The sequence below is a fragment of the Salvelinus alpinus genome, chromosome 37 (assembly GCF_045679555.1).
Source record: "Salvelinus alpinus chromosome 37, SLU_Salpinus.1, whole genome shotgun sequence".
In the NCBI taxonomy this organism is placed as follows: domain Eukaryota; kingdom Metazoa; phylum Chordata; class Actinopteri; order Salmoniformes; family Salmonidae; genus Salvelinus; species Salvelinus alpinus.
Window position 1 is genome coordinate 10,256,985 of NC_092122.1, and position 71,400 is coordinate 10,328,384.

Sequence of the window (71,400 nt, forward strand, 5' to 3'; positions counted from 1 at the left end):
ACATTTCAATCTCATTAACTTCCCTGTTCTTACAGGGTGAGAGACAAGCTCTTACCCAGCCTATCTGTGCATCTACCTTCTCCTTCCCAGAGTTCTGTTGGGGCTCCGCCTCTGGTTCAGTACCACATGCTGTGGTGGCTAGTGCTGGGGAAACCACCTCTGGCAGTAGTGAGGTCTGTGTGGAGCTCTCCGTGTTAGTTTCTTTCTCCTCCAGCTCTGTGATTCTGAAAGACATAGGAACATAAGTCTTCGGTTCCACCCAAACATAAGGCCAGGCAGAAATGCGGCCTACCTGGATTTGGTAGCCTGGAGCTCGATTTGTAGCCATTCCACCCTCTGGGTCTCCTTCCTCAGGGACTGGAGCAGCTGGCTGACAGTCAGCTCCTCAGACTCCTGCCTGGATACACTCATGTCATACCTGGGGTCCCTTTCATTATGATACAGGTCCTTTCCAGTATCCTCTCTCTACACACACCACACACACAGTAGTGCTAAAGTCAGGACACACACCCTTATAATATGGATGGATGGAGTGAGTGAGTTACTCACAGCAATCCTGATCTCTATGAAGGAGTCGTCCTCTGACCCCTGACCTGTCTTGAGCTGGAGTTCAGAGTTCATGGCCACCAGGTCACTCTTCTCTGCCTGCAGACGCACCAGCTGGGCACGCAGCGCCTCCAGTTCTGCATTCTGATTGGCTGTCTCGGCCTGGAGGTGACACAGCACAGATAAGACAAAAGTCTGCCCAGCATTATACCCATACACACACTGTATATATATATATACATACAGTGGTTAGAACAAATATTTGATACACTGACGATTTTGCAGAATCTATAATTTAAGTAATTAATGTGCATTTTATTGCATGACATAAGTATTTGATACATCAGAAAAGCATAACTTAATATTTGGTACAGAAAACTTTGTTTGCAATTACAGAGATCATACGTTTCCTGTAGTTCTTGACCAGGTTTGCACACACTGCAGCAGGGATTTTGGCCCACTCCTCCATACAGACCTTCTCCAGATCCTTCAGGTTTCGGGGCTGTCGCTTGGCAATACGGACTTTCAGCTCCCTCCAAAGATTTTCTATTGGGTTCAGGTCTGGAGACTGGCTAGGCCACTCCAGGACCTTGAGATGCTTCTTACGGAGCCACTCCTTAGTTGCCCTGGCTGTGTGTTTTGGGTCGTTGTCATGCTGGAAGACCCAGCCACGACCCATCTTCAATGCTCTTACTGAGGGAAGGAGATTGTTGGCCAAGATCTCGCAATACATGGCCCCATCCATCCTCCCCTCAATACGGTGCAGTCGTCCTGTCCCCTTTGCAGAAAAGCATCCCCAAAGAATGATGTTTCCACCTCCATGCTTCACGGTTGGGATGGTGTTTTTTGGGGTTGTACTCATCCTTCTTCTTCCTCCAAACACGGCGAGTGGAGTTTAGACCAAAACGCTCTATTTCTGTCTCATCAGACCACATGACCTTCTCCCATTCCTCCTCTGGATCATCCAGATGGTCATTGGCAAACTTCAGATGGGCCTGGACATGCGCTGGCTTGAGCAGGGGGACCTTGCGTGCGCTGCAGGATTTTAATCCATGACGGCGTAGTGTGTTACAAATGGTTTTCTTTGAGACTGTGGTCCCAGCTTTCTTCAGGTCATTGACCAGGTCCTGCCGTGTAGTTCTGGGCTGATCCCTCACCTTCCTCATGATCATTGATGCCCCACGAGGTGAGATCTTGCATGGAGCCCCAGACTGAGGGTGATTGACCGTCATCTTGAACTTCTTCCATTTTCTAATAATTGCACCAACAGTTGTTGCCTTCTCACCAAGCTGCTTGCCTATTGTCCTGTAGCCCATCCCAGCCTTGTGCAGGTCTACAATTTAACCCTGATGTCCTTACACAGCTCTCTGGTCTTGGCCATTGTGGAGAGGTTGGAGTCTGTTTGATTGAGTGTGTGGACAGGTGTCTTTTATACAGGTAACGAGTTCAAACAGGTGCAGTTAATACAGGTAATGAGTGGAGAACAGGAGGGCTTCTTAAAGAAAACCTAACAGGTCTGTGAGAGCCGGAATTCTTACTGGTTGGTAGGTGATCAAATACTTATGTCATGCAATAAAATGCAAATTAATTACTTAAAAATCATACAATGTGATTTTCTGGATTTTTGTTTTAGATTCCGTCTCTCACAGTTGAAGTGTACCTATGATAACAATTACAGACCTCTACATGCTTTGTAAGTAGGAAAACCTGCAAAATCGGCAGTGTATCAAATACTTGTTCTCCCCACTGTATATACACTGCTCAAAAAATAAAAGGGAACACTTAAACAACACAATGTAACTCCAAGTCAATCACACTTCTGTGAAATCAAACTGTCCACTTAGGAAGCAACACTGATTGACAATAAATTTCACATGCTGTTGTGCAAATGGAATAGACAAAAGGTGGAAATTATAGGCAATTAGCAAGACACCCCCAATAAAGGAGTGGTTCTGCAGGTGGTGACCACAGACCACTTCTCAGTTCCTATGCTTCCTGGCTGATGTTTTGGTCACTTTTGAATGCTGGCGGTGCTTTCACTCTAGTGGTAGCATGAGACGGAGTCTACAACCCACACAAGTGGCTCAGGTAGTGCAGCTCATCCAGGATGGCACATAAATGTGAGCTGTGGCAAGAAGGTTTGCTGTGTCTGTCAGCGTAGTGTCCAGAGCATGGAGGCGCTACCAGGAGACAGGCCAGAACATCAGAAGACGTGGAGGAGGCCGTAGGAGGGCAACAACCCAGCAGCAGGACCGCTACCTCCGCCTTTGTGCAAGGAGGAGCAGGAGGAGCACTGCCAGAGCCCTGCAAAATGACCTCCAGCAGGCCACAAATGTGCATGTGTCTGCTCAAACGGTCAGAAACAGACTCCATGAGGGTGGTATGAGGGCCCGACGTCCACAGGTGGGGGTTGTGCTTACAGCCCAACACCGTGCAGGACGTTTGGCAAATTCGCCCCTTGTTCAGACGTACTTGATCTTCTCTTTATCCAGCTCCTGTTACTATTTTGGGTGTCTCTAAAACTCCCTCAGACTGTAAGGACGCAATATAGCACAGGAGACAATTTCTTCCAGCGAGCCCAAGTCAGAAAAAGGGGGAGATGGTTGGTAAATTACTCAGCACGATTTAATCAGCACATTCCCATCAAAGCCAGCAGGAGGGCTCAACAAACAACTCATTCGGAAATACAATTGAATCCATTCAAAACACAGCAATTTAAAATCCATAATCAACTTCAAATTATATCCACAGTAAAAAAACAAACATTAAAAGGACATTTAAAAAGCACTCTACAACACGCAGATAAATATAACACAAGAAAGTCCAATAGCACCAGCAGCAGTCGCTTCATATGATGAAGACAATGATGAAGGTGATTGTAAGTGACTGAGGACTACAGCAGGCCGTTGACGAACTTGGGCTGCTCGTCACCTCGAGCATCTCCCCAGCTATCTTAGGCCCTGACTTCTCCTGTGGACAGGAACAGGAAGTAGTAGTCAAACCCAGGACCAATCAGATGGGAGAAGGAAGTGCTTTCGGTCCATCTGAACTCCAAACCTACTAAAACGCGACACTTGCCTTCAACATGTCGTCTCTTTCCCATTTCAACAGGCCACAGTTACTGCAATAGAGAACGCAGCATTATCATATCTGATGAACACAGTAGCACGTGACCTGCATTGTGTTTGAGAGTGAGCGCCTCGACTGTAGCGTGTGTGTGTACATGTCTCACCTGCAGTGTTTGTGTGGCAGGCGGTCCAGTGCGATGGCTCTCTGTCCACAGGGGCACTTGAAGAAGCGTTTGGTGGCGTCGTGCCACTGCAGCTCATGCTTCTGCTCCACATAGCGATCAGCGGGCTTGAAGTAAGTGTACTTACACTGGAGACAAGACAGTTATATTGGTCTGACAGGATGATTAAATAATGTTGATAGTAGGTGAATTAGAATTCTGAGCAGTCTGCCTGATCTGCTATCATGCCATTGGGACCGTTAATCGTACCGGTCTAGATTGCTAGTTGTTCTGAGGTGCTAGGAGATGGGGCTTTCATCTGGCTTTTCATTTAAACCCCCTTTTCTCCCCAATTTCGTGGTATTCAGTTGGTAGTTACAGTCTTGTCTCGTCGCTGCAACTCCCGTACGGACTCGGGAGAGGCGAAGGTCGAGAGCTGTGCGTCCTCCGAAACACAACCCAGCCAAGCCGCACTGCTTCTTGACACAATGCCCACTTAACCCGGAAGCCAGCCGCACCAATGTCTCGGAGTAAACACCGTACACCTGGCGACCGCGTCAGCGTGCACTGCGCCCTGCCCGCCACAGTCGCGATGGGTCAAGAACATCCCTGCCGGCCAAACCCTCTACTAACCCGGACGACGCTGGGCCAATTGTGCGCCGCCGCATGGGTCTCCCGGTCGCGGCCGGCTGCGACAGAACCTGGACTCGAACCCAGAATCTCTAGTGGCACAGCTAGCACTGCGATGCCTTAGACCACTGCGCCACCCAGGAGGCCTTCATCTGGCTTTTCATCTGACTACCGTAAAGGAAAGCTGATGTTTCAAATCCCCGATGGAGTAGATTTTGACTCAACAGACTAAAACTGTTGGTTTGGTGGTTAACTGGTGATTTAAACTGCAGGATAGCTGATGACACTAGTGAATAAGACCTGTGATCGGACCTTTTACAGCTGACGGCTCGACACTTCTGCTCTCTGATGTTCCTCATCTTGTCCTCCATCGCCTCCTTCTTCACCAGGGGGTCAAAGTAGCACTCCTGCAGCTGGTACTCCGCCTAAAGAGAGAAAAACTATTATAACACTGAATCATTACAGTGTTACACAGAGAAGGGAGCAGTTACACTAGGCTGCTATGGTTACAGAATTGCTGACTCACCGCCTGTAGCTCGGCCCGTAGCAGGACTTGGCGTTGAGGATCTTCTTGAACTCCTGATTGGACCTAGTCCATTTGTTCCTGCCTCTTCTTCTGGGCTGGCTCCTCCTCCTCCTCGGTCCCAAGCTGTTCACCTGTACAGAGGCAGATCAGAGGATGGTTAAGAACAGGGACGCTCTCTCTGTGTGTGTACCATCGGGCGAGGACAGGTTCTTCTGCACCCTGGTGGTGACGTCAGTGCTGCTGCTCCTCTTCCTCGTCACAGCGGTGGGGTCTTCTTTTGCCAGCCCAGCCCCCTTCACTCTCAGCTTCTTCAGAGCAGCCAGCTAGAGAGAAGAGGGGCAGCTTCACCTTTAACCTCCAACCTCTCTGTGACCTTTGAACTCAAGCGTCTTAATGACATTCTACAGTCAAATCAACAGCGCAACAGTGTACACCAAGCATGAAAGCATGTGATAGGATAAGCACCACCTACCTTGGCTGCTGATAGGCTGTGTGCCGTCGGGGGAGGAGGAGGGGTGTGGTCAAAAAACAAGATATCATCTCCCTCGTTAAAACCCCTCCCCAGTGTTGGGGTGTGGGGGGCGGTGGGGTTCTGGGGACATCTGAGGCAGATTTGGGGGACAGGAGGGCCCCTCTAGATGGGGGAAGAGGCCCCGGGGACCCCCGCCCTGCCTGAGGTCTGGAGGACCCTCTGCTGGATCTCCTCTGCCCGGCGTCCTCGGGTCTCTAAGAGCTGCTTCTGCTGCTGTTTCTGCTGCTTCAGGAGGTCAGAGGGAGAGATGGACTGGACCCCTGCACCGGCCGAGCCCTTGGAACCTGGGGGAGTGAGGGAGGAAGAGAGAGAAGGTGGAAGAAGAGAGAAAGATGATATACAGTAATCCTAATGCATTGACAAGCAGGGAGAAAACACACCAAGGTAAAAAACACAGTTTTCCTTCTAAAGCTCTCCTTCTCCAGTCTCCAGATGGCCCATCTGATGTGTTCATGGGTTTGCAGTTACCTGGGGGTTTGGTGAGGTGTCTCTTCAGTTGGAGGGCTCCCGGGGTAGGCATGGATAACAGGTCCTTGAAGTCATCTGAGCAGCAAGACACCTCGTTAGACTTCATGGCTGAAAAACAATCAAACACATAAGACTGGTGCTCTGTCTTAAACCTCTCTCGCCCCCTCTCACTCTCTCTCACTCTCTCCCAGTCTTAAACCTCTCTCGCTACCACTCACTCCCTCCACCTCCCCCAGTCTTAAACCTCTCTCTCTCTCTACCTCCCCCAGTCTTAAAACTCTCTCGCTACCTCTCACTCCCTCCACCTCCCCCAGTCTTAAACCTCTCTCCAGCTCCCCCAGTCTTAAACCTCTCTCACCCCCTCCACCTCCCCCAGTCTTACCCAGTCTCTCGCCCCCTCTCACTCTCTCCATCTCCCCGTCTTACCCAGTCTCTTCGCCCTCTCTCACTCCCTCCACCAGTCTTAAACCTCTCTCACCCCTCTCCCTCTCTCCATCTCCCCCAGTCTTACCCAGTCTCTTGGCCTGGCTGGCCAGATCCCTTCACAAACAGGTTTCCTAGCATGGTCTGGGTGGGCTGCTTAGGGCCAGACGCAGACCTAGACAGGAACGGAGAGGTACATAAGTGAACACAATACAAACACACACATACTGACTCACAGCGCAGACAAACACATAGAGCAGTGTTTTCCACAACTACATCGAGTAGCCAGGCAAACAGAAAGAGTAGCCAGCCAGGAGCTCTATTTGGATGGCCTCAGTCTAATACAGTGGTCACCAACCTTTTCAAGTCAAGATCACTTTTGTAGTCAAAAAACAAGCTGAGATCTACTGCCTTTTACATTAACCTGACACAAACAGTTTTGTAGGAATGAGGTTTGGGCAAATTGCATAACATATTATCATAGCATATGATTGGCCTGCCAATATTGTTAATCAGACCATATTATATTTCAAAACCTGAGCTTTGATTAAAAAAAATAGATAAGCTGGTTTAGCATTTGTGAGGCACTGAGCATGAATTGAAATATATATATATTTTTTTACTTTACTGGACTGATGGTACCTGCATCTGATGGTCAACGAGGTCAAATCACCACGTCACTGATCTTCAGGTAGAAAAGTCGGAGCTCTAGAAAGATGCCCGAGTTTCCGACTTGGAATTCAGAGTTGGATGACTGTTTAAAACTATTTTTCCCAACCGCCTCTCACGGTCCCTGCTCTCTCCTTCCTTTCCTCCGGTGAGACTGACCAGAGGGGACACCGTCTTCCACCTGATGGCGAAACTCGAGTCGCACTGCATCTCCCACATGCACAAATTCATGTTGTTCCTGTGACCAGAGAAAGTGAAATATTCCTCGATATTAAAATCGACACGACGAGCTGCTAATAATAATAAAACGCAGGGCTATCGATACTTGGCTACTCATGCATTGCAGCTGCAGCCCGAGCGGAAGTACGGAGAAGCACGTTTTGTAATAGTGATGAATTAAAAACAGTGACAGTGCTCACTCATAAAAACAGCAGCTCTTTGTTGTATTCGTTGACATTCTCTCTGTGGTCATGGTTTTAAAAGTGATTAAATCTGACGTAGGCTACTAGCCTATTAAACTTGGCTGTGGCCAGGGTCATGGAAGCTCTGGAGCCACGGTGATTTGAGCTAACTGATTGGGCAGCACAGTAGATGCACTCGATTTAGTCACAGATTTGCCGGTGTTGTGCCGAAAATCCCCCACCCCTTCTAATCTCCTTAATTTTGTGGCTAGAGTCAAATACTTTCTGTGATACACATCAGTGTCAAATACTTTCTATAGAACAAACTTCACATCAGGATAGGAAACCGAAATGAATAATTAATGTATGTTAATGTATTATTATCCTTACACTTTCAGACATGACGAATTTTGGCTAAGAGATTTATTTATAGGCTAAAACAAAATCAGTAGCGGATTTGGGTACGGGCGACATGGGCAGCCGCCCAGGGAGGTACGGGGCGCCATACAAGCGAGAACCGCCACGTACACTTAAAACAAATAACCAAACAGGAAACTACTAAGATCAGTGAAATGTAGGCTGAACTGACAACGGAGTGAAAAGCATAAATCTCAACTAGCAAGCAAGTCGCAGAAATGAAGAACGCGAAGAGGGGGATTCAGGCAGGGGGGAGATTTTCGGCACAACACCGGTCCGCCAAAGTTTGTCTCACGGGAAGATTTACCCAGTGCGCAGGACTTTTGAATCAAGTGCACCTACCGGCAACAGCTCAACACAATTTAAAAAAGGAGCGCAAGCCTTTGTCGTTCGTTGGCTTTTCTACAGAAATATTTGGTGATCGACCTATGGTCTAACACCTTGATTCTATCTGAAATACACAGCGAAATTATTGAACAAATTATCGAGTTTACCTCCCAGAGTAGATAAATGTGTTGTGGTATTGCATTCTGTTCATGTATTATGATAATCTTGGGCAAATGAATACATATTCAATACATTTAGTTAATTCCCTACTAAGGTCAATAAATGATTGAATATTGTTGAATTGTTTTAAATGCCTGGATTCCGTGAGGGGGCCCTAATTATCATATTTGGACCAGAATGCTTCTCTCCACACCTAACGTCCCTGCAGTGATGGTTCACCATCTTCATCAAATGTTTTCACACTTTACCTGTAGATCATCTCCAAAAAGGCTCGGCCTACCAGTAGCCTATGCAAATAAGGGAGTCAGATGACAGACTCTCTCAACGATGCCATTGGGTAGGCTACACTGACCGACGACACCGGTCACTCACTTTAGAATCACCGTCTGGCAAATGCCGACATCCTAGCAAAGGAAACCTAGGAAAGTCCTTCGGTTTACTTGTCTGATGCGACACCACGGACATATAATCACGTTGCAGGATTTATGAATGGCAAAGGGATACAGGAGACTTTATTCAAGACAGTTCGACACCTTTAATAAACGAGTCAACACCTGCTGGTCAGTTGTCAATCAACGCACATTTAATAGCCAATGCGCCACGACTCCGCGTGACTGGCTATGTGAAACACGCAAAATAAAATAAATAAATGAATCTGCCAGAAAACAATAATTTGGCTAAGTGGGTTTCGACTCATCATTACCACTTACATTACGTGGGACGTGCAAATTCACGACCACCATGCTCTCTCCCTCTGTGTAAAGAAATCTGACTGCAACCAACCACAGTGAGCACAAATTGTACCGGGAGGCGGGACAGACAGCAGACTGCATTTCCCTGTCATTGCTCGCTTTGTGACTGACAGGCCCCTATCCTATCAATAGATCACTAGAAAATGCATATCTTTCATTCTAGTGGGAGATGGCTTGACGGACTAGCCAATTGAAACTCAAATGAAAAGTTGCCTACTTAATATGAAGTGGAAAAAGTAGCCGATTGAAAATGAGTCTGTAATGGCTGATTACTGGCACTAATGGAAAGAACTGCTTAGAGATGACTGACGCTTACATAGGTAAACACACTGAACAACCAACACACAAATGCACACAATATTCACTGTGACACAAACACAGTGCGGCAGCGCAGGCTGGTGAGATCAAGCCGCCGTAGTGGAAGCCGGTCTGACACAGTCGTTCCTTCAGGCTGTTGACCTTTCCCTTGACCTTCCGTGACCTTCCCTGAGAAAGACGACTGCAGCTCGGCCCGCTGGGCACTCATCTTCTTATACTGGGCCTTGACGTGGTACTGGCAGTACTGGCACTCATACTGCAGAGAGAGATAGCGCATGACAACAGTCCTACACCCTCCTACTGCAGAGAGAGAGAGATAGCACATGACAACAGTCCTACACTCTCCTACTGCAGAGAGAGAGATAGCACATGACAACAGTCCTACACCCTCCTACTGCAGAGAGAGAGATAGCACATGACAACAGTCCTACACTCTCCTACTGCAGAGAGAGAGAGATAGCACATGACAACAGTCCTACACTCTCCTACTGCAGAGAGAGAGATGGCACATGACAACAGTCCTACACCCTCCTACTGCAGAGAGAGAGATAGCACATGACAACAGTCCTACACCCTCCTACTGCAGAGAGAGAGATAGCACATGACAACAGTCCTACACCCTCCTACTGCAGAGAGAGAGATAGCACATGACAACAGTCCTACACTCTCCTACTGCAGAGAGAGAGATAGCACATGACAACAGTCCTACACCCTCCTACTGCAGAGTGAGAGATAGCACAGGACAACAGTCCTACACCCTCCTACTGCAGAGAGAGAGATAGCACAGGACAACAGTTCTACACCCTCCTACTGCAGAGAAACGCTTTCAACGATGTCACTTCACAAGTTCTCAAATGTCCCTCTCTATTTGGCGGTGGTATATGACTGACACAGTAAATATGAATGACACCGATCAGCCTTTAGGTCGGTTCTGAGGGTCAGTGTGGGTCAGAGAGTGGATGGAGGAGCTGTTGAGCGATTCAGGTTGTGTGTGTTTCTGGATGCAAAGGCAAACCCACCAGGTTGACAATCTGAGAGCAGGGGTCTCCGTTCTTCTTGGCTGCCTTACAGGTGCCATAGTCCTGAGCCTCCCCCATCAACAACACCTTCTGATGGTGGTCCACCGACAGAGACACCTGAGGGGAGAAGATAGAGTGATGGTGAGAACACACACACATACACACACTACAGAGAAAGTAAACAGACACACACACACATACTACAGAGAAAGTAAACACAGACACACACACACATAATACATAGAAAGTAAACACAGACACACACACACCACAGAGAAAGTAAACACAGACACACACACACACACTACAGAGAAAGTAAACACAGACACACACACACATAATACATAGAAAGTAAACACAGACACACACACACATACTACAGAGAAAGTAAACACAGACACACACACACACACACACACACACACACACACACACACACACACTACAGAGAAAGTTAACACAGACACACACACACTCACCCCGTCATATCCGTCTTTGGCCTTCATGGGGTTGGGGTTGAGGATGCCCATGACGGTGCCTGGCTCAGTCTTCCAGTGCTCCTTATGCACCTCCCCAAACAGGAAGAGAGACACGTACACTTCCAGGTCATGGAGGTCAGACAGCTTCCAGATGCTGAACGTCTTAACCTGTGAGCGGAGGGAGGGAGACAAGTCTTTGCGCTGCCATCTCTGACCCATCTGAAATGAATACAGGTTGACCCACGTCTTATCAAGTCAATGACTTATTTTATTGAACATTGGTCAACCTTACATACTTCTGGAGTCCTGAGTGTCCATGTCAATAAAACCACATGATCAGTGACCTACTGTAGATGTTGAAGTTGCATGTTGGTATACAGTATAGAGCAGTGGAGGCTGCTGAGGCTCATAATAATGGCCGGAATGGAGCAAATGGAATGGTATCAAACACATGGAATCTATGTGTTTGATGTATTTGATACCATTCCACCTACTCCGCTCCATCCATTACCACGAGCCCGTCCTCCCCAATTAAGGTGCCACCAACCTCCTGTGATATAGAGGGGTAATTCTGGTATTACACTGCTGTTGCTCTGTGGTGTGGCTTTGTTGACCAGCACAGCGAAGGTGACCTCAGCCGCAGTCCTCCAGTTTCTCCCGGGCCAGGCGCTCAGGCAACTGGGAGAGCCGGATCAGCTTGCGGTCGGCCATCTTATACGATCCATCTCTGTGGAGGACACGCGTGGTCGCCTGAAACCAACGAACCAATCAGAATCCAGATCGAGCTTCGGATAAGAAACCTTGGAGTGTTTGTGTGTTATAGGTAGATGAGTGTGTGTGCGAGAGAGGTGTGTGTGTGTGTGCTCTGACCTCAGCTGCAGTCCAGAGTACTTCTCGATGGTGTCGTCTTTAGGGAGAGATGGAAGGGGGTTGGCCTGTCGTACGGAGGACAGGGCTGCAGCAGCATTGGACTGGGAAGGTAGTGATGAACGTACAGTATTGTTGGTCCTACTACTGCTTGCTATTGGCTGGAAGGAGCTGTGAGTCTTAATCTCCACCAGTGGACCTCTGGTGTCTGTAGCGGCTGCTGTAGTGCTGGGCTGGACCTGGTGAGCCGTCCTTTGACCTTTGCGTTTGAACAGGTCAGCGTTGTTGAGTTGAGCGGTGAAGTCAGAGGACTCCTGTAGCTTGGTGCCGGCTCCTCGGTCTGGGGCAGACGAGGGCTTTCCTACTGTCAAAAACAACAGATGAAGAGATTCCTTTAAAACACACATCCACCACCCTCACCTATTTCACTTGACACAGATGCTTCTTATATGACATGGTGTCACCACTGTGTTCCTGTATGGTCAGCCTAGACTTTGATGAGAATACACTCTGAAACTCAAATGGAACTACCTGGGCTAAAAAAACGTCTGAAAGTAATACCGGCTTGGGGCTTGGTCTTCTGTGTGGGACGAACTGGCTTGGAGGAGCTCTGTTTGGGGGGACTCTGTGAGGGAGAGTTCGCTTTAAAAGATGCCTTTGTTCCTGGGATGCTGTTTGTGGTAAAGGTGGCTGTAGAGCTCTTCTGGGAGGCCTCTAGCTGCTGCCTCTGCATCTGCTCCTGAATACGCCTCAGCTCCTCTGAGAACACACAGAAACACAACAGATATGATTACAACCAGAAAGTTGCCATGAATTAAAAAGAAAAGGAGACAGCGTGTGAAGCTGACATACTTTAAGAGAAGGTATCTGCATTTTAGAAACATTTACTCTATACATACTATAGGCGTTAATGCTATGCTATAGCGCTATCATAATCATTTTTGAAGTACTGAACTCCTTGTGGACAAACCTTGTAAACCTTCTTGGGATTTATTGAGGTTGTCCGGAGCCTTCCCTATGTAACAGTATAACTTTAAACCGTCCCCTCGCCCCGGCACGGGCGCGAACCAGGGACCCTCTGCACACATCGACAACTGACGCCCACGCAGCGTCGTTACCCATCGCTCCACAAAAGCCGCGGACCTTGCAGAGCAAGGGGAAATCCTACTTAAGTCTCAGAGCAAGTGACGTAACTGATTGAAATGCTAGTAGCGCGTACCCGCTAACTAGCTAGCCATTTCACATCCGTTACACTTACAGACGGCTGTGTTTAAACTTCTTCCTCCTCTTCAATGCCATCCACATCTCCAAAGAGGGCAACAGCTCCATCCTCTTCCTCCCTCTCCAGCCCCTCCCTGTACTCTTCATCATCGTTGTCAAACAGGTCATCTAGGTTGTCCTCTGCTTCCTGGCCAGCCTGCTGCTCCTCTCCAGCCTCGTTCTCAGCCAGCAGCTGTTAGAAGGTCCAGGTCATCATCACCTGACACACACACACTGTTATAGTTTTGTTCAAAGCCATATATTTCCCACACTGCTTATACTCGCAACAAAGCGTACAGCAAGCTAGAAAACAAATGATGAATATGATCTCCACTCCCGGCAGTGCGAAATCCGGGGTAGCAACGTCAACGTAGCAAGCAGTGACAGTGTGTATCACACGGCAAGCAACAATGCCACTTTGAGGAAATGAAGGTCACTTCGGGTCAAATTACGTTGTCGATTGTATACTTTTTGTGTAGTAACCAAGAAAACGACATTTTCTTGCAAATAATTATATTGTTCACCTTATTTGATGGTTTCAGTCACTTCTCTAGCTAGCTATCTTCGTTTCTTCAAATTACTACTGAGAAAGAACTGAAATCTGGCACCAAAAGAAGGACCCCGATCAAATAGAATATTGAATGTTATTTTGCCTGTCCAAAGAATTTGTGGTAGACGTTTCCACTCACAGATCACCAGGGGTGGAAAAACTACCCAATTGTCATACTTTAGTAAAAGTAAAGATACCTTAAGTATCGAAATCATTTCAAATTTCTTATATTAAGCACACCTGACGGCACGGGTTTCTTGTTTAAAAAAAAATGTTATACATATAGTCACACTCCAACCCCCAGACATGATTTACAAACAAAGCATTTGTGTCAGTTCAACAGATCAGAGGCAGTAAGGTTGACTGGGGATTTTCTCTTTAAGTGCGTGAATTAGACTATTTTCCTGTCCTAAACATTCCAAATGTAACGATTACTTTTGGATGTCAGGGAAAATGTATGGAGTAGAAAGTACATTATTTTCTTTAGTAATGTAGAGGAGTAAAAGTTGTCTAAAATACAAATAGTAAAGTAAAATACAGATACCCCAAAAAACGACTTTACACCGCTGCAAATTACTCGCATATCGCCAATAAAATCCTAGAAAAATGTATACTTAGTTGACATGAAATTAGAAATTATACACATTATTTGATACGTTTATTTCATTTTATTGACTGGTGTCTCTAAAGTAGGCATGGCTCATTTAAATATAGGCAACAGCCGCTGTGCTAATATATACACAAAGTTGGTGAATGTCAACAAACATGGTTTGTGCTATCCGGGATCCGGGATCAAGACAATATTGAATTTGAATGGTTAAGATAAGAGTTAGATGTTAGATTACCGTGAGTCCCAAATAACCCGGATTGCACTGACGGAACAAACATCTGAAGATATTTAACTAGTCAAATCAGTTAAAAGAACAAATTCTTATTTACAATGACGGCATTATATATTTTTTTAAATGACAAAACACACATCACGACAAGAGACAACACAACATGAAGAGAGACTTAAGACATCGCATGGCAGCAACACAACATGGTAGCAACACAACATGGTATAAACATTATTGGACACCGACAACAGCACAAAGGGTAAGAAGGTAGAGACAATACATCACGCAAAGCAGACACAACTGTCAGTAAGTGTCCATGATTGAGTCTTTGAATTAAGAGATAAAACTGTCCAGTTTGTTGCAACTCGAGCTGCTTTATACCATAGATATAAAGCAGATTCTGTTCTATATCCATGGTGGGTACTCTCATGTTGCATTTTTTCAGGTGCAATCCGAGTTTTATATTCTAGATGTGTGTGCAACAACAAAGACAGACAGACACAGCCTACTGTACCAATAACACCTTTATTACATATTTTCATTATTATTTTACAGAATCACAGGATTTGTAAATACATCTGGATACAGAAGTTAGTAGTTAGCTAATACAGTACACACTCCCTTGCATAGTCATACTTCCTGCAGGCTACATAGGTTTAATTATACATGTACAAACCATGACGACGATGGATAAAATGTATGTGCAATATACATTTACAAAAAACAAACTGTCTTGGGCATCCTTCCCTCTGTTGAATTATTCAAAAGGAAATGTCTATGCTGTAATCATAATCTATTCATAACCTTCATCGAAACAGAATTACAGCTTGATTAAATTGAACCACCCGAAAATCCATAATAAGCATTTAATAAACCAAATTGTTTCAGACAGCTGTCATGAGTGACAGACAGCTGTCATGAGAAAATAAACAAGTAACCAAACTTAAAATACAAATTCCAGTTCTCCATTTATCACCTAACAGTATATTAAACGTGATACATTTTACAGGATGTTTTTCGCCCCTCTAACAAAAAAAATAATGTGTCTAGTGCACTGTAAGAATACATTTTATATTATAGTTCTATGTTCTAAAACATAGACCAGAGCAACAAAGCCGTGAACTGCAAAATAAATGCACTTTTTAGAGCATAAAGGCTGCATTTTACTCTGCCATAAATGGGATGATGACAATGATGAAGACTCAGATGATGCAGTCCATGATGTGAATCTGCAGGCTGTCCAGGTCTGGTAGGATCTCGTTACACTTGGGGCAGACGTGCTCCGGTATATTCCCCTGCTGCTGCCAGTCCCTGGCATCACCACCTATCAGACACACAGTGGTATGGTAACGATATTACCCTTATATACAGTCGTGGCCAAAAGTTTTGAGAATGACAAATATTAATTTTCACAAAGTCTGCTGCCTCAGTTTGTATGATGGCAATTTGCATATACTTCAGAATGTTATGAAGAGTGATCAGATGAATTGCAATTAATTGCAAAGTCCCTCTTTGCCATGCAAATGAACTGAATCCCCCCAAAACATTTCCACTGCATTTCAGCCCTGCCACAAAAGGACCAGCTGACATGTCAGTGATTCTCTCGTTAACACAGGTGTGAGTGTTGACGAGGACAAGGCTGGAGATCATTCTGTCATGCAGATTGAGTTCGAATAACAGACTGGAAGCTTCAAAAGGAGGGTGGTGCTTGGAATCATTGTTCTTCCTCTGTCAACCATGGATACCTGCAAGGAAACACGTGCCGTCATCATTGCTTTGCACAAAAAGGGCTTCAGAGGCAAGGATATTGCTGCCAGTAAGATTCCACCTAAATCAACCATTTATCAGATCATCAAGAACTTCAAGGAGAGCGGTTCAATTGTTGTGAAGGCTTCAGGGCGCCCAAGAAAGTCCAGCAAGCGCCAGGACCGTCTCCTAAAGTTGATTCAGCTGCGGGTTTGCGGCACCACCAGTACAGAGCTTGCTCAGGAATGGCAGCAGGCAGGTGTGAGTGCATCTGCACTCACAGTGAGGCAAAGACTTTTGGAGGAAGGCCTGGTATCAAGAATGGCAGCAAAGAAGACACTTCTCTCCAGGAAAAACATCAGGGACAGACTGATATTCTGCAGAATTGGACTGCTGAGGACTGGGGTAATCCCCTTTCCGATTGTTTGGTGCATCTGGAAAAAAGCTTATCCGGAGAAGACAAGGTGAGCGCTAGCATCAGTCCTGTGTCATGCCAACAGTAAAGCATCCTGAGACCATTCATGTGTGGGGTTGCTTCTCAACCAAGGGAGTGGGCTCACTCACAATTTTTCCTAAGAACACAGCCATGAATAAAGAATGGTACCAACACATCCTCCGAGAGCAACTTATCCCAACCATCCAGGAACAGTTTGGTGACGAACAATGCCTTGTCCAGCATGATGGAGCACCTTGCCATAAGGCAAAAGTGATAACTAAGTGGCTTGGGGAACAAAACATCGATATTTTGGGTCCATGGCCAGGAAACTCCCCAGACTTTAATCCCATTGAGAACTTGTGGTCAATCCTCAAGAGGCGGGTGGACAAACAAAAACCCACAAATTCTGACAAACTCCAAGCATTGATTATGCAAGAATGGGCTGCCATCAGTCAGGATGTGGCCCAGAAGTTAATTGACAGCATGCCAGGGTGGATTGCAGAGGTCTTGAAAAAGAAGGGTCAACACTGCAAATATTGACTCTTTGCATCAACTTCATGTAATTGTCAATAAAAGCCTTTGACACTTATGAAATGCTTGTAATTATACTTCAGTATTCCAAAGTAACATCTGACAAAAATATCTAAAGACACTGAAGCAGCAAACTTTGTGGAAATTAATATTTGTGTCATTCTCAACTGTACACACACACACACACACAGCATAAATTATGTAATTATCATTGTTGTAAATAATTTGAGATGGGATGAGGAGGAGCAGAGTGTTTGTGATCGAATTAATACGAGATAACATTTAATTGGCAGAAAACAATATGATGTGCCCTGGCTTGAGCCCTGCTCTCTCAGCAAGGTGAATGACTTAAAGCAATGTACTGTCCTGTACCTCTGGCTCCCTGCATGTTGCCTCCACGTGGCATGTGTCTTCTCTGCATATCGCTCAGATATTGCCTACAGAAACCAGTTGTAGTCAGGCGGTGGATCCAAAATGGCAGTGAACGTAACCTAATATGACCAGTCTGTGATCATATTATCAATATGTAATCTGATGCGCACCTGCCCAGTGAGTCCACCTCGTCCTGTAACTGAGTGTTCTGTTTCTTGACAAACTCCAGCTGAGCAAACAGACGTTCCTTCTCCTCGTGAATCTTCTCCCGAGCTGCTCGCTCTGCGTAGAAGTCAGAGGAGTACACCTCCGCCTGGACAAAAAAAAAAGCACACACACACATTATTTAAAATGACACATATATTCACAGATGGGGACACACAAAACATTTGTCTATACGTGTCAATGATTACAAGGCGTGGTTGTATTGTTGTACAGATTAATGTGAATGCCATCAACAGAATGTAGTGTATTGGTTAAAAATGTTCATATTCAATGTTCTTTAAAATGTTGTAGAAGGGGGATCACGTGACCCCTGAACGAGATGGCCGCATGAACTAAGTGCTCCGCACAAGTAGTTTCCAATTCCTAATCTTACCTCCACTTTACGTTTAAACTCCTTTAGCTTTAGTCAAAAAGTCATGGCGGTGACATTACAGGTGACATATTTACCTGGACTCGAGCATTAGCGGAGCAAAAGCTAGCACCATTAGCCAGGAGCAAGAGGACCCCCCCCCTCCCAGGCCCAACAAATGCCAACCTCGCGCTCTGTCGAAGACATCCTTTCTGAGCTGAGCTCCCAACGTACAGAGCTCAACATTAAATTAGATGCCATTAACTCTCAGCTCCGTGCAATAGGGGGCAAGGTGACAACCCTGGAAAATGCTTTGCCTGACATCAACAACAAGAACCATAAACGCGGGGCGCCTGGACGAGGCAGAGGGGCGAATCCTATCCATGGAAAACTTATTGACAGACGCCATGGAAACAATAGCATATGCTAAAAGGAAAATAGAGCATCTGGAAGAGAAAACAGAGGACCTGGAAAACAGGGCGAAGGAATAATTGTGTTCTATTAAAAATCTGGGCGAAAAAGAAGAGGGAAACATGCCACTGATCCGCTACCTGCCAGACAAACTTCCAGAGTGGCTCCACCTGTCCACCAACAGACCCATAGAACTGGAGAGAGCTCACCGAGCACTGAGGCCCCCACCAGCAGCCAGACAACCACCGCGCCCAATCACCATACATTTCCTGAGACTCACCGACAAGGAACGAGTCCTACAGGCGGCGAAAACCAACACCATTACAGTGGGAAACACCAAACTCACTTTACACCAGGACCTGTCAGCTGGAATACGCCGAGAGTTTGACGAGGTGAAGAAATACTCCATTGACCGAGGCATCTTAAGGGGATTCAAATACCCAAACGAGCTCAGGATTCTTCACCAAGGAGCCCTGCGACACTTCAAAACGCCCGAAGAGGCAAAACGTTTTTTGAAAGACAATCCTGGTCAATGAGAAATGGACCAATGACTAAATGCGATTACTGTTATTACTAAGGCGTTCGACAGGATGGAATGGAGCTTTCTGTTCTCAGTCTTAGAAAAGTTCAATATGGGCCCAAACTTTATTAAATGGATTAAATCAATATACTCTCATCCAAATGCCATGGTGACTACTAACGGACTGAACTCTGAGAGATTCCCTTTGGGAGGGGACACAAGACAAGGGTGCTCGCTGTCCCCCCTGCTCTACTTGTTGGGGGCGGAGCCTCTGGCAGAGTTGATAAGGAGCAATCCAAGTATTATGGGTGTTTCTGCAGGCGGCTCGCTCTACATATCCAACCCTGAGAAATCCCTCCCATTTTAGACACAATTGCTCAGTATGGCAAGTTCAGGTTATAAGATCAATTTTAACAAATCCACTGTCTGCCCTCTCAATATTACACTCACCAGCTCTATGAAGACACTATGTCCATTCCAATGGAAGACACAGGGGTTTCAATACCTTGGGATCTTCATAACACCAGATCTGAATAGCCTTTTCAAGGAAAATTGTCTTCCACTCCTGGATTGAATCAAGAACGATCTCCAAACCTGGATCTCCCTCCCAATTAGCTTAGTAGGAAGAATTAATGTCATCCGTATGAACATCCTCCCTAGACTGAACTATTTATTTCAGATGCTCCCATGCTATCTCCCAGTTTCCTTTTTCAAAACAACTAACCTAAGCATCACCAAATTTATATGGGGCAATAAAAATCCTAGGATCAAGTTCTCCACTCTATCGAAACCTGAATCTAAGGGTGGTCTTGCCCTTCCCTCCCTTCAATTGTACTACTGGTCTGCCCAAATCTGCAACATGCTAACATGGATCACAAACAGACAAGACTCAACGTGGATTCAGATAGAAGCCCAATCCTGTGGTTCATTGCCACTAAGCTCAATTATATTCATTAATAACTTTAGTGAAGTGGGGAACATAGCCAAAACCTTTGATTTACAGCACCCTACTAGCGTGGAGGGACTAAGAAATACCTGGGCATTCCCTCCCAAATGTTGTCACTCGCCTATAGTAGGCAACCCAGACTTGCCAAAAGCCCTGAGGGATGCCAACTTTAATCTTTGGCATACTCTAGGAATCAGGACCTTTTCAGACCTATTTAAATCAGAAAACCATTACACCTTGAAATCATTTCAAGAGCGCTGCAGTGAATTCAATGTGCCAAGATCCCATTTTTTTTTTTTTTTTTTTTTTTTTTTAAATATCTTCAAATTAGTAATTTCCTCATTTACTTCCAAGAGGAGGTTTAGAACTCAGTTGAATGAAGTTGAAACCCTTCTTGTCACAGCACAATCCAGTAAAGGCTTAATATCTTATCTATAGACTCATTTCTGAGAAAGGGGGCTCCTCCTTTACGCCTTTGAAAATAATCTGGGAAAAGGACCTTGGTCTGACTATCAGTGATGAGGTATGGGCGGAGGTTTGCGACAGGGTATACTGCTCCTCTACTAATGTAAAAATGAAAGAATCTAATTACACATTTTTAAACAAATTTTATTACACTCCCTTGAGACTCCATAGAATGAAAACAGACATTTCTCCTAACTGTAAAAGATGTACCTCTGAAAGTGGAACCTATATGCATATATTTTGTAGCTGTAGAGAGAGTGCCAGATTTTGGCAATCTATACATACTGCTGCACAGAAAATACTAGATGTACAGTTTGATATGACCCCGTGTATCTATCTTCTTAATGCCCAGCAGGACTTTTCTTGATCCTGACAGAGAAAATGTGTTTGACTATTACGTACTTTGCTAAGAAATGTATTCTTCTATTGTGGGCCTCTAATACCTCTCCTACATTTAAAATGTGGATTGAACAGATTGTTGACTTTCTCCCTCTTGAAAAGCTCACTGATGACCTCCACAAGAGACAGCCCAGGTTTGATAGACTCTGGTCTCCACTACTCAACTATATTTCAAATTGGACAGAGTGAAGGGGGGGGATTAGGGAAATGAGCAGATACATGTTGTGTAAGGTGCTCTAAAAACTAATTATTTGCTCGTTGTCTCAGCTAAGAATCTTGATAGTGCTGCTGCAAGTTTTATATATATTTATTTTTTAATAATTATTCTTTGTGTGTATATATTATTATTCTTTTTTTAATTTTAAAGTCTGTCACATCTGTGAATGTGGAATGTGTTTTGTTGGTTGATTGAAAAAGTTGTATTACATTTTCTGGTTTAAGTTGATTTTTGTTGTAGAAGTATGGAACAGCCAACCAATAAAATACATTTTTTAAACCATAAAGTTAAGAGGGATAATTCATGAAAAAAGTCAGTTGTGCAATATCATTTCTCAGAAACAAAACTTGGAATAATGCCAGCAATACAAACACAAAAATTACCCAAGTACATGGCCCAAAAACACTGCTTGGGTGTGCCTCTATAAATTGATCATTTACCCTTGCTTGTGCAATTGTGTTAAGACCACACGTCTCAGAGAAGCCATGAACGGACCCAAATTCTATATTCTGCTTCTTGCTGGTGTCTTGGTCAACGGGCAAGGTAGGCTGTTGTTTTAAGTTGTAGGCTGAATGAAGTGTTCATTTATTTGTGTAAGAGGTTGGTTATCAGGAAAACATTTATAATTGGCTTACAGCCCAAATACATGAATAGTGAGTAACCAAAATGTCTAGGAGGTGCAGACTACCATTACCATATGATTACGCTTTTTGCACTCAATTTACATAATTGTTTTTACAATTTTTTTTTTAAACACTTCCTTTAGGCAATGATGCTGTATTACAGTATATGTATTCAGTTATTGTGCCCTTGCTTATGTGTTGCAGGGAAAATGGGAACGGGATGGGAAAACCAATTTGACCAGCCCTTACATTTTAACTGCCCTTCAAGACAATCCATCTCTTACATAAAAAGGTGAGAAAAGGCACTACATTTGCCTACTATCAATATTCTACCAAAGTGGAATACCTCATCGTTAGTGCTGTTCTACTTTTCATCACCAATTATGAACAAAATGATCTCATTATGCTGCATAGACCAGTAAGTGCCAGTGTTGTGTTCGAGACCACCTAAAGCGAGACCGATTCAAGACCAAGACTTGAGCAAATCAAGTCCGAGTCAAGACCAAGACCGGAGAGTGGGCGAGACCGAGTCAAGACCAGAAAAATGCGAGTCCAATTTAAGAACATGGTTGTAATTGTGTCAAATCACCACCACAAGAGTTCAAAATGTCCAGTATATCTGTGTTCATATTTCAGAACAACAGATTCTTTAGACATATAGAAAAGTTTTAAAAATGCATGCTGAGAGAAATTAGAGCCGCTCTACAAATATTCCTAACTCAAACACATTGGGGAACAATGGCCTTCTAAGCCTTTAGAAAATAATGATTATATAACATGATAATTATTATTTTCAATTTTTCTAATTTAATCTCTTACATTTTTGTTGGAAAGGAAAGGTTTAACACTAAAAGAGAAAAAAGACCCAATCTGGATTTTTCTTTGCTGGTCTCTGGGGAGATAAATCTAGCTAGCCAAGTCATCCATTCCTATGCCATCAGAAGCTAGATAAAAGGCATATGCCATTCAACTGTTTTATGGCAACATTTTGGAGTGACAGAATCAACCAATCACATTTTAAATTAGTGTGTGGGACAGTTTTTACAAAAATTTCTGCCTTCTTGAAGGCCAACAGGTCACTGTGCAATAGCGAGCAGTAGTTTTCACCATGGTCTAGCTTTTGTTGTCGGCTCGTTTGCAGCAGTTACAGCAGGTGTTATCAAAGAGGAGGTTGTTGCTAATTTGTTAGCTTCTCCCTTTTCAAGAAAACGTTCAACAAGTTACGTTTCAAAATGATCATCTGGTGAGTGAAACTGTTTTTTATTGCAGCACGTTTGCTGTAGTTAGCCATCTCTTAGAAAATAACTTGTGTGAAACATTGTTGCATTTAAAGTGGAACTGACAGCATTTTAGCAACATGAAATCTGTTCATATACACCCCCAGGAAGAATATTACACACACACAAACTTTTACAAGCAACCACTTAGATAGTAAATTTCACGTTTTGATAAATTCTTAAATGTTTGAGAATGACGTGTACTAAGGCATCTGTGAAAATGATATAGCAATATTAAGTGGGAAAGAGGCCATACGTTTGGAAAATAGACACTGCAGTAAATAAAACCAAATAAAAACATCTGTCTTGTCCAGGACCGGAGTCAACACAGACCGGTGCACCATAGCCAATCAGAGCTACAGTAGGCCTTTATACAAACAAGCCATTTGTCACACAGACCTTCCATCATTCACACTGAACTGGACTGTGTTTTTACAGGAAGTAGCAACAGTGTGACTTTAGATCATTAGAACGCATTCACCAAATGCCACAAAATACACCTGAATGGATTTCTGCAAATATGTAAATACCACAGGAGTCCTGTTACATTTGGGAACTTTACAGTCCTCTTGATCAAACCACCATGAAAAGGTAGGCTCTCTCCCCCTCAGTTATGCACATCAACAACTAATGCTAGCCAGCGCAAGAAGAGCTAAAATCTAACGAAGGAATATTAGATAAACTCTCAAACTTTTTCAGCTAGTTGGCCGTCAAAATTGCACTGTTAAACGATGAGGAATTGTAGCCTCCACGTCCTTCTGCAGCTTGCCTGCCAATGCATGCTTGTCCCAACCAAGCACACACACATCAGTAGGGATTAAGAAGTGAGTATACGCAATGCCCCATACAGCTTATACCTGCACTACACCACTGGCCCTTTGGGTTTTATAAAAAGTCCACCCTCCTAAATGAGTGCACTAGTATTACAATTGCTGTCCTTTTAGAATCACGAACCTGTCACACACTGAAGGTCTATAGGTTCACCACTGTACTAACCTGTCACACACTGAAGACCTATAGGTTCACCACTGTACTAACCTGTCACACACTGAAGGCCTATAGGTTCAACACTGCGCAAATATGTCTATAATAGATATAAAGACTTAAGAGACTGTATTAAAATTTTTCAAGAAAGGCCTGGTGAAGTGGTTTTATGTGGTGACTGAATGGAAGCTGATAGAGTTTTTTACTCCGCTGGTTTTGGGAAGAATAGAATGAGTCCTCACTGTCCTAGACCGAGTACAAATGTATCCGACACCGAGACCGAGACACTCAATATCTGGTCTCGAGTACTACTAGGTGCACTGTACTGCACTGTTGATACTGGGCATATCAACAAATTAAACCTTCAATATATGTTTGTTTTCAAATCAATTCAACCATTAATAGAGCCATGACAATGCACATCTCTCATTTCAGTCAGCATGACAACGCCTATGAAGACCGTTTGTGGGGCTTTGCGTGCAAAGCCACGTTTGTCTCAGAGCCCGAGTGCAGCTGGTCTCCTTACGTAAATGACTTCGACCAGGAGTTCACCTTTGAATGCCCCAAAAACAATGTCCTCACCGGGATGAACAGCTACCATTCCAACCGCCATGAGGACAGAAGGTGAGAAGACCTCACCGTTTACCAGATCCTATGTTCAAATAGTAGTTGTTTATTTTTTTCAAATACTTTGAGAGGTTGATTTAGCCTGCTTGGAGTGCCATATGAGCAGCATTTGCACTTTTGGGACTATTCCATTGGGTCCATCAAATGCAGCTTAAGTATTTGAAAGAAAACAAATATTTGAATCCAGGTTTGACATAATCCTGACTGTGATCAGTGTGTTATACATGTATGATTTCCATCACAGGTGGAAGTTCTACTGCTGTCGAGTCAACAGCTACTGTAACCAGAAGTGTCAGTGGACCCCCTACGTCAACGACTTTGATGAGATCATGTCTTGGCAAGTCCCAAGCCTGAACTACCTAGTTGGGGCCGGAAGCTACCATTCCAATCCTCATGAGTGAGTACAATGTGTGTGTGATTTTGGTGGGGGGGGTTTCAACAACAAGAATATTTACCTCAAAATGTATTGTGGATTTTCAGAGATCGTCGCTGGAGATACCGGTACTGCACACGGACATCAAACTGCTGATATTACAGCTGATTATTCCATTCTTGAATAAAGATTGCCTATTGCCTTCTTTCTTGTGTTTCATTTAATTATTTTTCCCCATTGCATATTCATATCAAGCCACTGAGTCGGAGTAGAAGTAAACAAAAATGTTATTTAAAAATAAAAATCTGCACCTATTTCACTTTATGAAAATATAAGCTGTTAAACTTTTTTGGGAGGGTACTTAGCCTTCATTTAACTACTGGTTTAACAAAGAAACTTCCTTCACTGACAGTCACTTTTAAGTTGCTGTATAACTCCAAAATGTTCACACAGAGTTCAGTGCAATTCAATTAGAATGTTTGAACCTTTTTCCAAGTGTGAGAACACACACAACTAGATGGAGAACACACACAGAAAACCTACCTGAGCCTGGAACACAGAGATGGTCTCCAGCTCCTTCTCCTTCTGATATATCTCCTGCTTCATAACATCTATCTGCTGTTGCTTAGCAGCCAGGGCCTTCTCTGCTGCGTCCAGTCTGGTCTGCAGGTCTCCCACCTCCTTAGTGACAAGTGGCTGGAGGCCACACAGAGGGCAACGGTCATATTCATCACATTCACCACGCCATACCATTTTGACAAAGAACAAAACAGTGCAATGTGCCAAACTAGACTGATTTCTGTTTAACAGAGGATAAGTAGTGTGGTCACCTCTCTGTTCTTGCTCTCTTGCTTCAACTCATTGTAGTCCTCGAATAGCTTGGTGTAGGCATCCTTCAGCTGGGTCAGGTTAGTCCTGAGGAGGGGAGGAGGGGCAATTGACTCATGATGACTAAGGAGTATTTAGATATAGAAACTCATGGCACTGACCAGTGGAAACTGATCGGGGGGAGTGGGATGATTTCAAAAGAGGAGCAGGGAATTGATGTCCCAAGACCCCACCCAAGGGGCCCAATGCCCAACAGTGTCAGAGGGAGTAGGCATATGTCAGAGAGTGTGCGTGCATGCTTGACTGCCGTCCCACCTCTCCTCTCCAGCCTTCCTCTGCTCTAGCTGGCTCTGGGCCTTCATGCTGTCCACCTGCAGCTTCAGTCTGTCATTCTCACTCTGTACCTCCTGCTTCTCTACCAGCTGGGCTGTCAGAGTCACCACGTCGCGCTCCACATCCCTACATCTACAGAGAGAGAGAAGGGGATGGGCGATAGAGAAAGATAGAGGGATAGAGGCAAAGCGAAAGGGTGGTATTGGGGGAAAGGGAAAGAGCAAAGGTTAGCATAGTTTGCACATTTTCATTGTCTATGTAGCCCTCTCCTCTCCGTCTCTCTCACCTGTCCTGCAGGTTCTTCTTCATGCCCTCTGCCTCGCCCAGTTTGCTCTGAGCCTGCTGTAGCTCATTAAACAGGGTCATCATCTGAGCCTTCAGATCCTCCACCTCTGACGCAGCCTGACACATAACAGACAACAGTCCAACAAACTGACAGTTCTGATGGAGAAGCTAAGGGTTAGGACATTGTAATGGGGAAATGTAAGATGAATAAAGTTAATATCCAGTTAAGAGTAATTAACAATACTAAGCATATTTATGTTCTCTTTCTGTAATACACATGATTTCCAGTGTTTTATTTGGGAAACTTTCTGGTTGATGGTCACTAGACTTGATACTGAATGTTATGGATTGTTCATATCTGAGAGTGATTGACACCAGACTGGAGGTATGAGGAGGCTGATTGTTATTGTATTCTGGGACACTGATTCTGTAGCAGCTGATGTTGTGACTTCCTACAAGCCTCTCGGCGGGTGTTTACAGAACATTGGTGCTGTGAGATTAGAATATAAGAGCCTGCTTCTCTGCTGGAGGTGTCTCCCTGTTGCAACTGTATTAAACCACATTGATTTACTTTATCTGTAACTTCTTTAATTCCCCATTACATATTGTACATTAATACATTTCAATCTCATTAACTTCCCTGTTCTTACAGGGTGAGAGACAAGCTCTTACCCAGCCTATCTGTGCATCTACCTTCTCCTTCCCAGAGTTCTGTTGGGGCTCCGCCTCTGGTTCAGTACCACATGCTGTGGTGGCTAGTGCTGGGGAAACCACCTCTGGCAGTAGTGAGGTCTGTGTGGAGCTCTCCGTGTTAGTTTCTTTCTCCTCCAGCTCTGTGATTCTGAAAGACATAGGAACATAAGTCTTCGGTTCCACCCAAACATAAGGCCAGGCAGAAATGCGGCCTACCTGGATTTGGTAGCCTGGAGCTCGATTTGTAGCCATTCCACCCTCTGGGTCTCCTTCCTCAGGGACTGGAGCAGCTGGCTGACAGTCAGCTCCTCAGACTCCTGCCTGGATACACTCATGTCATACCTGGGGTCCCTTTCATTATGATACAGGTCCTTTCCAGTATCCTCTCTCTACACACACCACACACACAGTAGTGCTAAAGTCAGGACACACACCCTTATAATATGGATGGATGGAGTGAGTGAGTTACTCACAGCAATCCTGATCTCTATGAAGGAGTCGTCCTCTGACCCCTGACCTGTCTTGAGCTGGAGTTCAGAGTTCATGGCCACCAGGTCACTCTTCTCTGCCTGCAGACGCACCAGCTGGGTACGCAGCGCCTCCAGTTCTGCATTCTGATTGGCTGTCTCGGCCTGGAGGTGACACAGCACAGATAAGACAAAAGTCTGCCCAGCATTATACCCATACACACACTGTATATATATATATACATACAGTGGTTAGAACAAATATTTGATACACTGACGATTTTGCAGAATCTATAATTTAAGTAATTAATGTGCATTTTATTGCATGACATAAGTATTTGATACATCAGAAAAGCATAACTTAATATTTGGTACAGAAAACTTTGTTTGCAATTACAGAGATCATACGTTTCCTGTAGTTCTTGACCAGGTTTGCACACACTGCAGCAGGGATTTTGGCCCACTCCTCCATACAGACCTTCTCCAGATCCTTCAGGTTTCGGGGCTGTCGCTTGGCAATACGGACTTTCAGCTCCCTCCAAAGATTTTCTATTGGGTTCAGGTCTGGAGACTGGCTAGGCCACTCCAGGACCTTGAGATGCTTCTTACGGAGCCACTCCTTAGTTGCCCTGGCTGTGTGTTTTGGGTCGTTGTCATGCTGGAAGACCCAGCCACGACCCATCTTCAATGCTCTTACTGAGGGAAGGAGATTGTTGGCCAAGATCTCGCAATACATGGCCCCATCCATCCTCCCCTCAATACGGTGCAGTCGTCCTGTCCCCTTTGCAGAAAAGCATCCCCAAAGAATGATGTTTCCACCTCCATGCTTCACGGTTGGGATGGTGTTTTTTGGGGTTGTACTCATCCTTCTTCTTCCTCCAAACACGGCGAGTGGAGTTTAGACCAAAACGCTCTATTTCTGTCTCATCAGACCACATGACCTTCTCCCATTCCTCCTCTGGATCATCCAGATGGTCATTGGCAAACTTCAGATGGGCCTGGACATGCGCTGGCTTGAGCAGGGGGACCTTGCGTGCGCTGCAGGATTTTAATCCATGACGGCGTAGTGTGTTACTAATGGTTTTCTTTGAGACTGTGGTCCCAGCTCTCTTCAGGTCATTGACCAGGTCCTGCCGTGTAGTTCTGGGCTGATCCCTCACCTTCCTCATGATCATTGATACCCCACGAGGTGAGATCTTGCATGGAGCCCCAGACCGAGGGTGATTGACCGTCATCTTGAACTTCTTCCATTTTCTAATAATTGCGCCAACAGTTGTTGCCTTCTCACCAAGCTGCTTGCCTATTGTCCTGTAGCCCATCCCAGCCTTGTGCAGGTCTACAATTTAACCCTGATGTCCTTACACAGCTCTCTGGTCTTGGCCATTGTGGAGAGGTTGGAGTCTGTTTGACTGAGTGTGTGGACAGGTGTCTTTTATACAGTTAATACAGGTAATGAGTGGAGAACAGGAGGGCTTCTTAAAGAAAACCTAACAGGTCTGTGAGAGCCGGAATTCTTACTGGTTGGTAGGTGATCAAATACTTATGTCACGCAATAAAATGCAAATTAATTACTTAAAAATCATACAATGTGATTTTCTGGATTTTTGTTTTAGATTCTGTCTCTCACAGTTGAAGTGTACCTATGATAAAAATTTGGCAGTGTATCAAATACTTGTTCTCCCCACTGTATATATATAAATAAAAATCAACACTCCATTGTTATTTTCCAAGTCTCTTCTTTTGTTATACAAAATCTAGCTAAAACTACAGACAATCATCCATCCTCCAAACATTAATTTCTCTATTAATAAGCTGAATGTCTGGTCTTGCCAGAAAACGAACCTTGTGAACATTAGCCTTCCCTTTCTCTCACCTGTCCCTTCCCTTCTCCCTCCAGCTCCTCCACCTTCATGCTGAGCTCCTGGTTGTGCGAGGAGAGGGCCTCCACACGGCCGCGCGCCTCATCAAGCCTCCCCTCCAGGAACTCCTTCTCCTCCCTCTGCTTATCCCTCCACACAGACAAACCTTCGAAACGCTCCTTCATCGACATGTTAGTCTGCTTCAGCGCCTCTACAGGGGAAGATACACAGAGAGTACATCACTGTAAAACACACACTGACAGAGCAGTCAATAACATAATCAGCCATTGCAAGACAATCAGAACCTCATATGCCATAACATCCCAATGTCTCCGACCCATACAGTAGATTTTCAATAAGCCTTAAGGCTGAACCACATTCTGGTCCCCTCTCCATGTCTCACCCTTCAGGTCTCGGTTCTCCTGGATGAGGCGGTTCATCTGCTGCAGCGTTTCCTCCAGGGTGCCTGTGGTGGGGCTGTGGCCTGGGTGAGAGCTAGGACCCCGGGAGATGTCCCCGTTCACCATGGGGGAGCTGGACGCCATCACTCTACAGCAAGGTGAGGCGGTGTGGAGACATGCAAGTGGACAATACATTCTCAGACCATGGAATACACTAGAATGAGAATAGGAACTCTTGATTCTAGGGAAGGCCCGTGCTAGGACAATCACGCTATATATTCTCTAGAGCTGCATGCATCAAAACAGCAAACACCACACGCCTTGTCAGAGGTGTGAAGGAATACTATTGCACGATGACTCATGTACACTGGGCAATATCCGTTATTGAATAATCTTATCAGCAGCTGTCATGTGTTAGGCGGGTCCTCACAGTGCCCACCAGAGAGAGGCCAGCAGCCTGCCTGAGTGGGCTGGCCACTTTGGATGTCATTTAATAAACTGATTGTATATTGCAGCGATGTTAAAGCAACACCTAGGGAACTCTTCAAGCGGTTCGGACCTTTTGGTGTAACGGACCTCTTCGCGTAACTCACGTGTTTCCCTAGCGCTACAGAAAGGATTCAAATAATCAACTAATCATCAAGCTTTGGGCAAAAACCAAAAAAAAACACCCCTTTGTGTTCCAAGGATCGAGTTTGGGAAACACTGGTTAAATGTTAAGGCACGTGTCAAACTCATTCCCTGGAGGGCTGATTGTCTGCTGGTTTTCACTTCTCCCTTGTACTTGATGAATTAAGGTCACTGATTAGTTAGGAACTCCCATCACTTGGTTGTAGGTCTTAATTGCACACAAATTGAAAGGAGAAACCAAAAACCAGCAGTCACTCGGCCCTCCATGGAATGAGTTTGACACCCCTGTGTTCATGTTCTAATTTAAAAAATGAATCTCTCCAGAAATAAGACTCTCACTGTTTCCGCCTGTTATAGACCCCCCTCAGCTCCCAGCTGTGCCTTGAACACCATATGTGAATTGATTGCCCCCCATCTATCTTCAGAGTTCATTCTGTTAGGTGACCTAAACTGGGATATGCTTAACACCCCAGCAGTCCTACAATCTAAGCTAGATGCCCTCAATCTCACAAATTATCAAGGAACCCACCAGGTACAACCCTAAATCCGTAAACACAGGCACCCTCATAGATATTATCCTGACCAATTTGCCCTCCAAATACACCTCTGCTGTTTTCAATCAGGATCTCAGCGATCACTTCCTCATTGCCTGCGTCCGCTATGGGTCCGCGGTCAAACGAACACCCCTCATCACTGTCAAACGCTCCCGAAACACACTCCTGCAAGCAGGCCTTTCTAATCGACCTGGACCGGGTATCCTGGAAGGATATTGACCTCATCCCGTCAGTAGAGGATGCCTGGTCGTTCTTTAAAAGTAATTTCCTCACCATCTTAAATAAGCATGCCCCTTTCAAAAAATGTAGAACGAAGAACAGATATAGCCCTTGGTTCACTCCAGACCTGACTGCCCTCAACCAGCACAAAAACATCCTGTGGCAGAATGCACTAGCATCGAATAGTCCCTGCGATATGCAACTTTTCAGGGAAGTCAGGAACCAATACACGCAGTCAGTTAGGTAAGCAAAGGCTAGCTTTTTCAAATAGAAATTTGCATCCTGTAGCTCTAACTCCAAAAAGTTCTGGGACACTGTAAAGTCCATTTCCTCCTGGCTACCCCAACCCCGGCCAACCACTCCGCAACCTCCGCAACAGATGTTCTGAAAGAGCTGCAAAACCTGGACCTGTACAAATCAGCTGGGCTAGACAATCTGGACCCTCTCTTTCTAAAATTATCTGCTGCCATTGTTGCAACCCCTATTACCGGTCTGTTCAACCTCTCTTTCGTATCATCCGAGATTCCTAAAGATTGGAAAGCTGCCGCGGTCATCCCCCTCTTCAAAGGGGGTGACACTCTAGAACCAAACTGTTACAGACCTATATCCATCCTGCCCTGCCTTTCTAAAGTCTTCAAAAGCAAAGTTAACCATTTCGAATCCCACCGTACCTTCTCCGCTATGCAATCCGGTTTCCGAGCTGGTCACGGGTGCACCTCAGCCACGCTCAAGGTACTAAACGGTATCATAACCGCCATCGATAAAAGACAGTACTGTGCAGCCGTCTTCATCGACCTGGCCAAGGCTTTCGACTCTGTCAATCACCGTATTCTTATCGGCAGACTCAACAGCCTCGGTTTCTCAAATGACTGCATCGCCTGGTTCACCAACTACTTCTCAGACAGAGTTCAGTGTGTCAAATCGGAGGGCCTGTTGTCTGGACCTCTGGCAGTCTCTATGTGGGTACCAGAGGGTTCAATTCTCGGGCTGACTCTTTTCTCTGTATACATCAACGATGTTGCTCTTGCTGCGGGTGATTCCTTGAGCCACCTCTACGCAGATGACACCATTCTGTATACATCTGGCCCTTCTTTGGACACTGTGTTAACAAACCTCCAACAGAGGTTCAATGCCATACAACACTCCTTCCGTGGTCTCCAACTGCTCTTAAACGCTAGTAAAACTAAATGCATGCTTTTCAACTGATCGCTGCCCGCACCCCCCGACTAGATTCACTACTCTGGACAGTTCTGACTTAGGTATTTGTAGTTGTCCACATATTCTAGGTGTCTGGCTAGACTGTAACCTCTCCTTCCAGACTCATTTTAAACATCTCCAATCCAAAATTAAATCTAGAGTCGGCTTCCTACTTCGCAACAAATCCTCCTTCATTCATGCTGCCAAACATACCCTCGTAAAACTAACTATCCTACCGATCCTCGACTTCGGCGATGTAATTTACAAAATAGCCTCCAACACTCTTCTCGGCAAACTGGATGCAGTCTATCACAGTGCCATCCGTTTTGTCACCAAAGCCCCATATACCACCCACCACTACGACCTGTATGCTCTAATCGGCTGGCCCTCACTACATATTCATCGCCAAACCCACTGGCTCCAGGTCATCTATAAGTCTTTGCTAAGTAAAGCCCCGCCTTATCTCAGCTCACTGGTCACCATAACACCCACCTGTAGCACGCGCTCCAGCAGGTAAATCTCACTGGTCATTCCCAAAGCCAACACCCCCTTTGGCCGCCTTTCCTTCCAGTTCTCTGCTGCCAATGACTGGAACAAATTGCAAAAATCGCTGAAGTTGGAGACTTATATCTTCCTCACTAACTGATCGCTGTAGTTGTACACAGCCCATCTGTAAATAGCCCATCCAATCTACCTACCTCATCCCCATATTGTTTTCATTTACTTTTTTGCACACCAGTATTTCTACTTGCACATCATCATCTGCATATCTATCACTCCAGTTTTAATTTGCTAAATTGTAATTACTAAGCTACTATGGCCTATTTGTTGCCTTACCTCCTTACGCCATTTACACACTGTATATAGACTTCTTCTATTGTGTTATTGACTGTACGTTTGTTTATTCCATGTGTAACTCTGTGTTGTTGTTTGTGTCGCACTGCTTTGCGTCATCTTGGCCAGGTCGCAGTTGTAAAATGAGAGCTTGTTCTCAACTGGCCTACCTGGTTAAATAAAAGGTGAAATAAAAAAATTAAATGCAAAATATTTTGCTTTCAAAACAACTGGGAACTAGGGGAGGGGGACGAGGTCAAATCATGACGCCAGTGATCTTAAGGTTCTGGAATTCGGCGCTCTAGAACGAGGCCCGAGGCCCGAGTTCCCAACTTCTCAGTTGTCATGAAAGCGCTGAAGTCGGAAGATTTTCCAGTCGAGAGTTCCCAGTTGGTTCTGAACGAGGCATAATGTGTTGGCTTTCGCTGGACCTGCGTTTCAGTCCTAGTCGGGGCTAACCCCAAAATTCTCTAAAATAACGTGAACGATCAAAACAGGCTAGACTACCGACTCAGAACATGGGTTGACTGGCATCTGTCAAGGCTAACCTCCTTTACTCCTACTCCTTTCACATTTTACATTCTACCTACCTTCGACAATAAAACAATGTACCATATTTGACTACTTCTTCAGCTAGCTTGGGTAAAAACAAGGTGAGAACGAAATCGTAGTTCCCAAACTGTTAGTGCGTCACATTACACCAGGGCCTAACAAATTAATCGCAATTTCAATACTCACACGTGATTAAAGTACACCTTGAAAGAACTCGAATACTTCTTGTTGAAGATCAAACCTTAACACTTCTGTATCGTTTTCTTCTGACTTGTTATTGGTTTACAGCATTTCCTTGTCTTAACGTCACAATAAAGTGTGTGTAAACATTGTGTCACCTGCGGAAATGATCAAATCTTTAATCAGATGGATGGGCTTACGGTGGTTTTCCTTCAAAAGCTGTAGACGCATCTATATAGTTTGCAAATCAGTGAATATGCTGCGTTAGTGACATCCTCGAACTGGCCTACAGAGCGTACAGAGCAGCTGACGGTGACGTCATTGACTGCAATTCCAGAGGGTTTTCCCTTTGGGAGTGACCTTGCACTTTTGGGAAAGGAGTGACATTTGCCTGGTAAACCCATTACATATGAGATCAGAAAGCCGACTCCTCAATCATTTATTTAACAATTTCATTGGAGAATTGAGAATTTATTCAGCCTATACTGTAGACTATTTTCACATCAGTCTAATCAAATAGAAAAGCCTTTTGCCTAATTTCCCCACCATCCGCCTACCGCACTATGGCACTGTATTACAATAAAAACATAGAAAATGAGTAGTAAAATGAGTGTATGACTATGAAGGATGAGAGGCTATATGGGCACTCCTGAATGAATGGTACAGTGGGGTATAATTGGCTTGCCTTGGACCACAAACTAATGTTTTTGGTTTGCAGGTCATTCACATGTCCACTAGATGGCAACATTAACTTGGAGAAAAAAATGTGTATGGAATGTCCCTGCAGCAAAGTAGGCTCTTGTCTCGAATAAGCCATGTGTTCATCCACGTGAAATGTGTGTAAGTCAGAGGAGGCTGGTAGGAGGCGCTATAGGAGGACGGGCTCATTGTATGGCTGGAAGGGAATCAATGGAACGTATCAAACATATGGAAACCACATGTTTGACTCCGTTCAATGTATCCATTCCAGCCATTTCAATGAGCCCCCCCACACTATAGCTCCCCCCACCAGCCTCCTCTGGGTATGTATGTTTCGCCATATGATATTAAAAAGTAGGCCTACATTATGTCATTGGCTATTTATTAACAATCACATATTATCCGACTAATGCTTACTCACATTTGGCCAAGCAAGCATTCCTACTATTCTTTGACAAAGACTTTAATGCACAACATAGACAAGAGTACATGCATTTGATTTGCCTGAGAAAGCACACAATGCTTGACGTGTCAAAAGGAATAAACAAGCAACAACAACAAAAGCAAAAGAAGGCTTTACGCACACTCGAGCGCATGCCTGATTCCTCCTCTCCATTACAAATATTTATTTAATAAGCCTATAAAAACGTTTTTGTAGTAAAACTGGGCGGTTCAATGATTGGCTGTGTAAACTTTGGGTCAGTCTGATTGGTCGGGGAGATCTTTGCGAATGTAGGGGCTTTGAGGAGCCTTCAGGAATGTCTTTGAATGGGACTGGACTTGCGCTGCATCGGGCTAAAAAAAATGCACACTTAAACACGGGGTCATAACATTGGATTATCTGTCTGTGGATATACTTGAAGTTCTCTGTTATTAACGGAATTAACAGCTGACAAACGTATGCCACTGCCCAAGGAGACCCAGATTAAAAGCCGGGAGCAGGTCTGTTTCGCTCTGTGTGTGATCTGTCAAATAGTTTTCATCCAACATTTTACTGGAACCAATTAAGTTTTAACTGACTACAATTCAACTGTACGATAACAGTGCCGTTATCATATGCCCCTATCACTGGATATAAAGGAGCTTTACTTTTTATTGTAAAAAAAAGTTGGATTTATTTATAGAAAACGTTTTATCGGATTTGTGCCCTAGAGGAGAAACGAATAACAGGAGTACCCAAAGTGAAAGACAAGAATTACGTGCACACCAGACATGATGATCTTTGCGTCCTTGTTTCTCGCTCTTGGCTACATGGCGAGCTTTGCGCACGGGTGCCAACTGCCTACAGAGTGGCGTCCACTGAGTGAGAGCTGCCGTGCGGAACTGGCGGAGATCATTGTGTACGCCAAGGTGCTGGCAATTCACCGGGAGCAGTACGGCGGGGCAGAGGGCCTCCACAACTCCTTGCCATTCCCGTACGGGTATGGTTATGAGGGCGCAGAGGAAGGGTTGCTCTACTCCGCAGAGGTGGAGCTCATGTGCGACCAGGCGTGGGGCAGCATGCTGGAGGTGCCGGCGGGCTCGCGCCTCAACCTGACAGGGCTGGGGTACCTGTCGTGCCAGTCTCACACCGTGATGGAGAACTACTCCTATATCTTCTTCCTCCGGTGAGTCAGGATGACCTGGTGAGTCAGGATGACCTGGTGACCGGGAACCTGTGTACATCGCACAGAATCACAAATACATTTAAAAGAGTGTGATGCATCATAAACACACACAGAAACATGACATAGATTTTATAGCATATAGGCCTACAATATTTAGCTCCTCTATCCTCTCCTTTCTGGATGCACTGGGTGATATAATACAGACTTGAGCCCCTTTAGGGGTCACGTTTTGACCCTATAGGAAGCATGCACTCAGTCACTCACAGTGTTTCTTTGTTTACCTCCTACAGGATGGATGAGAACTACAACATCCTGCCCCACGGGGTCAACTTCCAGGACGCCATCTTCCCAGACACCGTAGAGAACCGCCGTACATTCTCCAGCCTGTTCCAGTTCTCCAACTGCTCCCACGGACAACCCCTCCAGACCTTCTCCCCAGAGTGGGACCCCCAGGAGGACAGCAGGGTAGGACCACTCAACACACTGTATCCACTGTACATAATGGGGGGGGGGGTAGAGAAAGAGGGGGGAGGAGTGAGAGAGGGAGATGGAGGGGGATATGGGTTTGAGAGGGAGAAAGACAGAGAAAGGAAGAAAAATTGAGAAAAGGGCAGATGAATGGAGTGGGTGAAAGAGAGAGAGATGAAAGATAAAGAAGGGAGATGAATAGAGAGATATGGAGAGAAAGGGTCAGGAAAAGAGAGATGAGAAGGCAGGGTAGTGTCCTCTGGGCCTGAACAGCTGAAAATAGAAGTGCTACCTGGATGTAAAATGCCAACAGACACCCACACGTACACACATGCATGCATCCTGACACACACCTACCGCGTACACACACACACATACAGTTGTGTTGCAGAGCAGGTTTGTAACTAAGGCCAGTCATGGAACATATTAAACTCTATGCTTTACAACCTTGTTACCCCTGGATACAGCAGATGTGTGTACATCTGCAGCAATCATCTCACTGACCTTCACAGAGTAACACACAGACACAGACAGTCACCTCTGAGCCACCATCATCCTCAGACACTACTCTGTTGTGTGAGGTGTATTGGCATGTCTCCTTAGCTATAGATACACAGTTAGAGACCCCCCCCCCCCCCACACAGTTTAAGAGTCAGACACAGAGACTGCACCAACACACCTGTACCTGCCCAGCTAGCCGTGTGTTTGTGTGTGTCTAGGTCACGCTGCTTAACTAGACTTTAACTTGACTCTGAGATCAAAGCAGTCATTGATTAAGCCATGTGACCTCCTCTGATTCCTTAGGTATGATATTAATGTCAAAACACACTCAGCCATGCCCAACGTTCACTGGACCAAAGACTGTCGCTGACCTGGTCACATGCTCATAGTCATACCCCTTCGGTGTTCACAACATACTAGTAGCTTCACTTGACCATATTTTTTTATTTATGTAACCTTTATTTAACTAGGCAAGTCAGTTAAGTACAAATTCTTATTTACAATGGCATACCAGGGAACAGTTGGTTAACTGCCTTGTTCAGGGGCAGAACGACAGAGTGTTACATTGTCTGCTCAGGGATTTGATCCGGCAACCTTTCAGTTACTGGCCCAACGCTCTAACCACGAGGCTACCTGCCGCACCATATATATGGCTTACACCTACGTACCCATTGTTTTCAGACCTGCAGACACTGAAATGGAACGGGGTCTCTGGGAGACTGGAGAGGAGGGATGATGCCATGTGAAACCTCAGAGGTACAGTGGTCAGGTCTTCTCCTCTTCCTGTCTCTATCCCAGAGAGCCTGTACTACGTTGACGGAAGACTTGTGACACACCGGGTGTCGGGTTTCTGATGGGTTAACAGGTTGAGAGGTTAGAGGTTAAGGGTTAAAGACACTCTGCGTGGCGTGAGCCCAGGTGCAGGGGTTGCAACCTTACGAGGGGTGTGTGTCCATGTGGAGGAGCAGATGTGTGTGTTGTCAGAGTTTACGCTATAGAAATATAGACAAAGTTAATAGGAGAAAAACAGGCTTAAAAATGATACTACAAACCCTGTGGGAACTGTACAATGGAACCACAGCTCACACACACCCAAACACACACACACAGTGGTGTAGTGGAGGGTAAACGCAACACACACACAACCTCTACACCTGTGTTTGTGTTTAACGTGTGACTGAGGCTCTCTCCAGTGAGATGTGTTGGGCAGATGGAGGTGGTTAGTTAGGGAATGGCTGGGAGAGGCTAGGATGATGAGGCTACAGTAGCTCTGTCTGCTCTGTAGTTTTCCTGTGGGAACGCTGAGGTTCCAGATGGACATCCCATGCAGGCTGGCCCTGCCGGAGGGGAAGGAAAGATGAGAGCGCCTCCACTTACACCCAAACCCCCAATTAGCACTCGATTAAACCCCTTCTTATGCACTCCAGAGCAGTTCCGGAGCGCCGAAACGAATCCATGGACACTTTGTCCTCAGAATTCCTTCACTCAGCGTTCTCTCTTAAGACTTCCTCTCCTTTATTATAGAGAAAAGCCTGCAGGGGTTGATAAACGACAGATAAATAGAGACCAGTAAGAGAGAGAAAGAGAGAGGGAGGGAAGGACGAAAAGATAAAGACAGATAGGAGAGAGAGAAAAGAGAGCAGGGGAAGATAAAGAGACTGGAGTTATAGGGAGATGGAGAACAAAGCTGGGTCTCTCATATGAACAAATGCCCCGTACCTCAATGCTTCTCCAGCCTAAATGCCGGATCACCTCTAAGCATCTTCATTACAGTCAGTGTGTTCTGTGAGTCAGCTCTGAGTCACTACCTAATGTCAGGAACTGTAGTAACAATAGTGTAATAACCCTCCCTTTCTAACCCCTTTTAATGGAAGTTTCATTTAGTTGAATTCAGTCACAGGGGAAATACTTTGTCATCTAATGCACCCTAGCCTTCTTCCCTAGGGCATGGAAATATCAAATTAGAACCCCCCACCCCCCCCCCCCCCCCCCCCGCAACTCCCCCACACATGCTCTCAGTGGAGTATTCAGTGTGTACTCTGCCAAACAGAAGGACAGTGTATGCTCCATACTGTGGCTGCGAAATTTGCGAAAGGCGAAATTTGACGTCCATCCAGGTAGCCAGGAAGTCGGGAGAGGGCTTAAAAACCTTCCACTAGGGGCAACGGTGAGCGTTGTGGGCGTTGTGGAAGGGGCGTTGTGGATGGGGATGGTGGACGGGAGTAAACTGTGAGCTCTGGCTCCAAGGGTCGTGTGTTCAATCCCAGTGCAAACCGTAACCCTTAATTTAATCATTCGGAATGAATGCCTAAATGTAACTGTTGTTGTTTCTTTTGTCACTGTAACCCTATCCCAAACCTAACTGCCAAAATTTGACGTTTAGATACATTTCTAAGTGTTATGTTAGGAGAAACGGGAACAAACGTTGGAATCTGAAGTCAAATTGGTAAAACAGTGAGATCTTGTTGCACATTCAGTCTCACACACACACACACACACACACACACACACACACACACACACACACACACACACACACACACACACACACACACACACACACACACACACACACACACACACACACAGTTGGATTACTCACACACACAGACGGTGTTTAGATGAAGGTTTTACAGCTGCTCAGAGGCTATGAGAAGGAGGACCTCAGTTCAGGTCAGAGGGTAGACTGCTGTGTGTGTTTATGGGTTTGTGTGTTGCTCGGTGTGCGTGTGTTTCTGTGTGTGTCTGTGTGTCTGTGTGCTGGTGTGCCTGTTTCTCTAAGTGATGTTTACACAGATGATCCTCCACAGCAGGCAGGTTCACCCCATTAGTTTGCACTATATAGATCAACGCTCATTCTGTGATCGAATCAACATTATATCAGACCCTTTTCAATGAAACAAACCAAAACAAATCTAACTTTGTAAGATTGAGTCTGTCATCTTGTTGTAGGCAGAGCCAGAGCGCAACAAAGTAGAATTCTACTGGCAGGGATAGCCCATGAGCAATCAGTTCAGATCAGAGCACAGAGCCATGGTGTGCACATTCGTTGATATTCTTTGCTAGTGAGCGAGTTACTAGCCTAGTTATAGATCAGTATAGGTAGGCAAAGGGGGGGGTACTGCTTCCTACAAGAGCACAAACGTGTGGGCTACATTTCAAAACACAATACAATGCAATTTACAGCCATCTATTTGTCCCATGGTGTTACAGACCAAGTAGAGAAAAAAAACGTGTACACTGCTCTTGGTAGTATCACTGCTCTTTATTAAGCTTTCCATATCGACCTGAAGGCCTTCGTCAGAGTCGAGGGAAAATATACATGAAAACTTACTTGATAGGTTGATGTCCTCGTTGAGGTTTTACGGACGTGTTTTAATACGTTTTATGTACACACTTTATTCGAATACTTATGAAATGCACATTGTTCTATTTGGTAACACATATTTATTTTCCCTCGACTCCCACCCCATTCAGATGCATTGAACGGATGTGTGTGGAGCAATCTCTACATAAGGGTGCAAATTAATACTAGCAAGAGCAGTGTGCGGGTTTCTTATTTTTTCTCTCATGTTATTCAACTGTTACCGTGCACCTGCAACAAAGACAGCTCGGATGTGGGAGTGCCTTTTGAATTTTGAGTTACAGAGCAAGTAAAAAATAATGAATTCATGTCAATCACTTCATAATGTATAAACGTTTTTAAAAGTCTAATTAAATGTAGTCCTGAATTGAACACCACATATTAGGCTAATTTAGGCTATATCATAGAAATCACAAGCTATTTCCATGTGAAAATGTTATGGGATTTGCTCCATTGGTTTTGTTGGTAGGCCTACATTATAATCGAGTAGCCACAATAGCTTATTGGCTACTGTCTAAAACGGTAAAGGTACTGTAAGTGTTCACTGTAAATGTGCGGCGGAAGTTGCACAAAAATTCTCACAACGTTCAAGTTTCCACTCACAAGACCTAAAATTTGCTCAGTGCCCCAAAAAAGTTAAGGGAACGTTGATTGTGTGGTTTAGTTTTTCTGAGGTAAACTATCACTACACTCTAAAAAAATGCTGTGTTGTTTGGTAACCCAGTGCTGGGTAAATATTGAACACATGCTGGGTTATCTTTACCCAGCCAGTTGGGTGGTGTGAGTATCCCAACATGTTGTGTTGTTTGGATTACCCAAACATTGGTTAATTTAACCATCAGTTGGGTTTTTATTCAGTTTTATGCTGGGTTGACCCAGCAGCTGGGTATGTTATTTTCAGGAGGCATGGCCTATTAGGGGTGTGTCTTTCAGGGTTATTTTTTGGCCACCCGTGAGAGTAAATGCCATTACAGTTAAAATGTCAATGTTCCTTGAATATTTTTGCACATTATGTTCTAATATACAATTAACAACATTATTATTTACATATTGTAACAAAGTGGTAACTATCCAATTATATAACTCAACTCATAGCTACAGAAGTGTCATTGTTCAACCTTAACATGTGATGACAATACAACAGATGAACCGGAATTACATTTACCCTCACAGGTGGCCAAAAACAACTTCCTAAAAGCTACGACCCTACTAAGCCACGCCTCCAGTGTTCTGATCTGACCCGGTGGGTCATATCTCAATAACCCAGCATCAACAACCCAACTAAGTGACCCAATACCTGCAACCCAACATTTGGGTCATCCAAACAGCCCAACATTTTTTAGATTGCACACTGTCCGCACATTTAACAGTTGGTACTCTAGTACTGGACTTTAGGAGTTACCGTATGGAAGAGATACATTATTTTAACTATTCTGTTTTTCCTTCCAGATACCACTCTTTGTTTAAAGGGAGATGGGATGCTTGTTAGGGCGGAATGGGGCCCTCCGCAATGCCGACCTGTAGCCTAACGTAGCATTAGGAAGGGAAGTCCCACAGAGAGGTCTCGCCCTGCCAATGAGCTGGAAAATTGTGGCCCCTCTGAGCTGTCATAACTCCGGGAGAGATGACAGGGTACTGTACACGACAGAGGCTCCAATGCACCTTGATTCACTGGAGGAAGATAGGAGGAGTGGGGGAGAAGAAAAGCACCAGCCAAGGAGAAGTAACTAAGGCGGTGGAGTTAAACGAACAAAAGGAACACACACTGATGGGAAGATGATGTCACTGGGGCTCTCACGCTCTCCTCCTGATGCCAACCGACAACATACTAACTGGCATGCTGTATTCTGCCCCGTGTTTTCTGAATACCCTCGGCTCAACGTCCCTGTTGCGCTATGCTCAGATAAATACTCAGAGACTGATCTCACAAATTGAGTGTCATGCCCTTTGAAAAGGGCGGGACACAAGTATCATTGAGTTGTACACTAAAAAGTTCACCAGTTAGTGCACCCCATTAAAATGATTAGGTGAATGACACTTCTGCTAATAGATATTCCAATCCAATGTTGATTTAATTTCTCTCTCACTCTCTTCATCTCTCTCTTCCCCATCTCTCTTCTCACTCTCTTCATCTCTCTCTCTTTCTCTCTCCTCCCCTCCCCTCCAGCTCCTGTGCTCCTCGGTGCAGGGGGCTCTGTTCGAGGAGGAGGAGAAGAGCAGGAAGCAGCAGGAGCGCCTGGGCCAGCTGGAGAGGAGGAACAGGCAGCTGAAGGAGCGCGTCCGGAAGGTGAAGCGCTCCCTCCGGAACGCCAGGAAGAGCCAGCGCCGGGCGGAGCAGGAGATGCAAGGGCTGGAGGAGAGGCTGAGGTCAGCGGAGAGACGGGCTGGGCACCACCTCAATTCCATCACACAGGAGGCTACGCCCAACAGATTCCAGGAGGCTGTGTTACACCGCACGCCACACACACCGCTTTAGCCTCTAGACTGGATGTTGTTAAAGACTGCTGGGCAGTCTCTCTAATTTCTGTTGTTCACAGGCACGCAAGCATGCACCCACACACACACAATACTAATTTAGTGTCATATTCAGCCATATATATACTGTAGTTCCTACACATATTACATAGAGAGGGCATCCAGTAGCCCTCGAATAGCAGACAGAGGGAATTAGTATTAGTGAATGACTAGAGAGAATGAGAGAGATATTGTATAGTTCCTATTAATACACAGCACTGTCAGCACTATCATACAGCACTATCATACAGCTGATGGATAGACAGATGAAATGAATTTAGAGTGAGTATATGATGAGTGAATGACTAGAGTGAATGAAGAAAGTGAGGTTACTTTCTGGTAGGTCTGTGGGCATTTGTTCCATGTGTTTGTCTGTTGCTGTCCTAGTGTCAACACCACCAAAGAGTATGTCCATGAGGCATTGGGATCATTATATATGAATGTATTACTGAAGCTGCATATAAACTCTAATCAGGCATTACTAACGCTTGGGTGTTTTATTTCCAGATTACACAATCTGTTGTTTTTGGCCAAACAAACTAAACACACCAACTAAAATTCCATTCTAGGTAAAGAGAGAGGTAAAGAAAAGAGAGAGTGGAGGAAGAGAAAGAGAGAGAGTTGTGGGTTGCTGTTATGGGCTCTTCTTAATGGGTTTCCCTCTCTGCTCCAGGCACTGCGGGATAAAGCCAGATGTGCCACCCCCACAGAGAGAGACACACACACACACACACAGTCTTTTCTCCCCTCCTCCTTTGCTGGAGTTTGTGTCCTAAGACTTGAACCTCATCACGAAGACCCCTACAACCTCAAACTTCATCTGGGTCTATGAGCAGAGGAAAACAAATACCTGCAACTGTAGGGGACAACACACTCGACACGCATACACACACATGCACAAACACAGATCCCCCACTCTTCTATAGTCTGACAGTCTATGCTAGGGACAGAGAGCAGAATGGAATGTGCTTATGTGCTTTTCTGGGCAGGAGAGAGGGAGAGACAGCAGGACTTTATTGAAATATTTATTTCATTCTGCCTTCAAATAACCCCTGGATCACTGTTGATCTTATTGATGCTCTATTAGTCTCTGGACTGGCCCTGAGAAAAACACCAACGCCTTAGAGACAGAGAATATGGAGAGGAGAGAGTGACAGCAAAATTAATCAACAGAGTAATACGTTTCACAGATCGTCACCTGCATACCAGTTTAGATCCATCTACAGTTAATCAGGTGGACCTGCTGCCCGCCATGTTCTAGAAACCAGAGATGAGGGAAGTGACAGAGAAGAATGAGGGAAAGGATGAGGAGGTGAAAAAGCAAGACAGGAAGACGTGATGGAGTAGGAAAAGCAGGAGAACGAGGAAGGAGAGAAAGATCGTTCTGGCTGCCGTTTCAGTATATCCCATCCATTGTAGGCCCCCTATGGAGCCTACGTAGGAGAGAGAGGGAGGGATGAGAGGCTGTGTATCTGGGTACAGAGGAGAGAGAGAGGGAGGGAAACACTTTAAAAGGCAAAAGTATCAGTGAACCCCAAACCTCGGTCAACTATCCACCCACACCATGACCACTCGTCCAACAACAGCAGCCCCCCCACCCACACTTACTCCCACTGAGTGGCTCAACTCGCTCTGAGAATGTTATATTGTGCGTGTGTCTAAGTGTGTGTGTTGCTTTGAGTTTGTTAACGTGTATGAGAGAATGATCTCCCTGAGCATTCCTCTGGCCAGCCCTGAGCACACGACAGACGGAGAGAGCGGGGGGGATGATGTAAACAAGAAGAATGGGGAGGAATTTGCACACTACTCAGAGTCCAGATCCATTGTACAGGTTCAAAGGTCAATAACTGTGAGAGAGGACAGAGGCTGACGTGCTGGGAGTGAGTATGAGGGGTGCTTAATGTGGCTGCAGTTTGAAATGGCCCCCAGTGCCAGAAGAACTTCAGGGCAATCTCAGACCACTTTCACCAATTAAGTCCCAACAGCACTTATCTGTAATTACTATCATACCTTAACCCAGGAGCAGCTCAACAATGGAAAAAACAATTACAATCACACTTGGCTATAAGTGGCTAGTTCTAAATATATTAGTGAATTAACAGTAATTTGCTATACAATTAGAAATAATGTGTATTGGGAAAACAACTTTGATGCCTGAGGCAATTGTTCGTGGAATGTTTTGTGAGCATGTAGATCAGGGTCTTCACATTCACTCAGACACACAGGGTCATAGCTGGACCTGAGGTGGGTGTGTGAGAGTAACATCTGGCCCTACATCTGCTAAACGTCTGTCAAATGTGTCTGATGTCTGTTGAGCATCCGGGGTGTGCGTCGTCTGTTTGAAGTCAGGGTGTGTGTATGGAAGGGTTATGGAGGGACACGACTCCTTTCTAATCTTTCTCTGGTCGAAAGGAAAATGGTCAGGGGTCAGCAAACAAACCAATTAGAAGTGGAAATCAATCTAAGTGCAAAAACAAACTTTGAATGGCTTAAAGTGTAGCAATCCCTGCACACACAGACACACGGAGACGGTTGCTTTATGATCGTTCAGGGTTTATTTCAGGAGAGAAAAAAACAAACAAATCAGTCATTCTGGCTTCTGTCGTTGTCATGGTAACTGATATGTGCACATGATTGTCGAAGGCATCGGATATACAAGCCCCATAACAGAAGGTCATCACAGCACAATAAGAGTGGCAGGGCAACTCACTCTGCCACACAAAATGGAAGGAGGTGTCTGCTTAACGAAGTAGTACGAAAGTTGCCCCTTACCACTGATACAGGGTAAGATATTTTCTCATCCCCCTAATGGTTTAGGTTCAGATCGAAGGAGGATGTGCTGATCCTAGATCTACGGTTTTAAGTATCTATTGATTAAGGTTCAGATTTAGGGAGGATATTTTGATCCGAGATCTATGTTTAAGTTAGTATCTAATGGTTAAGCTTTAGATTGATGGAGGGTATTCTGATCCTAGATCTGTGGTTAAGGGGAACATCTACCAGGAGTCGTTAGTGAGAGACCGCCACACAAGATGGAGATTTGTTTTGGTCACATGCAGAGTAAATATGGCCCATTCCCCGGGCTCTGGACCTCACAGGAACCCACAGGGAGATGCAGTGGTCCCCAACAATACTCTGCTCTCTATGGACACATTGATCTTCTTCTTTAGATATAGATACACACATCATACAATGGCATATAAAGTTAATGCAAACACTTGTGGAGTTGGATTTCTTTAAGCACTTTTCAACATGCTTTGCATTTCATCTTTAGAAAAACGTTGTGATGCATTGTGGGATATTTTTTTCTCATGACAGTTGATCATGGGCATGTGTTTAGGTGTGTTGTGATGCCTGTTGCCGTAGTGTCAGTGAGCAAGGGGGTAAAGTGGACGACCGATGACTTCGGCAGATACGTGTAAAAAAAAAAGCACAGCTCCATAACAGTGGATGTCGTATCAGTCAAAGCTTCAACGTTTACACACATTGCAAACTAAAGCCTGAGTTTACTTTTACATTTAATTTTTATTTATTTTATCAGATATTGTTTAGAATGCTGATGGCGTTATCTCCATGGTAACTCTGTAGATGGCAGTTACTGAGTGTTTGGTACAGTATGCTCTGAATATCGTGGTATCAAAGCCCAGTATGGTGTGGGATGGAGGGGTGAGGGGGGCTGTAGCTCATTTAAAACACATTAAACATTCCAAAGAAAATACAATCAACCCACCCCCACGTCGGCACTGCACAACATTCGCAAAGGTTATCTTAAAAATTATCATTCACAACTTATTTACAAGACATTTCCAACAAATATATTCATTCATATCAGAAAACAAAATGCTTGCCTCGATAAAAAATAAATAAACAAAACAGACCCCTAAAGTAAAGTCTACCCACCCCTAAAAGAATCCAGTCCATGACATCACTCTTAATGATGGTTGACCCAGCACCACGAAGCCACGTAATAATACTGCATTATGACCCCTATATGTAGGCTATATGCATGCTGTGTCTGGCCATAGTCTGGTTAGGGGACCCTGGTGTCGTGAGCGTAACAGTCCCAGTGTTGGGTGAAACTTCTACAGTATACAGTGAACTGGTCTTAAAGAAACTAGAAAGAAAAAGAGAGGGAGGGAGGGGTGGCACAGAGAGGAAAGGAGAAGGCAAGGGGGAGAGAAATAGAAAACATCTCGTCTTCTGTCATCTTTCTCCAGATTATCAGAGTTCAGCCCTTAGTTTCAAAACAATCCATTTCTCAGTGGGGATCGGCCAGGGTTATAGGTCTAGCTCATAGCTAACCATCAGTTTTTAATCAGGTATAATCAGTTTGTCCTCATGTTCTCTGTTTCAAGACTGCTTTGGCTAGACATTACAATGACATAAAGGGATCGTTGGACTTGCATTTAACAGAGGCAGACCACGGGACACTCTGTAGACAAATCTGTGCTCGCGAGCGGTTTCTACAGCAACAAGGGTCACCACGGCGCCCAGTCCAAATCCCTGAGAACTTGTGTACTGGGTGCCCGGTTGATGATGTCATCATGATGATGATGGCTCTTGTGGTGAGGTCATGGCTTTGTAAAAGGGATGGGGGTAGAGACAACAGCTCCACCATCTTGGATCGTGGGAAACTGATACTGTAGGTCAGGGGTTCCCATGCTTACACTACACTACAGAAATGGCTGCTCTTCTACATGGGCTTTTTCTGAGGCCCATTTGGAAGTGGCTGGTTTCCCACCTGTAGCCCCTGATCTTTAGGGTGGGAAACCCCACATGTAACTGGTGATGGTTAAAACTAACAGCACTCTCCAACTCTATCCTAAACCTGCAGTGCGTTTCATAATATACTGTATATGCGTCCCCTATTGGGTGGTCGTTATGAAAGTCTTCTAAAGTAAGACAATAATTAAACATAGTGCATGTTTCCCTTAACAAAGATGTTGTACAATGCTCTGACCCCATTTTGGGTATTTTAAAACTGTTTACATTCTCTATTCTCTGTCTGATAAATTCCCGTAGATGAGTTGTCTAACTTGGTGGCTGTACACACATTATCTACGTATGAAACTGCGTCCAAACCTCATGTGCAAATAGATAAAGCGCTTACTCATGAAACATCACTCAACAGTCTTATGGTACTTTTAAAGCACGTCTTAAACATGGACGCAAACAAAAAGAAATCAACATGAACATGGAAAGAAAATGCAAGAAAATAGAAATGAAAAAGAATCCAGTTGGTAACTGTTAACCCAGAGGATGAAATATAGAAAATAAACAGAATTTTAAAAACTCACAAGTAGAACCTTATAGAAGATGTAGGAAAAACTAGAGGGAAATTGAGTTTGACTGACATAGACAACGCCCAATCCGACGGAAGCTTCTGAAAACACACCCACTTCACTCATCATGGTCTCTGACAGAAACAAACACTCAAAGGTAAACCAATCAGTAATGCTCTCGGAGTGGGTGTGGTTCCACAGAGTCGACACAATGGGCATGTCCAAGGTGAGTATGGCATGTTGTTATTGGTGCAATGGGTTTAAAGTCCTCTGCTCTCCCAGTCCTCCCAGATGCAGCATGAGGGAGGGGCAGGGCGGGGGCAGGCTGGGAGGGGGTAGTAGGGGTACGGTAAGGAAAGGGAGGGTGCGGTTTTCGCCCCGCTCTCTCTCTCTCTCTCACAGCGCCGTAGCCTCCCAGCTGGTCCCCCGCGGGACCTGGCGTCACTTAGTCTCTGTTAGTACTGTGGCAACAGTAGAGGGGTGGGGCCGGGTGAGCTCCGTCCCCCCGGAGGGGGAAGAGGAGGCTGCAGTTGCCAGGCTGCAGGGGGTGGGAGTAGCTGGGGCACCTGGGGGGAGAACAGAAGCTATGAACACAGTCAGAACTAACAAACTGGTAGTTGGTGTTTACTAGTTCATGGTGTGTGTGGATGCATACATGTCCACTTACAGTCCTTGTGAGGTGAGTCCACAGAAAAGCTCTTCATAATGGCTGCATTAGGGTTCTGGCTCCGAGTCTGGCTTGGACTCGGAGAGGGTTGAGTAGAGCTCTGGCTAGGGGTCTGGTTGGGCGTCTGGCTGGCCAGGTTCTGGTTGGCCTGGTTCCTTTGGTTCTGCATCTGTGCGGCCCGGCTGTTAGGAGGGTGAGGGTGAGAGCTGTCCATGCTGTGGCCCATACTGCTGCTCAACTGCAGTCTCCTCATGTGTCGCACCACTGCAGTGGCATTGAAGGCTTGCTGGAGAGAGAGAAAGAGAGAGAGAAAGAGAGGAAGAGAGAGAGAAAGCGGGAGAGAGAAAGCGAGCGGGAGAGAGAGAAAGCGAGAGAGCGAGAGGAAAGGGAGAGAGGGAGGAAAGGGAGAGAGGGAGAGAGAGAAAGAGAGAGAGAAAGGGATAGAGAAAGGGAGGAATGGAGAGAGAGCAACCAGTATATGATTTATAAAAACTACATTAAATAAGCAATCACTCAGACACACTCGGACACTTGAACGACACTCAGACATTTATTACCATATATTCAAACGTACCCTCCATTTGCTCTTAGCAAAGTTTTTTCTGATCTGTCTGCTCACAGACTCGTGGATGTTCTTGCAGAGGGCTGTGTCCCCAGCGATCCTGAACACACACACACACACACTCATGTGGGTATTATGGGATCTTAAAGTGTGTGTGTGTGCGCGTTTACGATCAGTGTTTTCTCTCACCATGGGTGTCTGAGGGCCTGGTCACAGGTGAAGCGCTTCGCCGGGTCTTTCTCCATCAGACTGCCGATAAAGTCTTTGGCTGTGAAAAAACAGAACAGTTGAACACTCATCACATCATACACAAACAGTAAACAGTCAGTGTAAGGTTTCCCACACTCCCTGGCCAGTGTACTGAATACCTGGACGAAGCCTCAGCTCTCTTTCCTGTAATAACTATTGTTTTACGGTTTACTGGCAGGCAGCGGGAATGGTTAGACTGGTGCCAAACCGGAGAATATAAAGTTCACAGATCATGTCTGTGAAGACCTCGTAAAACACCCCTTCCCACCATCCTTTTAGCAAATCTTGTTGCTCGCCATCTTGTTGCTCCCCTCCTATAGGAAGAAACTAAAACGGGAAGCGCCCGTGCTTAGGTCTAACCAACGCTGGTCTGACTAATCGGATTGCACGCTTCAAGTTTGCTTCGATCACGTGAACTGGGATATGTTCCGGGTAGCCGCAGACAATAACATTGACGTATAGTCTGACTCAGTGAGCAAATTTATAAGGAAGTGTATAGGAGATGTTGTATCCACTGTGACCATTAAAACCTTCCCTAACCAGAAACAGTGTATTGATGGCAGCATTCGCGCAAAACTGAAAGAACGTACCACCGTATTTAATCATGGCAAGGCGACTGGAAACATGACCGAATACAAACAGTGGAGTTATTCCCTCCGCAAGGCAATCAAAACAAGCAAAGTGTCATTAGAGACAAAGTGGAGTCACAATTCAACAGCTCAAACACGAGACGTATGTGGCAGGGTCTACAGACAATCACGGATGACGACAAGAAAACCAGCCCCGTCGCGGACATCGACGTCTTGCTTCCAGTCAAATTAAAGAACTTCTTTGCACGATTTCAGGACAATACAGAGCCACTGACACGGCCCCGCTACCAAAGACTGTGGGCTCTCCTTCTCCGTGGCCGACGTGAGTAAAACACTTAAACGTGTTAACCCTCGCAAGGCTGCCGGCAAAAACGGCATCCCTAGCCACGTCCTCAGAGCATGCGCAGACCAGCTGGCTGGTGTGTTTACGGACGTATTCAATCAATCCCTATCCCAGTCTGCTGTCCCCACTTGCTGCAAGATGTCCACCATTGTTCCTGTTCCCAAGAAAGGTAACTGAACTAAATGACTCTCCGTAGCACTCACTTTGGTCATCATGAAGTGCTTTGAGAGACAAGTCAAGGATCACGCCTCCACCCTACCTGACACCCTAGACCCACTCCAATTTGCTTATCGCCCCAATAGGTCCACAGACGATACAATTGCCATCACACTGCACACTGCCCTATCCCATCTGGACAAGAGGAATTCCTATGTAAGAATGCTGTTCATTGACTACAGCTCAGCATTCAACACCATATTACCCTCCAAACTCATCATTAAGTTTGAATCCCTGGGTCTTGACCCCGCCCTGTGAAACTGGGTCCTGGACTTCCTGACGGGCCGCCCCCATGTGGTGAGGGTAGGAAACAACATCACCACTACGCTGATTCTCAACACTGGGGCCCCACAAGGGTGAGTTCTCAGCCCTCTCCTGTACTCCCTGTTCACCCACGACTGTGTGGCCATGCACGCCTCCAACTCAATCATCAAGTTTGAAGATGACACTACAGTGGTAGGCTTGACTACCAACAACAACGAGACGGCCTACAGGGAGGAGGTGATGGCCCTCGGAGTGTGGTGTCAGGAAAATAACCGCTCACTCAATATCAGGAAAACAAAAGAGATGATCGTGGACTTCAGGAAACAGCAAAGGGAGCTCCCCCCATCCACATCGATGGGACAGCAGTGGAGAAGTTGGAAAGTTTCTCTGTGTACATATCACCGACAAACTGAAATGGTCCATGCACACAGACAGTGTAGTGAAGAAGGCACAACAGCGCCTCTTCAACCTCAGGAGGCAGAAAAAATTTGACTTGTCACCGAAAACCCTCACTAACTTTTACAGGTGCACAATTGAGAGCATCCTGTCGGGCTGTATCCCCGCCTGGTACGGCAACTGCAACGCCCACAACCGCACAACGCATCACCAGGTGCAAACTACCTGCCCTCCAGGACACCTACAACACCCAATGTCACAGGAAGGCAAAAAAGATCATCAAGGACAATAACCATTCGAGCCACTACCTACAATTGAAGTTGGAAGTTTATATACACCTTAGCCAAATATATCGAAACTCGAATATATCGAAACTTTTTCGCAATTCCTGACATTTAATTTAGGTAAAAATGCCCTGTCTTAGGTCAGTTAGGTCAGTTAGGATCACCATTTTGTTTTAAGAATGGGAAATGTCAGAATAATAGTAGAGAGAATGATTTATTTCAGCTTTTATTTCTTTCATCACATTTCCAGTGGGTCAGAAGTTTACATACACTCAATTAGTATTTGGTAGCATTGCCTTTAAATTGTTTAACTTGGGTCAAACATTTCAGGTAGCCTTCCACAAGCTTTCCACAATAAGTTGGGTGAATTTTGGGCCATTCCTCCTGACAGAGCTTGTGTAACTGAGTTCTTCAGTTCTGCCCACAAATTCTCAATAGGATTGAGGTCAGGGCTTTGTGATGGCCACTCCAATACCTTGACTTTGTTGTCCTTAAGCCATTTTGCCACAACTTTGGAAGTATGCTTGGGGTCATTGTCCATTTGGAAGACCCATTTGCGACCAAGCTTTAACTTCCTGCCTGATGTCTTGAGATGTTGCTTCAATATATCCACATAATTTTCCTACCTCATGATGCCATCTATATTGTGTGAAGTGCACCAGTCCCTACTGCAGCAAAGCACCCCCACAACATGATGCTGCCACCCCGTGCTTCACGGTTGGGATGGTGTTCTTCGGCTTGCAAGCCTCCCCCTTTTTCCTCCAAACATAACGATGGTCATTATGGCCAAACAGTTCTATTTTTGTTTCATCAGACCAGAGGACATTTCTCCAAAAAGTACGATCTTTCTCCCCATGTGCAGTTGCAAACCGTAGTCTGGCTTTTCATGGCGGTTTTGGAGCAGTGGCTTCTTCCTTGCTGAGCGGCCTTCAGGTTATGTCGATATAGGACTCGTTTTACTGTTGATATAGATACTTTTGTACCCGTTTCCTCCAGCATCTTCACAAGGTCCTTTGCTGTTGTTCTGGGATTGATTTGCACTTTTCTCACCAAAGTACGTTCATCTCTAGGAGACAGAAAGCATCTCCTTCATGAGCAGTATGACAGCTGCGTGATCCCATGGTGTTTATACTTGCGTAGATATCCTAACCGACTTGCCAAAACTATAGTTTGTTAACAAGACATTGGTGGAGTGGTTGAAAAACGAGTTTTGATGAATCCAACCTAAGTGTATGTAAACTTCCGACTTCAACTGTAGCTATTCTTTACTATCTACTGCGTCTTAGCTGCGCTGTCACTGCTCATCCATATATTTTATACTTATATATTCTCATCCCATTCCTTTACTGGATTGTTAGATATTAGGTTTTGTTGTAGAACTTGTTAGATATTAGGTTATGTTGTGGAAGTGTTAGATATTACCTGTTAGATACTGCTGCACTGTCGGATCTAGAAGCATTTCGCTACACTCGCAATGTCATCTGCTAACCACGTGTATGTGACCAATAAAATGTGATTTGACAATACACAAATTCCAAAAGGACGACATCACAGCATAGAGAAAGTAGCCATGGTGGTGTGGTGTCCATATGTGCCAGGTGGGAGGTGGAAGAGGAGGAAGGTGCTCTGTCTGAAGGGGATCCTCACTCCATCACACACAGCTTACCTGAATCAGATATGTCGTCCCAGTACGGTGCGTCAAACTCGTAGTCTGCTTTGAGGATCTGCTCAAAGAGCTTGGAGTCATTTTCATCATAGAATGGAGGATAGCCACACAACCTGCAGACAGACAGGAAGTGAGCTCATAAAAGTTAACACATGCATTCACTTCCTACTTCAGAGAATAGTTTACTTTTAAGATGATAATAGAATACCATGAGGATGAATGAGATTAATGCTTAAACAACTATTCAATTGATAACAATAAATTGACAAGGTTAATGTAATGTATCCTAAACCTTTTCTCTGTCTGCTCTCCTAACCTAAATCTGGACTAATTGAACTTCTTCAAGTGGCAAAACGATTTCCATAGAAAACATTAGCCGCCATTATGATCAAACCTCATTAAAATGCCTTTCTCCATCGAACTCTGTTCTGCCTGATGTGGTCGCAATGAGCTTTTTGTTTTTGTGCTTTCACATTTGGTTAAAAGACTTGAACGTCACTCCCCCGCAGGAGCCCGAAGCGATTATTCCACCTGATTACCTGATGCGATCGCTTCACACCTGAGGAGAGACCCAACCAGGCATGCCGAGCCGGATTGTGTGGAGGTGCTCAGGATCGGCTAACGAGGTCCGTGGCCTGTTCTAATGGTGCTAATGGCTAAATGACAAGATGGGAGTAGCTCACTGATCACTGGGAACTCTGAGGAAACATCAGGGGTCTACCATCCAGAACTGGATATTCTTGGATTGAATCTATTTACTTGAACCTCTAAACACATATTTTGTCTAATTTAATATTGCCTAGGCTATTCACAAGGATGTTAAGAGACTACTTATTGAATATACACAAACATTCACAGCTTAATCCACCAGCTGGACTGACTGACTGTGTGAACGCTGTTTCTCAGACCATTATTTCTCCTCCCTCACATGTGTAGAGGTGACAGGAGGGCGCACACACACACACACGCACACACACACACACACACACACCTCTAAGGACCCTAGTGACACCTAGTGATCCTTATATCCAAAGCTGTGTAAGCATGGAGAGTTACATAACAGCTACATCAATAAACGGACAGAGATGTATAAACAGGTGAAAATAGAAAACAGAGGATGTCTGAGCAATTGGGACGGGAGAAGGAACAAGGGAAGAGGGGAAGGATGAGAGAGAACCAGAGGGCAGAGCCTGCTTTGCACATCACAGAGCTCATCTTGCGACAAACCATTGAGAGCCAAGAACAACACAGAAAGAGAGAGAGGAGCAAAATTGAGGAACGTTTTCAGCGGATGAGGAAGATTTGCACTGATGCTCTAACGACTGAGGTAAGGCACACCTTTCTCTCGTTCTCACAGCCTTTATTGTTCTATTACCCCTATTCACCCTGTCCCTAACCCTGAACTCTAACCCCTAAACACACGTCTGGAACTCAGTCAGCGAGAGCTGAAACACACACAGCACTAAATCTGCTCTGACTCAGAGATTGTCCACACACAGACAGAGGGGTGAAAGACAAATGAAAAACAAAAGAGACATGTTGAAAAGTCTGTTTTTTCTCCTCAGAAGCACTCTGTCCATACATGGTGATTGAGCAGAGCAGAGTGTAGCAGACTAACATCTGTGTCTGATGAAAGGAAAGAGAGAGGTATGATGTTGTGTCATTCTCCATTAATGGCCATTACAAAACACACAAACATCCACGCACACACACAATAAGTCAAACTTGTGTGAACTTGTGAAATGCATCTGCACTCTAGAAGACATGAAAATCACGGAGTGACCAAGGATCCAAACCAAGGCCCTCAATATAAAGCTGTGAATTCTGCCCTCATGGCATTGACTGGGTATGGGAACACATAGCATGTCTGTAGGAGTTGTACAATAGACTGTAGATACTTACAGGATGTATGCAATGACTCCGATGGACCAGCAGTCCACTGCCTTACTGTAGGGCTTCTGAGCAAGAACTTCTGGAGCTGAGAGAGACACAGAGAGAGATATGTGACTTTGATTACATAACTGGAGACAGTCAGAGATGGAGAGAGACGGACACAGAGACATGTTCTCCCGCCTGGATTACCCTGCTGTCGAGCCCAGAGCTGGAGCTCATCCTATCAGAGGCCGTGACCCCCCCCCCCCCCGTGGGCGATTATCAAGACTGAGAGAAGCCTGTCCAGACTAATCAATGATAACAGCCCAGCCAAAATAAAACTGAGATCACCCAAACAACGGTCACCAGACAGAACAAAATCAAAGACCCAGGTAAATACAGATTACGGAACAGGAAACACACACAGTCACAAGCATAGACTCACACACACAGTCGGACACGCATAGATGCATGTGCACAGAGAGGCTCAAATGTAATACTTTTTTCACTTGTGCTGGGCTGAGCGTGTGTGGTGTGTATCTCCTTTAACAATATGGCCAGCGTGTGTGCGTGTGCGCGTGTACCCAGTATGTGTGTGTCCACTCTGACGGTGGGCCTGTCCAAACCACAGAGTCTGGTCTTAATTCAGCCATCCCAGGCGCTAACCCTGGGCTATTCATACCTCAGGAATGCAGGCTTCTCAATGCCATCATCCAGGACCTGCTATATTTAGCAGCATTTCTAATGCAGCAACCATCACATTACAGCCTCTTAGAATGGAAAAGGCCTACAGCAGCCCACAGCAGATGGGGAGGGAGGGATGGAGGGACAAAAACTGCAGTGGCCTCATCTCACAAGATTGTTGGATAGAAGGATGAGAACAAAGGAGGGTCTGAGCATTTAAAGCCAATGTCATGTGGATGGACAGTTCCAATGTCATTAACTAGTAAGGTGTTGTTTAGCTGGCCTACAGTACACCGGCTACAGTTCCCTATGGATAAGCTTAAACAAGTGTCTGCTAACTGACTTGCGTGTCGATGTAGGAGCGTGGATAGGACCCGGCAGATAAGACGTCAACATGATGAGTCTTCAGTGTCTGACTACCTGAGGTACCGTCCTACAAGTCAACATGATGAGTCTTCAGAGTGTCTGACTACCTGAGGTACCGTCCTACAAGTCAACATGATGAGTCTTCAGAGTGTCTGACTACCTGAGGTACCGTCCTACAAGTCAACATGATTAGTCTTCAGAGTGTCTGACTACCTGAGGTACCGTCCTACAAGTCAACATGATGAGTCTTCAGAGTGTCTGACTACCTGAGGTACCGTCCTACAAGTCAACATGATGATTCTTCAGAGTGTTTGACTACCTGAGGTACCGTCCTACAAGTCAACATGATGAGTCTTCAGAGTGTCTGACTACCTGAGGTACCATCCTACAAGTCAACATGATGAGTCTTCAGAGTGTCTGACTACCTGAGGTACCATCCTACAAGTCAACATGATGAGTCTTCAGAGTGTCTGACTACCTGAGGTACCGTCCTACAAGTCAACATGATGAGTCTTCAGTGTGTCTGACTACCTGAGGCACCGTCCTACACGTCAACATGATGAGTCTTCAGTGTCTGACTACCTGAGGCACCGTCCTACACGTCAACATGATGAGTCTTCAGTGTCTGACTACCTGAGGCACTGTCCTACACGTCAACATGATGAGTCTTCAGTGTGTCTGACTACCTGAGGTACCGTCCTACAAGTCAACATGATGAGTCTTCAGTGTGTCTGACTACCTGAGGTACCGTCCTACACGTCAACATGATGAGTCTTCAGTGTGTCTGACTACCAGAGGCACCGTCCTACACGTCAACATGATGATTCTTCAGTGTCTGACTACCTGAGGCACCGTCCTACACGTCAACATGATGAGTCTTCAGTGTCTGTCTACCTGAGGCACCGTCCTACACGTCAACATGATGAGTCTTCAGTGTCTGACTACCTGAGGCACCGTCCTACACGTCAACATGATGAGTCTTCAGTGTCTGACTACCTGAGGCACCGTCCTACACGTCAACATGATGAGTCTTCAGTGTCTGACTACCAGAGGTACCGTCCTACAAGTCAACATGATGAGTCTTCAGTGTCTGACTACCTGAGGTACCGTCCTACAAGTCAACATGATGAGTCTTCAGTGTCTGACTACCTGAGGCACCGTCCTACACGTCAACATGATGAGTCTTCAGAGTGTCTGACTACCTGAGGTACCGTCCTACAAGTCAACATGATGAGTCTTCAGTGTCTGACTACCTGAGGTACCGTCCTACAAGTCAACATGATGAGTCTTCAGTGTCTGACTACCAGAGGCACTGTCCTACAAGTCAACATGATGAGTCTTCAGTGTCTGACTACCTGAGGCACCGTCCTACACGTCAACATGATGAGTCTTCAGAGTGTCTGACTACCTGAGGTACCGTCCTACAAGTCAACATGATGAGTCTTCAGTGTCTGACTACCTGAGGTACCGTCCTACAAGTCAACATGATGAGTCTTCAGTGTCTGACTACCTGAGGTACCGTCCTACAAGTCAACATGATGAGTCTTCAGTGTCTGACTACCTGAGGTACCGTCCTACAAGTCAACATAATGAGTCTTCAGTGTCTGACTACCTGAGGTACCGTCCTACAAGTCAACATAATGAGTCTTCAGTGTCTGACTACCTGAGGTACCGTCCTACAAGTCAACATAATGAGTCTTCAGTGTCTGACTACCTGAGGTACCGTCCTACAAGTCAACATGATGAGTCTTCAGTGTCTGACTACCAGAGGCACCGTCCTACACGTCAACATGAAAGGTTCTGTCATGGAAATAATGTAAAACATATATGTCGCTCACACACACTCTGCCGTGTGTATACACTGTGTGTATGCTTTTTGTCTCGGCGGAGTGTGTGTGAGCGACATATATGTTTTACATTATTTCCATGACAGAACCTTTCATGTTGACGTGTAGGACAGTGGGATGCAGTATATAAATCCCCATGTCTGGCACAGGGATGGCAGTCGTCTGGCGCGTAGTGCATTGCAGTAGAGCCCCCTGCCATGTTGGCTGTCTGACTCAGTCGCTCTGTTAAAAAGGGGAACGCAGGCGACTGGGGGCAGGGTCTGTCAGCGTGTGATAAGACCTTCTTACTCCAGAGGCAGGATGTCTGTGTGTGTGAGCGGCACACAGATGCGCCCTCTCCCATTGCAGACACATAATTAAAGCAGTGTGATTTTTCCTACAGTATACTATATTATAAAGAGTGTCACTGTAAAGCACAGTGATGGCATCCCACTCAGTAAGAGTGAACACAACGTAGCATACTACTTTTGGAAAGGATGGTAGCTTAAAAACCTAAAAGGCGTTCATTTGCTTCCAGTATTAACATTTCAGTAGCTGACGACACAAGGTATATTAACATGTGGCATTAACTTCTAAGTCAGGATATTTAAGATTAAGGGGTGGGGGAGGCATCTCTTACCCACGTATCCCGGCGTGCCGCACGCGGTCGACATGACGTCCCCGCTGCCCTCCATCTTGGACAGACCAAAGTCACTGATCATGATCTTAGACTCGTCCTGGGGGTTAAAATACAGCAGGTTCTCTGGCTGGGGAGAGAGGACGGAGGGAGAGAGAGAGAGAGAGAGAGATGGAGCAATAGATTGTGATTAACACGCTCCCTCTATCACTCAAACTGAGCTCTCCCATCCTTTGATCTCTTTACTTACATACATACCCTGAACAGACTGTAGATATAAAATCGTAATAATTTGTTAGGTAGTCTATAACCGACCACACAATACAGTTATGTTGCTGTCTGCTTTATGAGGCCGTATGACCGTACTCCTCTCTCTCAGGGGATTCCGCTCTGTGGTATATTTCCCAGAAGCCACTGCGTGTTGTGACCCGCTGAGTGGCCTAAATCACAAACGCATGCTGCACCTCATCACTGCAATGAAGCATGGTCCATAAAACACAAGTGATCCGCACATGTCGAGATGCAGGGGAGAGTAGACAGGGTTTTTGTGTGTGTGTGTTTCAGTGTGTGTGTTTCAGTGTGATTGTGTGTGTGATTGTGTGTGTGTGTGTGTGTGTGTGTGTGTGTGTGTGTGTGTGTGTGTGTGTGTGTGTGTGTGTGTGTGTGTGTGTGTGTGTGTGAGTGAGAGGAGGGAGGGGAGTGCAAGCTTGTGTGTCACCATCACCTTCAGGTCTCTGTGGACGATGCCCAACTTGTGGAGGTAGTCGACAGCGTCTAGCACCTGTCTGATGAGCGTACTGGCATCTTTCTCTGTGTAGAACCCCTTCTCCACGATACGGTCAAACAACTCACCTCCCGACACTCTGTAGACACAGACAGAGAGGGGGTCAGTAAACGAGGTAAGTAAAACAGATGTGCACACACGCAGACACACATCTGGAGGGAACCTGTTATGAGACAGATCCACTGAGACTTAATTTATGAGCTACACAAATCTGCTTCCATTCAACTGTGTGTGTGTGTGTGTGTGTGTGTGTGTGTGTGTGTGTTTACCCCACAGTGTGGAGTGCTTTGACCCATTCCAACCCTCTGTGCCACTAAACTTAAACCTTCATGATCCATACTATCACAACCAATCAAAGTGCACCATACAGTCTAAAACTAACTGTATAGGGAAAACTGTAGCAGAGAGACAGGACAGGAGATGGGAGGGATACAAAATCTAAAAGAAACTGAGAAAAAGGTGCCTCATTTTTCTCGACCATAGATTCACACCGTGGAGGATAGTTAAGCTTCAGAGCGCGTGTGGGTGTGTGTGTGTGTGTGTGTCAGACAGTGCCCTTGCTGTTTTACAGGTTTGTTTTAAGACTCTTAGCCAGATTATGGGTTTTTTAAAGTGCCAGAACAGCCACAGGCCAGAGGCTGAATATCCCAGAACTTTCCTCAGTCCTCTACAGCCAGCTGGCACAGGGCAGTGTAGATGGCTGCTAAGCACTGATCTAAGGACAGATTTGTAGTCTGTCCGGCCGTCCCTTATGGTTATGGAAAGGGTAAACTGATCCTGGGTCTGCCACTAGCAGAACAGCTCAGTGCACTGGTCATTAGCTTAGTGGCACTCCCCTGTATGTGAGCAGGGTGTCGTCACTGCGTAGCACTGCAGAGAACCTATGTAACACTGTAGGTCTGTCGGGGTAAAGCATCTTTCTGTCACATTCCACCACAAGGGGGAGTAGCCAACCACTCATCTCTAATAGTGCCACAGTCCGTAAAGACTAGTTCTGAGGGAGGAAGGGAGGAGATAGGGGTACATTTTTTAAATTTTAAGTCAAATTACTCTATATTAAGTTTAACATGCTTTAGAACGAAGAGATACATTAAAATGCCTAGTATGTACGGTAAGAACATTAAAGAGGTAGAATCTGTCTCTTATGACTGGTCTCTCTTGGTATTGACAAGCACAATATGGAAACAACGGAGGAAGGACATTTTGCATTTCCATAGGTACACAGCTCCCTCTCCTGGTTCCTGTATTGACCCCATCGACTGTTTCTGTTGTCTCGCGCTCTAATGTTTGACATGTCCCCTGAAGGCATCTGGCTGCAGTCCTTCTATAAACACTATATTGATAAACAGACAGCTGACCTTCAATAGAATGTCATGTCATGTCACGCCAAGGGCTACCAGGAATCAGCGGTGACAACAAGTACTGTTTTGATCCGTTGATGTTAGTACTTTCATATTGACCCAATAAAGTCCCTCCCTCCCTCTCTGTGGAGGGAGTGTTTGGGAGGCAGATGTACTGTGCCTTGTTCCTTGTTCCTCAGTACTGAGTTGACAGATTGTGCAGCAGGAGCCTGAGGGGCTGCTCCTCTCCTCTGATCCCCATGGGGGAGCTGTAACCATGATCATTACTGGTATTCATATTAACACACACACTGAACCTAAAACAGCCTCAACTAGATCTCTTATTGTCTTCTAGTTACTCTCTGAACCTAAATACTGATCTTGGATCAGCTTAAATCAATCTCAATTCTAACCTTAACCGCCATAAGATAAACATAACTATCAATATAAAATAATAACCTATATACTACACAAGACCAACCAGGTTCACTGCACCTCTCGTTGCTGCACTGAGGGAGATTGATGGAGAATGAGCATAGGGTCAAATATATTTATTTCTCTCTAAAACTGCAGAGATTTGCATTGGATGAATATTGAATACACAAACAAAACAGCACATGCACATGCACACACACGGGTGCACACATTGGCGGAGTGAGTGTGAATCTGGGGGCATCGTCACAGTGACAGATCAAATAAGAGCATGAAGAAAGTTACATTCTAATGAAGTCTCTGAAAAAAGGAGATAAGAAATTAATTGCTAATCCGCTCCGCTCTCTCTTGCCCTTTCTCTCCTTCCTCCCTCTCTCTATCCCCATGCTCCATCTCTCCCTTTCTCTTCTCTCTCTCCCCATGCTCCATCTCCCTTTCTCTTCTCTCGCTCTCTCTCTCTTCTCTGCCAACAGTGACTTGTTCAATTTTCCAGCCGAGACGAGCGTGGCAGGGAATGACAAGCAAAAGGCTAAGCTGACAACACACATACACATTGGCTGGACATAACGGTGTGGTAGTGACGGAGGAGATGGGCCACCATCCTGCAGGGTTGCGTAACCATTTGCGTAGGGAGACCATGGCAATCAGACAGGAGCCAAATCTACTTCCCTTTCAATACACACACACGCACACCATACTGTAGGCACACACACACTAATTGTGCACACATACTCACACACACTCTATTGTCTTTCAATTTGGTCTCACTCGCTTCTGTATCATTCTTTCTTGCCATCTCGGTCCCGTTCTCCATCCCTTTCTCTTCCTTCACCCCCCCTGTCAGAACAGTATCAAGTCGTCCCTTTATCTGAGTGTATTCTGAGCTTAACAGTGGCCCTGTGTGCTCCTGTGTAGTTGTCTGGCTCAGCAGTGCAGTGCAGTGCAGGAATAGGCAGGTAGATTCAGCCGTGGGATGATTTTTGTCAGAGAGGATGGTCGGGGGGCCGGAACATAATTATAATAATTGATGCACTGCAAATTAACCACAACTAAGCCCCAAAAAATAGATTATTACAATAAAATAACAATAATTTCATACCTTGATTACATTGACACACGATCACATCTCTTTAATTCGTGGGAATACACATTTTTAGCTGAACTCCTGGTGATGTTACAGTATTTGTTTGACCAAAAACTAAAATCCCGCGGGCCGCTTGTTGCCGACCCTGCTGTAGTGGTTCCTACAGTAAGGTAGTGGTGTGAAGGTGTTACTGACCCTGCTGTAGTGGTTCTTACAGTAAGGTAGTGGTGTGAAGGTGTTACTGACCCCGCTGTAGTGGTTCCTACAGTAAGGTAGTGGTGTGAAGGTTTTGCTGACCCTGCTGTAGTGGTTCTTACAGTAAGGTAGTGGTGTGAAGGTGTTACTGACCCCGCTGTAGTGGTTCCTACAGTAAGGTAGTGGTGTGAAGGTTTTGCTGACCCTGCTGTAGTGGTTCCTACAGTAAGGTAGTGGTGTGAAGGTGTTGCTGACCCTGCTGTAGTGGTTCCTGCAGTAAGGTAGTGGTGTGAAGGTGTTTTAACAGTAACACTCACAAGCCTGTGGCTGAGCCTGCTGCTTCCGTAGAACAGATCTGACTGTACAACTGTTTGTTTAACTCACATGGTTTGTGTTGTTGGGGAGAAAAGAGAAAAAACATAGCCGTGTTTGTATTTTCTGTAACACACTACGCACTTTTACAACCCCTTTCATCATTAATTAGCCACGGACTGAGTCGAAAAGGTTCAAGCTTTGCTCTACTCTAGATTTGTTTTTCGCTCTCTGTCTTCTGCCTGCTTGCTTTCTCTTTGTCTCCCCCTTCAAATCCCCTCCTCTTGTTCTTGGCTTCACTTTCTCAGTTTTGGCTTTCACTCATATACCAAATTCATCCTAAAGCAATCTCCTTGATACATTGACCCACTGAGTATATTCTGAATTCAATCTCATTCTCTCTTTCTCTCTTCCCCCCCCCCCCTCTCTCATCACACTTCCATCTGCCTCTCATACCTTTCTTTCTCTCCCTCATTTATTTGAACAGGATTGGATGTATCAGCCATGTGGTGATGACATGGTTGTAGATCACTGTAGACAGCAGCTCTTCATCCAACCAGAGATGGAAGCGTCACACCAGACCCAACTAACTAATCACAGCTAGATCGGACGACATGACAACCTCCGAGCACAGATGCCGTTAAACCAAACCCGACGTATCAAACTCAGAGCCAAGTTAAATCAGATATGTCAAACTCAGAGAGAGTACATGTATATCAGACCTGACGTGTCAAACTCAGAGAAAAGTTTAATCAGACCACACCTGTCAACATCTGAGGATGATTCATATCCAGGCAAGATCACAGGGGGCTGGTAAAGACGGCAGACCTGGTCCAACGTTCCTACTCGGAGGTGACGCTTGATACACGGATGATAGGTACCGACTCAGAGCTCAGATGAGTACTGCGATCCCTACCTGCTGAGGTGTTATTCCTGGTTCTACCAAGTTAAGCCCTGTCATAAGTGGAGTGAGGTGACCTTTCACCTCTGTATCCGTGGTAACAGAGCCTGATATGAGAAGGTGCCTTGCTGCAGAAGAGACAGGGGAGAATCATTTCACACCTGCTGCAGGTGAAGGGAGAGGTAAGGGGTATAGGTGAGAGGAGGGGTGAGAGGTGGGGAGGAGAGATGAGGTGTGAGGGGGGAGGAGAACAGGGGTGAGATTGAAGAAAGGAGAAGAGAGAGACATGAGGGGAGGATGAGAGGCAGAAGACTGAAGTGAAAGACGGTTCTGATGGGTGGGTGTTTTCCTCCTCTGTTCTCAATTCAACAGCCTGTTAGCACTGAAACTAATAACATTAAGTGTGCCGTGACTCAGCAATAAACAAAATGAAATGATCAAAGTTAAGAACTGCTCTACTTTCCTGCACACACACTTACATAACTCACAACACATTTTAATCCATAACTCACACGCCCTCCTCCGCAGACTGATATAACTCCAGCTGATTAATGTGGCCAGGAGTGCATAGTGGCACGTTAGCCTTGCTGTAACGTTAGAGTAACGTTATGTAAACGTTAGCTGAGCGCTACGAGCCAGGTCCCATTCCCTCTCCTGTCGACCGTCTTAATGGAAGTCTAATTGGAGTAATGAGGGCTTATAAAGTGTGTGTATGTGTGAGTGTGTAAGCTAAAACCGTCACCCCCTGCCCCATTCCTCAGTGCTGAGTCAGTCTGAGGGTACGGCAGGTCAGGGACAGACAGACAGACAGACAGACAGACAGACAGACAGACAGACAGACAGACAGACAGACAGACAGACAGACACAGAGAGAGAGAGAGAGAGAGAGAGAGAGAGAGAGAGAGAGAGAGAGAGAGAGAGAGAGAGAGAGAGAGAGAAAACTTACAGCTAGCGGCATGATCAGGTAGAGGTGGTTGAATGGAGAAGAGAGAGAGACAGAGAGAGAACTTACAGCTGCATGATCAGGTAGAGGTGGTTGGAACTCTCATAGATGTCTTCCAAAGCTACTATGTTCTCATGCTTGATTCTGGAGGGACAGAAAACACGGACAATGTTAGTATATTAGTCATGTACAACTATAACCCTTTAAACAGATTATCAGATCCCAGACTATCTACACCCCCTTTACCTCAGCTCTAGAGTAATCTCAAACACTTACTAAACATAAGCTCTTTCTCCCTCCGTCTCTCCCTCCCTCCAACACCATATTCAGGCCTGGTCATGGTATGGTAATTGCCATGGTAACTGCTCCATGGTGAAAGTGTATAATGTGTACACACGGGACATGCTTGTGCTGCTGTGGTGGTGGTCTGTGTGCTTGTGTGTCTGTCTGTATGCATGTGTGCCACATGACCCATTTGCCGATGATGTTATTGCAAAGGGGAATAATACTGTACACACCTGGCGCGCACACACACAGGAAGCGTGAGCAGGTGGGGAGTTCAGTACGTACATTAGGAGTGTGTGAGATCTCTGAGCTCGTAGCGAGCGGTGGAGCGTAGAGATATGAGTCATAGACAGTCTGAGGAAAGATGGCTGAGATGAGAACACCAGGGAGAATAATGTGTGTTTAAACTCTCTCTGGGATCATGGAAGGGTAAAGCAGATGGGAACCTAAGAGTAGAGATAGAGGATTCCTGATCTCCTCTCATTACATGACAAATCCTTCCACAGTTAATGCCTTATTATTTGACAACTGATTCTCTGTGTCTTAGAGAAGGCCGTGTGTGTGTGTACGTGCGTGTGTGTGTGAATCCCTGTTCAGCGGCAGGATCCAAATAAACTAGTAGGCGACAGAGTGGGCAGAGACTGTGGCACGACACTATACCCCAACTTCACATAAAGGGAGAGAGCCTGATTATATCTTTATGAATGTGTGTGTACCAGTTCTCTATTTTTGACGCATGTGTGTTTCTGAATGTGTGTACACACATGACCACTTGAAGTGTATACATATATACTACAAAAGTATGTGGACACTTGCTCGTCAAACATTTCCTTCCAAAATCATGGGCATTAATATGGAGTTGGTCCCCCTTTCACTGCTATAACAGCCTCCACTCTTCTGGGAAGACTTTCCACTAAATGTTGGAACATTGCTGCGGGGACTTGCTTCCATTCAGCCACAAGAGCATTAATGAGGTCGGGCACTGATGTTGGGCGATTAGGCCTGGCTCACAGTCGGCGTTCCAATTCATCCCAAAGGTGTTTGATGGGGTTGAGGTCAAGGCTCTGTGCAGGCCAGTCAAGTTCCTTCACACCGATCTCAACAAATCATTTCTGTATGGACCTCGCTTTGTGCACCGGGGCATTGTCATGCTGAAACAGGAAAGGTCCTTCTCCAAACTGTTGCCACAAAGTTGGAAGCACAGAATTGTCTAGAATGTCATTGTATGCTGTAGCATTAAGATTTCCCTTCACTGGAACTAAGAGGCCTAGCCGAACCATGAAAAAACAGCCCCAGGCCATTATTCCTCCTCCACCACATTTTACAGTTGGCACTATGCATTGGGGCAGGTAGCGTTCTCCTGGCATCCACCATTCCCAGATTACTCCGTCGGACTGACAGATGGTGAAGCGTGATTCATCACTCCAGAGAACACGTTTCCACTGCTCCAATGGTGGCTAGCTTTACACCACTCCAGCCAGATCTTATGCTTGTGTGAGGCTGCTCGGCCATGGAAACCCATTTCATGAAGCTCCCGACAAACAGTTATTGTGCTGATCTTGCTTCCAGAGGCAGTTTGGAACTCGGTAGTGAGTGTTGCAACCGAGGACAGACAATTTCTACACGCTACGCGCTTCAGCACTCGCCGGCCCCGTTCTGTGAGCTTGTGTGGCCTACCACTTCGCTGCTGAGACGTTTCTGCTTCTAGAAGTTTCCACTTCACAATAACAGCATTTACAGTTGACCGAGGCAGCTCTAGCAGGGCAGACATTTGACAAACTGACTTGTTGGAAAAGTGTCATCCTATGACGGTGCCACGTTGAAAGTCACTGAGCTCTTCAGTAAGGCCATTCTACTGCCAATGTTTGTCTATGGAGATTGCATGGCTGTGTGCTTGATTTTACATTCTGTCAGCAACGCGTGTGGCTGAAACACCCAAATCCACTCATTTGAAGGGATATCCACATACTTTTGTATAAATAGTGCACATGTGAATGACAATGTTTGGGTATAAAGCATTGACCCTGAGGAGGTGTGTCTTGTGACCTCTGCAGGCCATATTAGCCTGTCAATCAGCTGGTTGCCAGGAGATGCTGAGAGTGGCAGAAAGCCGAAGGTCAAACATGGAAGGCGTCAGAGGCTAGGCCACACCCCCCCTCCACTGACTGGATCACCGTGACAACACCTATCCCGCATGAATATTGTCAGGGTCAGTGGTGTCCTGCCTGTCCCTAGGGAACACGCATGGTATTCTGCAATAATAACACCAACACATACTGTAGCCGCCTACTTCTGGACAGTGAGTGACTGAGTGAGTGAGTCAGACCTTGTGGAACTACTGAGCATTGGGCCAGATCCAAGGTGATATCTGACCACACACACACACAAGTCCAAGTCCAAGTCCAAGCAGTGGAGAGGGATTACTGTATTATCCAGTGACGTGGAGATGCATATCTTTGGTTTTATCCCCTGGTGTGTGTGTGTCTGTGTTCATACAGGTCTATACTCAGCTACCTGACAATATGTATGAATAATATGTGTAAAATACATCATGTGTTCCTCACTGGAAGAACGGATTAGAAGGTACATTCAGTACAGTATCAGTGCTCTGGACACAAGGTAGCTAAGCAAAGAAATAGAAGACAGAGAGGATGTTTTTTATAGTCGCTACCTACCTTAATCTCCTGTTCTGTCAGTGTGACTGTGGACCATGACCTAAAGATAACAGTGAATGGGGAGTAGTGGGAGGGATGCAAGCGTGATGCGCGGTGGTGAAGGGTGCCGGTGTTTCCGTTCGGTCGCCAGGGTAACAGGTGTTAGGGAGGAGAAGGTAGGTGGGAGACTTACTTGCGGAGCACGTTGATCTCGTTCTCGATGCTGCTCTCTTTCCCCTTCAGGGCCTTCTTGGGGATACACTTCACAGCAAACATCTTCCCTGTAGACCTCTCCTGGGCCAACACCACCTCAGAGAATGCCCCGCTAAGAGAGAGAGAGAAAGAAAATATTTGATTAATCAATTAGCAATTGTGTAAGACAGTTCAACACAAGTACAGATACTAAACACAGACATGAAACAGCAAACAAGTTAACAAGGTTTCCATGAGAGAGCGAGAGAGAGGTTGCGGCGGGGAGCTAGAGAGAGGGATTTATGAAGCGTAGTTCATTAATGCAGTCTCAGCTACATGAATCTCATTGTTCTCTGTCCAGCTCATCTGAAACCCTCCAAACCACTCACTCACTATATCACCATCTCCAACACATCTCCAACACACTTCACAGCCACTCAGCTATCACTCTATTGCTCTCTCCATCGCCGTCTACTCTCTCTCTCATTTCTCTTTATTTATCACTCTCTCGTTGTCCTTCACTCATTGTTTCATGTTCAATCGCTCTATAATATGCTTGATCTCCTCCTTATCCTTTGTCCCAGTTCTCTTGGTCTCTCTCGCTCTCCCTTTCTCCACAGTTCATGTTTATTCTCACTATGTTCTCTCCTCCATATATCGGCTCCCTTCTTCCCACTTCCTCTCCTTCTCTCCCTGCCCCTCCCTCACCTTGTTTTCCTGCTGCGTTCTTCTTGTTAGCTCGGTAGGAAATCAAATTTCATATCTGGTTTGCTTTCATTCATCAGCTGACTAATGGTCCATGCTGCTATGTCAATCAGCAATGAAGGAACGAGGGGAGAGACAGGGTACACATCCTCCCTCTTCCTCTCCACTATTATTCTATTCTTCCGTTCCACGCCTCTCCTCTTCCCGCTCTCGTCGTTCCTGCCTTTGGGACATGGTGCTGGTTATGAATTAATTCATACTTCCTTTCCTCCCTCCTTTCTGTCCTTCTATTTCACTCTGCTGATGGCCTTTACATAAGGCACAACAAGCATGACAACATCATTTTGGAAAGTGTACAATTTTAGTAATACATTATTAATATAACCTTGGTAATATTCAACCTATCTTAGTGTGTGTGTGTGTGTGTGTGTGTGTGTTTAGTGCTAGAGTCCAGATAGCCCTAGAGCCATTTAGAAGCCCCCATTTGTTGATGACCGCCGACTCCAAGACATCACCATCTGACACTACAGATGAAAAGCTCTAAAAACACTGACGCAGAGATAAAACAGCAATGCAGGCCTGTCGCTTTGTTACACACCACACACACACTCCCTTTCATTTGTGATTCGCAATTACAAACTGGATAGTTCTGGTTCCGCTTGATGGTTGGCCGATTATTCACAAAATCATGGTCTCAGAGTGTTCGCTCGGTATCGCACACGTTTCAATTACTATTGCCAGAGACATAACAGCCAGGCATTAATCGGGAAAGCACACATGATTCTCATACATCTCCCTCCTCAGTCCTTCTTTTCTCCTAGCCTCCATCGCTATCCTCTCTTCCTCCATTTCTCTCTCTGTTGGAATCCTTCTTCTCCCCTATATTTCTTCTCACATTTATCACCAAAAGAGTATTCCCTTCTCCACACCTCACCTCCTCTTCTCTCACTCCCTCTGCCCTTTCGCTGAGTTGCTCACACATCTGTCACACTGGCAGCTGATCTTATTGGGTGTTCAGGTCTCTTCATGTGAAGAAGGTTTATTCTCAATGGAAACTAGTAACAGACCCATTGAAGCTAATCAAAGCACACACAGCCTTATAGAATACTATAAACACATTAAAACAAGTGATCTGTGATTAAGCTGGGTGCTGGTCATGTCACTTTTACTCAGTGCATGAACGAATGAAGCGAGAGCACACACCTGCTACACACCTTACAGAGGGGTCTGAACTGACCTCCAAACTGTACTAAGATCTCCTGCTCCCTAATCCACCATAATCCCTCTCCTACCAGCATGACCTGGGAGCACACACATACACCCCTTCTTACCCAGGGCGAGGTCACCCAGCCTCCACCCATCTCCCTGGGCTGCAAGAGCCAGCTGGTGTCACACACACACACACACACACACACACACACACACACACACACACACACACACACACACACACACACACACACACACACACACACACACACACACACACACACACACACACACACACACACACACACACACACACACACACACACACACACACACACACACACACACACACACACACACACACACACACACACACACACACACACACACACACACAGTCCCATTAGGAAGGCTAGGACTGGGTCACCATCTCTATATACTATGAATGTGTATTTAGTCACTGTCCAGGGAGAAGGAAAGAGACCGACCACATACCGTCAAACCAAAATGCCACAAAAGACAGGGAAGGAGAGAGAAGAGGAAACAGGAGATAGAGACATATACAGTAGAAATGGGAGAGAAGAGAGGGAGGCACGCGTGGGTGAATCCTGTAATTGATAGAGAGAGAATCCTGTGTGTGGGTTTGAGACAGAGAAGAGCTGTATGTGTGAATGAGACCAATAAGAGAAAAGCTGAACGGCGGTGCTGCAGTACAAGACAACCTTTAAAGCATTCACAAAGAGCAGAGATAGAGCCACCACAGGGTACATACAGTACAGTATCAACCCCGTCGATTGGCTGGAAATCTCTTTTTATAAATTTTTTTGGACAGGGAGCAGAGGGATAGTGTAATACAGCATCTCCCAGCTGTGTTCACACACAAAGGGGCTTTGAGTGTGTGTGTGTGTGTGTGTGTGTGTGTGTGTGTGGCTTTTGGGAGTTGACTAGGTGTTATGCAGTTCAAGTTTGGCCCTGCTGCTATTGCAGTTGATGGCGACATTGGGCGATTTCATTTCCTCAGGTGTATAAACCTGGGTAATTGTCTCAGCGAGGCTCCAGTGGGTCTGTGATTGCATTGAATGGAAACTACATGGGCAGCCTGCAGCCAGTGTAGAGTGTGAGTGTCACTCTTAGACAGATATCCATTGTGGCAGGTCCTCTTGCTTAACGGGGGCCCAATTGAATAATGCTGGCGCTAAGTGATCTCTCCTACAGAGACAAAGATAGGCTCTCACATGGGAGAAGCATGCACAGGCAGACATGCACACAGATGCATGTGTGAGTGTGTGTAAATATTTTCCCAAGGGAAGAGTTGTCAAAATCAGACACACATCCTGGGTTT

At 45.4% G+C, this 71,400-nt stretch overlaps 4 protein-coding genes and 1 pseudogene across 8 annotated transcripts in view; 2 read left to right on the top strand and 3 right to left on the bottom strand.

Moving 5' to 3' along the window:
* LOC139565706 (protein MCM10 homolog) overlaps positions 1-13,244 on the bottom strand; it is a 24,652-nt pseudogene extending 11,408 nt beyond the window's left edge.
* A 1,694-nt stretch (positions 13,245-14,938) lies between these two features.
* On the bottom strand, positions 14,939-34,129 carry LOC139565936 (optineurin-like). 5 transcript variants are annotated; one of them, XM_071386642.1, is made up of 14 exons: positions 33,972-34,102; positions 32,892-32,987; positions 29,802-29,947; positions 29,413-29,609; positions 27,546-27,704; positions 27,289-27,461; positions 27,052-27,220; positions 26,381-26,496; positions 26,077-26,226; positions 25,764-25,848; positions 25,477-25,629; positions 17,688-17,830; positions 17,518-17,582; positions 14,939-15,756 (listed from the first exon to the last, which is right to left on the bottom strand). In XM_071386642.1, the coding sequence occupies exons 3-14, from the start codon at positions 29,941-29,943 to the stop codon at positions 15,635-15,637; spliced, it is 1,674 nt and encodes a 557-aa protein (XP_071242743.1). In that variant the 5' UTR covers positions 29,944-29,947; positions 32,892-32,987; positions 33,972-34,102; the 3' UTR covers positions 14,939-15,634. The 5 variants fall into 5 exon arrangements, with proteins under 5 accessions (XP_071242743.1, XP_071242744.1, XP_071242742.1 ...); XM_071386643.1 differs by lacking the exon at positions 32,892-32,987 and having other exon boundaries at positions 27,073-27,220; positions 33,972-34,129; XM_071386641.1 differs by lacking the exon at positions 32,892-32,987 and having other exon boundaries at positions 33,972-34,129.
* Positions 21,439-25,138, top strand: LOC139565942 (hemagglutinin/amebocyte aggregation factor-like). Its single transcript, XM_071386650.1, has 5 exons — positions 21,439-21,592; positions 21,877-21,964; positions 24,369-24,557; positions 24,805-24,957; positions 25,041-25,138. Exons 1-5 carry the CDS (start codon positions 21,535-21,537, stop codon positions 25,087-25,089), a joined length of 537 nt encoding a protein of 178 aa, XP_071242751.1. The 5' UTR covers positions 21,439-21,534; the 3' UTR covers positions 25,090-25,138.
* A 1,245-nt stretch (positions 34,130-35,374) lies between the features above and the next one.
* Positions 35,375-43,599, top strand: LOC139565944 (coiled-coil domain-containing protein 3-like). Its single transcript, XM_071386652.1, has 3 exons — positions 35,375-36,271; positions 36,562-36,736; positions 42,772-43,599. Exons 1-3 carry the CDS (start codon positions 35,877-35,879, stop codon positions 43,078-43,080), a joined length of 879 nt encoding a protein of 292 aa, XP_071242753.1. The 5' UTR covers positions 35,375-35,876; the 3' UTR covers positions 43,081-43,599.
* Positions 43,600-45,650: 2,051 nt separating this feature from the next.
* The window catches only part of LOC139565945 (calcium/calmodulin-dependent protein kinase type 1D-like), a 65,945-nt gene continuing 40,195 nt past the window's right edge, over positions 45,651-71,400 (bottom strand). Inside the window, exons 2-11 of the mRNA XM_071386653.1 lie at positions 68,146-68,277; positions 65,083-65,157; positions 59,747-59,885; positions 59,026-59,152; positions 55,540-55,615; positions 53,638-53,750; positions 49,819-49,897; positions 49,642-49,729; positions 49,068-49,353; positions 45,651-48,966 (exon numbers count right to left, since the gene is read on the bottom strand). Of these exons, the coding sequence (XP_071242754.1) occupies positions 48,842-48,966; positions 49,068-49,353; positions 49,642-49,729; positions 49,819-49,897; positions 53,638-53,750; positions 55,540-55,615; positions 59,026-59,152; positions 59,747-59,885; positions 65,083-65,157; positions 68,146-68,277 (1,240 nt within the window). The 3' untranslated portion in view covers positions 45,651-48,841. The remainder of the gene's footprint in view (positions 48,967-49,067; positions 49,354-49,641; positions 49,730-49,818; positions 49,898-53,637; positions 53,751-55,539; positions 55,616-59,025; positions 59,153-59,746; positions 59,886-65,082; positions 65,158-68,145; positions 68,278-71,400) is intronic.

Excerpts from the sequence above, each read along its gene's own strand:
- LOC139565942 (XM_071386650.1), top strand. The coding sequence starts at position 21,535 with ATGAACGGACCCAAATTCTATATTCTGCTTCTTGCTGGTGTCTTGGTC. Across the intron at positions 21,593-21,876 it reads TGTCTTGGTCAACGGGCAAG|GGAAAATGGGAACGGGATGG; the intron begins GTAGGCTGTTGT and ends TATGTGTTGCAG. Across the intron at positions 24,958-25,040 it reads TACCATTCCAATCCTCATGA|AGATCGTCGCTGGAGATACC; the intron begins GTGAGTACAATG and ends GTGGATTTTCAG.
- LOC139565936 (XM_071386641.1), bottom strand. The coding sequence starts at position 29,943 with ATGGCGTCCAGCTCCCCCATGGTGAACGGGGACATCTCCCGGGGTCCT. Across the intron at positions 27,705-29,412 it reads AGGGAGAAGGGAAGGGACAG|GCCGAGACAGCCAATCAGAA; the intron begins GTGAGAGAAAGG and ends TGTCACCTCCAG. Across the intron at positions 17,583-17,687 it reads GAGGTGGACTCACTGGGCAG|GCAATATCTGAGCGATATGC; the intron begins GTGCGCATCAGA and ends TGGTTTCTGTAG.
- LOC139565944 (XM_071386652.1), top strand. The coding sequence starts at position 35,877 with ATGATGATCTTTGCGTCCTTGTTTCTCGCTCTTGGCTACATGGCGAGC. Across the intron at positions 36,272-36,561 it reads TCCTATATCTTCTTCCTCCG|GATGGATGAGAACTACAACA; the intron begins GTGAGTCAGGAT and ends TACCTCCTACAG. Across the intron at positions 36,737-42,771 it reads ACCCCCAGGAGGACAGCAGG|CTCCTGTGCTCCTCGGTGCA; the intron begins GTAGGACCACTC and ends CCTCCCCTCCAG.